This window comes from Nicotiana attenuata, unplaced genomic scaffold (genome assembly GCF_001879085.1).
Source record: "Nicotiana attenuata strain UT unplaced genomic scaffold, NIATTr2, whole genome shotgun sequence".
In the NCBI taxonomy this organism is placed as follows: Eukaryota; Viridiplantae; Streptophyta; class Magnoliopsida; order Solanales; family Solanaceae; genus Nicotiana; species Nicotiana attenuata.
This window is the reverse complement of record NW_017672634.1, coordinates 105,048-171,412: the sequence shown is the minus strand read 5'-3', so window position 1 is coordinate 171,412 and position 66,365 is coordinate 105,048. Positions and strand designations below refer to the sequence as shown.

General features: G+C 38.6%; 3 protein-coding genes across 4 annotated transcripts; 2 read left to right on the top strand and 1 right to left on the bottom strand.

Moving 5' to 3' along the window:
• Positions 1 to 34,920: 34,920 nt before the first annotated feature.
• Positions 34,921 to 41,284, top strand: LOC109213915 (EVI5-like protein). Of its 2 annotated transcripts, none has more exons than XM_019377757.1 (10): positions 34,921 to 35,122; positions 35,584 to 35,643; positions 35,749 to 35,988; positions 36,482 to 36,677; positions 36,839 to 37,009; positions 37,093 to 37,209; positions 38,160 to 38,357; positions 38,431 to 38,490; positions 38,567 to 38,665; positions 40,590 to 41,284. In XM_019377757.1, exons 3-10 carry the CDS (start codon positions 35,852 to 35,854, stop codon positions 40,668 to 40,670), a joined length of 1,059 nt encoding a protein of 352 aa, XP_019233302.1. In that variant the 5' UTR covers positions 34,921 to 35,122; positions 35,584 to 35,643; positions 35,749 to 35,851; the 3' UTR covers positions 40,671 to 41,284. The 2 variants fall into 2 exon arrangements, with proteins under 2 accessions (XP_019233302.1, XP_019233301.1); XM_019377756.1 differs by having other exon boundaries at positions 35,744 to 35,988.
• A 1,102-nt stretch (positions 41,285 to 42,386) lies between these two features.
• LOC109213914 (probable receptor-like protein kinase At5g18500) lies at positions 42,387 to 48,249 on the bottom strand. Its single transcript, XM_019377755.1, has 8 exons — positions 47,423 to 48,249; positions 46,238 to 46,919; positions 46,042 to 46,146; positions 45,756 to 45,878; positions 45,517 to 45,687; positions 45,197 to 45,326; positions 43,885 to 44,097; positions 42,387 to 42,918 (listed from the first exon to the last, which is right to left on the bottom strand). The coding sequence occupies exons 2-8, from the start codon at positions 46,897 to 46,899 to the stop codon at positions 42,799 to 42,801; spliced, it is 1,524 nt and encodes a 507-aa protein (XP_019233300.1). The 5' UTR covers positions 46,900 to 46,919; positions 47,423 to 48,249; the 3' UTR covers positions 42,387 to 42,798.
• Positions 48,250 to 50,993: 2,744 nt separating this feature from the next.
• On the top strand, positions 50,994 to 52,648 carry LOC109213919 (beta-D-glucosyl crocetin beta-1,6-glucosyltransferase-like). Its single transcript, XM_019377760.1, has one exon. It carries the CDS (start codon positions 51,088 to 51,090, stop codon positions 52,456 to 52,458), a length of 1,371 nt encoding a protein of 456 aa, XP_019233305.1. The 5' UTR covers positions 50,994 to 51,087; the 3' UTR covers positions 52,459 to 52,648.
• Positions 52,649 to 66,365: the final 13,717 nt, after the last annotated feature.

Here is a 66,365-nt window from a genome sequence, read left to right as displayed (position 1 = left end):
CGTTAAAATTTTAACCAAACGGTTTAAATTAACCCCTTAAAACGGGTAACCCTTTAGGGTTACGAAACCGGTTACCTAAAGTTACCTTTTTAACGTACGGTTTTAACTTTAGGGTTTAAAAATTTTAACCGTTTACGACGTTTAAGTTTACTTAAACGTTCGTAACTTCGTAAAGTTACGTGTAAAAGTAACTTTTAGGTACTTAGAACGTTTGAAGGGGGTTGGTAAACGTGGTACGTTTAAATTACGGGTTTTACGTGTAAGGTTCACGGGTTTTTTGAAACGTTTTCGAATTTCCGGGTAGTTTAGTTTGGTTTTTGGATTTTAGGGGACGTTTAGTTTTACTGGTACGTACTTTTCGATTTACGCTTTTTTAGTACTTGGTTGGACTTGGGCTGTGGTATTTGAAAGTCCGGCCTACTATTTGTCTGTTCGTTTGTTCCTTTANCGTACTCATTTCCGTACCCCTTGATTTTTGAGTTTTTTTGTAGTGAATTCCAAGTATTACTCCATACCATTGTTAACATATATAGTGCTACAGATTAGAACCAGATTGAAGTNCATGTGAAGATTTGAGAATTTGATTTGAAAATTAATAGAAGCATCTGCTATTAATGAGCTGTTGATAGATTTTGCAGTTTTATATCATTAAATGCTTTTGATCTGTAATAATTTGGTTTTCTTTCGAGTGAATTAATCCATGTATTCATATTCAATGGTTTAATGCTGTGTGACTGTTCAGGATAAGTGGTTGGATTCAGAAACATTGGCTCTGTAATAATACATGAAATTTGATGTGTGTATGGGTTGCTAAACATGTTATAAAGGGGAATCGTTTGAGTACATCAGTTTGGTGTTTGTAGCTTGAAATTAGGAGTTGTCATGCTCTAATATCGTCTGGGTTTTGTTCTGCAATTGTGGGAACTTTGCATTGTCACATTCGATTAGAAATATGCGAGTTTCAAATACTTTATGTTTATTTGTGAAGGGTAGCTTAGAGATTAAGGTGCAAGCAATGATTGTTTGATTAGTGTGTCACAATGGTTATCATTTGGAATGTGTTTGACTTAAAACGTTTTGGGCAGTAGGGCCATTTTAATTCTATAAGGTGTATGATCATTTTAGAGGGGTTCTTAAATTTTGCTAACCTTTTGTATTGTTTATGAAATTACGATCAGTCATATGGCAGCATTAGTTATGGATTACAAACATGAAATCCCCATTTCCCTTTTCTGTTTACAGTTTTTTTAGGTGATGTTTTCCTCCTCGTTGTGCTATTCTAATTAGTGACGTTATTCCTGTTTTCACCATATTTGAGTTATGTTTGCTTTTGCTACTCTATGGGTTCAATGTGCAACCCGTTGGCATTTGACTTGGGCGTACCTCAGAGAGCTGAGCCATCCGCTTAGGCCCAAACGAAGTGTATTGTGGTGGTTCCTTCGGGACATTGGGCTTCGCTTTGGGCCAAGGCAAATTCTGGAATGGGTATAGGGTGGATCTCACTTAGTTTTAATTTTAGAATCCCTTTTCATCTCAACTATGGTTTCTTGGTCTTTTTTAAAATCAGGAGTCCTTGTAGTTGACGGAAGTGAATCATAATGGACAATAATAGTTCATGACTATCTGAGCTTTAGTTCAAATATCCTTTAAAAATAGAATTGAGGTGCGCCACGCCAAATAAAATCACAAATTGTGTGGCCCTCTTTAATTATTCCTTTAAAATACTTAGAACTTGAGGCGTGCCATTTAGCAAATTCCATGGCCCTCGCAAAATGCAAACGCGTAGTTGCTTTAGGCGCGTGTTTAATAATATTACTTTCTTAAACTCGGGTGCACATTTATGTGACCCAAATCCAAATCCCAACGAAGTTAAAATATGTCAAAAATCACGGGTGCAATTATGTGACGTGGTTCAAGACGTGTTTTAACGACGTTGTAATTCTCGTTAAAATATGAATAAAAGCGGTTGAAAAGTTAAAATTTGCACATAGGTTCATAATTGTTAAAATCAGATAATTTAAGCCGGATATGACAGTTGAGCGACCGTGCTAGAACCATGGAACCTGGGAATGCCTAACACCTTCTCCCGGGTTAACAGAATTCCTTACTCGGATTTCTGGTTCGCGGACTGTTAAACAGAGTCATTCTTTTCCTCGATTCGGGATTCAACCGGTGACTTGGGACACCATAAATCTCCCAAGTGGCGACTCTGAATTCTCTTAATAAACGAATTCCGTTTCGATTGTCACTTCAAGTTGGAAATAACTCCCCATTTATTATACCCTTTCCGGGGGTGTAGTGAAAAAAGGAGGTGCGACAAGGATCATACAGGAAGCCAAACTCAGCGATGTAGAATGGATAAGGAGCCGCTATGAGCAATTAGCCCTTATAGATGGAAAAAGAATGAACGCAGTATGTCACGGTCAGCTTTATCAGAACACAATGTCCAGAGCTTTCAACAAAAGGGTCAAACCAAGGTAGTTTGCACCAGGACAGCTGGTACTAAAGAAGATCTTCCCGCATCAAGATGAAGCCAAAGGGAAATTCTCTCCCAACTGGCAAGGTTCCTACATAGTTCCCAGGGTACTAACAGGGGGAGCACTCATACTTGCAGAAATGGACGGAGAAGTTTGGCCGAAACCAATCAATTCAGACGCGGTCAAGAGATACTATGTTTAGACTAACATTTCTTCATATGATGTAATTGAACTACACTTGACCTAATTCCCGTTTAAGAAGGGATACGTAGGCAGCCCTGTGGGTTCGGTCATATCATAATAAAATTTTAGTTTCCCCCCAGAACCCGAAACTGGGGCAGAATTTTGAGGAGGACCCTCAAAATTCTGGAGCAAGTCCAGCCGACGCCATAGCATGCCAGAAAGTCAAAAATTGGTTAAGAAACTAGGGCAGAATTTTGAGAAGGATTCTCAAAATTCCGAAGAAGGTTCAATAAGTTTCGTCACTCGCAAACGGCCGAAGGATCATCTCCCAAACTGGGGCAGAATATTGAAGAGGACCCTCAAAATTCTAACACAAGAAAGTTGCAATGTCTCTGAAATATGTTACAGTCACTAGTTCATCTAAAATCACTTGATATATGTTTTCTCAAATAACTCTATTTTCATCAATAATTGCATATTTTCGAAAACTCTATTTCTGTAACAGCCAGGTGTTACCCAAGGAAACTCAAACAAGGCCTCCAGAACGGAGGAGATAGCCAGCAGACAAAGGCACGAACCAACCTCCCCTTACAAAACTTACAATTTTTCTTTGGGCGCAGGCACATCTGACCTAACAGTAGCATTCGCAAATATATGCACGCAGCAAAATCACTGTCAATCGGGCCATCAAACACCGAATATATTTCTAGCTAAGAAATACGCTGCTCCTATTTGCCAAGTCCATCTGCATGAGGCTAAGCCCTGCCTCCATATTTGCATGAGGCTAAGCATTGCCTTTGCATGGGACTAAGCCATGCCCCGTATCTTTCATGAGACTAAGCTCTGTCTCACTTCTTGCATGAGGCTAAGCCATGCCTCCCTATTTGCATAAGCCTAAGCATTGCCTTCTCCCTGCATGGGACTAAGCCATGTCCCGCATCTTGCACGAGACTAAGCTCTGTCTCACATCTTGCATGAGGCTAAGCCCTACCTCCATATTTGTATAAGGCTAAGCTCTGCCTTCCACCTGCATGGGACTAAGCCCTGTCCCGCATCTTGCATGAGGCTAAGCCCTGCCTCCATATTTGCATAAGGCTAAGCAGTGCCTTCTCTTTGCATGGGACTAAACCTTGTCCCGAATCTTTCATGAGGCTAAGCCCTGCCTCCATATCTGCATAAGGCTAAGCATTGCCTTCTCCCTGCAGGGGACTAAGCCCTGTCCCGCATATTGCACGAGACTAAGCTCTGTCTCACATCCTGCATGAGGCTAAGCCCTGACTCCATATTTGCATAAGGCTAAGCACTGCCTTCCGTTTGCATGGGACTAAGCCCTGTCCCAAATTGTGCATGAGGCTAAGCTCTGCCTCCATATCTACATTTGGCTAAACACTGCCTTCTTTCTGCATGAGACTAAGCTCTGTCTCCATCTGCATGAGGCTAAGCACTGCCTCCACATCTGCATAAGGCTAAGCACTGCCTTCTCATGGGACTAAGCATTGTCCCTCCTTGCATAAATGTTGCTCTATTTCAGCACTATCTATTTGCTCCTCTTTCAGGCTAAGCTCTACCCTCAACCTCACAAGACTAAGCCTCGTCTTGTTGATTTTAGCATCATATTATTACATCTCATGGGCTGAAATATCGCCAACTTGTCCAAAGGCGTCATTGTCTAAAGGCATCATCCTTATAGCCAGAAGACACCATGACATGGCCTGAGGATCTCTCAAATTTGCATATCATTATTCAAAGGCGTCATGGTTCAGAGGCACCATCCTTATGGCCTGAGAACATCATTTCATGGCCTGCAAATCTCCTATCTCACAATTCATGGCCCAGGACACCATAGTCTAAGGACATTATCTGCACCGTCCAAAGGCAATCTTTCATTGTCCAAAGGGAATTTGCATCACGTTTAAATTCTCGCAGTAATCTATGTACTTGCATGCATCGTATTTTGAGTTTGCAGGTGATCCCGGAGGTAACCATTTTTTAANGGGGGGGGGGGGGGGGGGGCGGAGTTGTTGATACTGTGCCCGAGGGGAAAACTTCTATGTGTTCATTATTCCTTAATTGCCTGTCATTTTCCTGCTTTCCTATTGAAAAAGGATTTCTGTTTATCTCTTGACTGATTTACTGTTTTCAAATGGTTTTTACTGCTTTATTATAGATTGCTCTGTGCCTTACGTATTCTCGCTTTCAGTATTTATTTACATTTGTTACTCACTGAGTTGGAGTACTCACTTTACTCCCTGCTAGGGGGTGTTCAAAACCAATCTGAAACCGAAAGCCGAACCAAACCGAAGCTTAATGGCTTACTGGTAACGGCTTAACGGCTTAACGGACGGGGAAAGGATTGAAATTTTTTTATTAATGGCTTATCAGTTTGGGGGCGGATTATTCAATTTTCTTAACGAATAATCCGTTAACCCGTTAAGAATATATATATATATATATATAAAATTTATCTTTATTTATATATATTAAATATTAAAAAAAAACCTTGAATAATCAAAAACAAAAACCCTTGACCGGTTTACCCATCTATCTCTATAGTCTATTCTCTAAAACTAACGCATTCCTAAATAATCAAAAGAAAAAATCATAGAAACCCTAACGCCTAAACCAGCAGCCACCGCCCACCAGTCCTCGTCGTCGTCGACTTCCACCAGCCACCAGTCTCTCTCTCGCGGCTTCTTATCTTCTTATCCAGGTACTCTTAGTTACTACTACTAGTTTGCTTAAGCCATGTTTATGGCACAATGATCTCTACTTATTGCTATTCCTTCTCAGAAGTCAGTGACAGTTAAATTAACTAATCAAGACTAAATGTTGATCCTTAATAACTATGTTTTCATCGTTTAGTTCATTGCTAGAACATGCTCTAGTTTTGTTTAAGGAAGGGCAAGAAAAAGGATTTAATTACCTTAAAATTGAAAAAGAAGAGGCTAGTCTTGTTTAAAATTTTGGTACTTGAGTAATTTCAAGGCTAAGATTACTCTGAAATGAACATGATAAGGGTTGTTGGACCACAAATATTGGACCTTGGACGTAGCAGGGCCAAAGGTGAAAAAAGAGAGAGGGTTCTCTATCATTTGATCCTTTGTAATTGGAAATCCAAGAACTCACATGTCCTTCTTGGTTGCTAAATTCCATGGCACAAGTTCCTTTGTGAGTTTTGTTTTGAGTTGTGCCAGGAGCTTTTCTTTTGGGGAATGGTCACAATCTAGGAAAAAGTAAAGTGTTATTACCTAAACTATTCCATCGATTAATACATGGCTAAAAACTAGTCCATTACAACTTGATGTCTTTATTCTCATTCCTTTTCTTTTCTTGTTGCAGTGACTCATACATGGATGAAAATATACAAAGTGATAAGGTGATGATGGGTGAAACTGGGGCTTCTAATTCAAATACAATAAGTCAAGCTAAAACAACGGAGTCAAATATAACCAAAAAAAGGAGAAAAAGGTCTGTTGTGTGGGATCATTTTACAAAAATTATTACTTCTGAAGGGAGTACAAAAGCAAAATGTGACTATTGCTTTATTGAGTATGTATTTAAGACCAAAGACGGTACGTCGACACTTCTTTCTAATATGATTAAGTGTCCTAAACGCCCTGCTATTGTTGATAAAAAAAACCAATCAAATTTAGGCTTTCAATCTGCTCCGGGGGTAGTCAGGGTGACGTAGCTGTTGTTACTTGGAAATTTGATCAAGAAGAATGTAGGAAGGTGTTATGTCGTATGGTAATAGTTGATGAGCTTCCTTTTAGCTTTGTTAAGAAAGAAGGTTTTAGAGACTTTATGAAAGTGGCGCAACGTTATTTTTGGATCCCTTCCCGTAGTACTGTAACTAGGGATAGTTTTGATCTTTTTAATGAAGAAAAGCAAAAGTTAAAGAGGTTTTTTATAGAAACAAAACAAAGAGTATGTATTACCACTGATACCTGGACTTCTATACAAAGAATCAATTACATGTGTATCACTGCCCATTGGATTGATAGTGAATGGAATATGCATAAGAGAATAATTAATTTTTGTCCTATTATTAGTCATAAAGGCGAAGATATGGCAAATGTTATTGGTAGGTGCTTACGTGAGTGGGGGATAAATAAGATCTTCACTGTCACAGTTGATAATGCAAGCTCAAATGATGTGATAGTAAAAGAGTTGTCTAAGCGATTAACAAAAATGGGAACTAATTTGATGAATGGTACTCACCTTCACGTGAGATGTATGGCTCACATCATGAATCTTGTGGTCCAGGATGGTTTAAAAGAATCTTCAGTGTCTATTGAACGTGTTAGGCATGCAGTGAGATAAGTTAGGCAGTCTCCTGCGAGGTTGAAGAGGTTTCAAGAATGTTTTGATGCTGAACAACTCAATTCTAGAAAAAAACTTTATGCTTAGATGTTCCAACTAGATGAAATTCCACCTACTTGATGTTGCGTAGGGTTGTTGAATTTCAAAGCGCATTTTCACATTATGCTTCTAGTGAAATTGGCTTGAGACATTATCTTGAGCATTCTTATATTGATGTTGGAATTCCTACAGGTGAACTTTTGAGTAGTGATTGGGAGAATGTAAAAAGAATTACAAAGTTTCTTGAAATCTTCTATCTTCTTACTTTGAAGATATCTGGATCACGTTATGTTACATTGAATATTCATTTTCTTGAAATTTGCACTGTTGCTATTTATTTGAAGCAATTGATAGCAAATGAAGATACAGTTTTAAGTGAAATGGCAAAGAATATGAAAGAATTTGATGTTCTTCTTTGGTGGAAATTGAACTCAGCTAGATTTCCTATTCTTGTGGAGATGGCTCGTGATGTATTAGTTGTTCCGGTTTCAAGTGTGGCATCCGAATGTGCGTTTATTACGGGGGACGTCTTCTTGATTCATTTAGGAGTTCATTAACTCCTAAATTGGTGCAAGCTCTAGTGTGTCTTCAAGATTGGCTTCGAAATGAAAAATTAAAAAAACCTATTAGTGTTGAGGAAGATCTTGATAAAATCGAGCAGCTTGAATAAGGTAATAATATTATTACTATATTTGTTGTATATAAGTATTGTTGATATGCTTATATTTATCACGACTCATTATGTTAATTTGTTTCTTCAGATTTAGCCAGCAATGGAAAAGACCCTTCCGTAATTGACGTGTAGTGTTAACACATTTGGTAAGAATTCGAATTTAACCCATCAAGGCTTCAAGTATTTGTTCTTTTGTATCATTATTTGGTTACTTTGCCATGTAGTCCTGGTTGGTTCTTCTTTTTCAACCATTCCAGATCACTATGTAGTTTTAGAGGTGATGATTTTCGTAGTGTGACGACCCGGCTCGTCGTCACGTGAGTTACCGCCCCGTTTCCCCCATCTTCTGCTTCCTTATGTTTTATTATGAGATTCTTGAGTGAATGAGTCAATTTGGATTGGTTTTGGATAGAAATGAGACACATAGTCTCTTTAAGGAAGGTTTGTATTAGAAAAGTCAACGGGATGTTGACTTGTGAGTTAGAGGGCTCGGATGTGATTTCGGTGAATTGGTTAGCTTTGAGGGATGATTTGTGACCTAGGAGTGTGATCGGAATTGATTTTGGAGGTCCGGTGTAGAATTAGGCTTGAATTGGCGAAGTTAGTATTTTGGCGAATTCTGATTGATAGGTGAGATTTTGATCCGAGGGTCGGAATGGATTCCGAGAGTTGTCGTAGCTTCGTTAGGTGATTTTGGATGTGTGTGCAAAATTTCAGATCATTCAGAGGTGTTTTGGTCGGGTTTTTGATCAAATGCGTAATTCGAAAGTTTTGGAAGAACTTAGGCTTGGATCCGATGTAATTTTAGGGTTTTGGTGTTAATTATGGTGTTTTGATGATTGGAGCAAGTTTGAATGATGTTTTAGGATGGGTTGGCACTTTTGGTTGAGGTCCCGGGGACCTCGGGGTGATTTCGGATGGCCATCAGGATGAAATTTGAACTTATGAGATTGTTGGTGCGCCTGGTTTCTGGTATTTCCGCATCTGCGAAAAAGGAACCGCAGATGCGGTTGCGCAGGTGCAGAAGGAAGGTATGCAGGTGCGAGTTCTTGGGAGGTATCCGCAGAAGTGGGATCCGCAAATGCGGAGAGATGACCGCAGGAGCGGTCGTGGACTTAATGAAGATCCGCAGAAGCGGAGGTATAACCGCGAAAGCGGTAGCCGCAAATGCGGTAAAGGAACCGCAGATGCGAAAATCACTGTTCAGAGAAGGGTTTTAAAGCTCATTTTGTTCTGCGAGCTTAAGTTCATTTCCACCATTTTTGATCGACCTTGAGAGCTCTTGGACGGAAATTGAAGGGGATTTCGACTAGGTGTGATTGGAGGTGAGTTCCTTGACCTAAATACGTGATTTAATGGTAGAATTAACGTGGAAATTTGTGGAAATTCAGCAAAAGTGGGTAAAGCTAGGGCTTGGGAATTTGGTATTTCAAAGTGGAATTTGAGGGGTCAAATGGACTCCGATTTTGGTAATTTTGATATGTATAGACTCGTGGCGAGATAAGGAATCCGGTGATGTTAATTTTATGATTTTTCGAGAAGTGGGCCCGTGGCTCGGGTTTTTGCCAATTTCGTGAATTTCGATGTTTTTCGAGTCTTTTCGATTGGGTTATATTCCCTTGGCCTATTGTAACGTATTCGTTGTGGTTTTGTCCAGATTCGACGCGCGAGGAGGTTGATTTGCGAGGCAAGGGCATAGCAAGCTAGGATTTTGGCCGGCTTGAGGTGAGTAATGATAGTAAATGTTATCCTGAGGGTTTGGAACCCCGGATTTGCACAATGTAGTGCTTTATTGAGGTGAAACACGTGCTTACTGGCGAGCGCGGGGTTGTTTAATACTGAGGATTGTGACTTGGTCCGTCCCGTTTGATATTTTACCGCGTATTTGACTGGCTGATTTGTTTATCATCGTGATTTAGGCTTATTGCCATGTTTTGGGCTTAATGCCGACTACTTGAATCCTTCGGGGATTGTTATCACCATTTCCTCACTATTTTGATACGTTATTTGAACTCAGTCCTAATAATTATACTGTTTTGCAAACTCAGCCGCTTTAATTGAATTTTGAGAATTTTAATGATATTTCATTGTTGTTTGGGCTGAGGACTATTATTTTATTGATGCCCGAGGGGCTTATGATGTTTCTGGACTGAGTGAGGCTTTCAGGCCTTGAGCATGATGTGAGGAGGCTTTCAGGCCTCGAGTGATATGTGAGGAGGCTTTCAGGCCTCGAGTGATATGTGATGAGGCTTTCAGGCCTCGAGTGTGATGTGAGAAGGCTTTCAGGCCTTATTTTGATATAGCGCTTGGGCCGTAAGGGGCCCCTCCGGAGTCTGCACACCCACAGTGAGCGCGGGTACCCATGTGATTTGAGAGTGAGCCCGAGGGGCTGATACTATGCTGTGTGACTGAGATTGAGCCCGAGGGGCTGTTACTATACAACGATTGATTCTGGGCCCGAGGGGCAGTTTTACTATTCACTACTCATTTACTATTTTACCTGATTTACCTGTCTCTAAGAAAATGAGACTTCATTTGACTTTTTACTGTTTTACTGCTTAAAGTGATTTACTGCCTGATATAGCATTGTCTTGTGCACTTATGTGTTTTCATGCCTTCAGTTATTATTTTGTTATTATTACTCACTGGGTCGGAGTACTCACATTACTCCATGCACCATGTGTGCAGATTCAGGCAAAGCAGAGTCCGCTCCTGAGCATTGATATTCTTCACAGACAGGCTGCGAGTTGGAGCTTCGAGGTAGCTGTTGACGTCCCCAGCCCCTTGACTCCCCTATTTTTTGTTATTTTAGTTCCTTCAGACTGTTGTATCAGATATTCTATTTCTTAGACTTATAGTAACTCTGTAGTAGCTCATGACTTGTGACACCCCGGTTTGGGCTGTGTCGGGATGGTTTCCTTTGCTATTATCGCTGATCTCACTTTTATAACTGTTTATACGCGTTGTGGATCTATTAATGCTAAGAAATTGTTAAAAGAGGTGTTTCCGTTTTGTCCTGGTTGGCCTTGTCTTCACGAGAGGCGCCATCACGGCCGGGGTTTGGGAATTGGGCCGTGACAAGTTGGTATCAGAGCCTAGGTTACTAGGTCTCACGAGTCATGAGCTGGTTTTGTAGAGTCTCGCGGATCGGTACGGAGACGTTTGTACTTATCCTCGAGAGACTGCAGAACCTTTTTGGAAGACTTCGGTACGGGATCAGTTATGCGATCGCAAAACCATTATGCGATCTGCATAATTGATCTGCGACCGCAAATCTGGTCGCAAACTGGACCAGTGTAGCCCAGTTTTGGGCACCAGTTCCGCGATGCATTTTGCGACCTACATTCTTGTTTTGCGGTCCATTATGCGATCGCAGACCCGATATCGGAGGCTTATTTTTCCTATTTTTATAACCCGACCCCATTTTAATATATAGGCTTTGGGGCTTCATTTGGGGTCATTTTCTACTGATTTAGAGAGAGTTGAGAGCAGATAGAGAGAGAAAAAGAGAGAAGGATCCTAGCTTCATAATCACCCAAATCTTGCTCAAGTTTTCAAGAATCAAGGAAGATAACCACTTGATTGTCCTCCATCCGGGTAAGTCCTTCTTCCAAGATTTCATGTAAGAGGTTAAGGGTACAAATATGTTGCGGGGACTAGAAATAGGCCATGCATGTGGGACTAAGTTGTAGTATGTGATATTAAAGAACTAATTTGGGTAGTTCCTGTTAAAATTGGTTGAGGGAGGAAGGAATTTCCATTTTCAGACCTTGTAGACTACTTCACATGTTAGGTGTTGGATAAAATTCCTAAGAGAGTTACATCATGGGTAATCTTCTTAATTATTAATCGATTCCTGCTATCTCCTTATAGATTGTTATTGCTAGAGGTGTTGGTGGATTGTAGANCAGGCTCTTCCAGCACAGAGTTCGTCTCGTGCTCCGTCTGCTCAGGGTTCTTCCAGGCCGAGTGCATCATCTAGTCACTCTGGCGCGAAGGGTTCCCTTCAGTCCCTGTTCCTAGCACCCGGGAGTTGCTATGAGTGTGGAGAGTTCGGGCATATGCGGAGGGAGTGTCCTCGTCGTGCTGCTAGCTCATCTCAGCAGAGGGGTCAACCCTCATCTTCTGGTCCAGTTTCTTCAGCACCCGCCCTGCCAGCTAGGGGTGAGGGTCAGGCAGCCAGGGGCTGCCCCAAAGGTGCAGGTTGATCGGGCGGTGGTCAGGCTCGCTTTTATGCTCTTCAGGGCAGGACAGATGATATTGCTTTGGATGCTGTGATTACAGGTATTATTTCAGTCTGCCACAGGGATGCCTCGGTTTTATTTGATCCCGGTTCCACCTATTCCAATGTGTCCTCATATTTTGCTCATCATCTGGGTACGACCCGAGGGTGTCTTGCTTTATCTGTCCATGTATCTACCCCGGTGGGCGATATTGTTGTTGTGGACCATGTATACCGGTCATGTTTGGTTACTATTGGGAGTCTGGAGACCCGAGTTGATTTACTGCTATTGAGCATGGTGGATTTCGATGTTATTTTGGGCATGGACTGGCTATCTCCGTGTCATGCTATTCTAGACTGTCATGCTAAGACAGTCACCTTGGCTATATCGGGTGTTCCGAGGATCGAGTGGCGTGGCGTGACTGAATATGTTCCTAGTAGGGTGATCTCATTCCTAAAGGCCCAGCGTATGGTTGGGAAGGGTTGTCTTTCATATTTGGCATTTGTGAGGGATGTGGGAGTCGATACTCCTAGCATTGATTCTGTCCCGGTTGTGAGGAAGTTTCCAGATGTGTTTCCTGCAGACCTGCCGGGCATGCCGCCGGACAGGGACATTGATTTTGGTATTAACCTGGTGCCGGGCACTCAGCCCATTTCCATTTTGCCATATCGTATGGCACCAGCAGAGTTGAAAGAATTAAAGGATCAGCTTCAGGAACTCCTAGATAAGGGGTTCATTCGGCTGAGTATGTCACCGTGGGGTGCACCGGTTCTATTTGTGAAGAAGAAAGATGGCACCATGAGGATGTGCATTGACTACAGGCAATTGAACAAAGTAACAGTGAAGAACAAGTATCCCCTGCCCCGCATTGATGATTTGTTTGACCAGCTTCAGGGAGCGAGGGTGTTCTCCAAGATTGATCTTCGTTCGGGCTATCACCAGTTGAAGATCAGGGATTCAGATATTATTAAGACTGCTTTCAGGACTAGATATGGGCACTATGAGTTTCTTGTTATGTCCTTTGGGCTGACTAATGCCCCAGCAGCGTTCATGCATCTGATGAACAGTGTGTTTCGGACGTATCTGGATTCGTTCGTTATTGTTTTTATTGATGATATTCTGGTGTACTCGCGTAGCCAGGAGGAGCACGCACAACATTTGCGAGCAGAGATTGAGAGAGGAGAAGCTTTATGCAAAGTTCTCCAAGTGTGAGTTTTGGCTCAGCTCAGTAGCTTTCTTGGGACACGTGGTGTCAAGCAAGGGTATTCAGGTCAACCCGAAGAAGATAGAGGCGGTTCAGAGTTGGCCTGGACCGACCTCAGCCACGGAGATTCGTAGTTTCCTTGGGTTGGCAGGTTATTATCACCGGTTTGTTCAGGGATTTTCCTCTATTGCATCACCCTTGACCAAGTTGACGCAGAAGGGTGCTCCATTTGTATGGTCGAACGAGTGCGAGGAGAGCTTTCATAAGCTCAAGACAGCTTTGACCACGGCTCCGGTGTTGGTTTTGCCATCAGCTTCAGGTTCTTACACTGTATATTGTGATGCTTCGAGAGTTGGGATCGGATGTGTATTGATGCAGGAGGGTAGAGTTATTGCATATGCTTCTCGCCAGTTGAAGCCCCACGAGAAGAACTACCCTGTACATGATTTGGAGTTGGCTGCTATAGTTCATGCTTTGAAGATTTGGAGGCACTACTTGTATGGCGTATCTTGCGAGGTATTCACTGATCATCGCAGTCTTCAGCATCTATTCAAGCAAAAGGATCTTAATTTGAGGCAGCGGAGGTGGCTAGAGTTACTCAAGGATTATGATATTACCATTCTGTATCACCCGGGGAAGGACAATGTAGTGGCCGATGCTTTGAGCCGAAAGGCGGTTAGTATGGGTAGTTTGGCGTATATTCCAGTTGGGGAGAGGCCCTTTGCAGTTGATGTCCAAGTTTTGGCCAATCGGATGGTGAGATTAGATATTTCGGAGCCTAGTCGGGTGTTAGCTTGTGTGGTTTCTCGGTCTTCCTTGTATGATCGCATCAGAGAGCGCCAGTATGATGATCCGCATTTGCTTGTCCTTAAGTACAGGGTTCAGCATGATGATGCCAGGGATGTGACCATTGGTGATGATGGCGTGTTGAGGATGCAGGGCCGGATTTGTGTGCCCAATGTGGATGGGCTTCGGGAGTTGATATTGGAGGAGGCCCATAGCTCGCGGTATTCCATTCATCCGGGTGCCGCGAAGATGTATCAGGATTTGAGGCAACACTATTGGTGGAGAAGGATGAAGAAGGATATAGTAGGGTTTGTAGCTCGGTGCCTCAACTGTCAGCAGGTAAAGTACGAGCATCAGAAGCTGGGTGGTGTACTTCAGCAGATGATTATTCCAGAGTGGAAGTGGGAGAGGATTACTATGGATTTTGTGAGTGGTCTCCCTCGGACTTTGAAGAAGTTCGATTCGATTTGGGTGATTGTGGACTGGCTGACCAAGTCCGCGCACTTCATTCCAGTATGTACTACCTATTCTTCGGAGCGGCTGGTAGGGATCTTTATCCAGGAGATTGTCCGATTGCATGGGGTTCCAGTGTCTATTATCTCAAATAGGGGTACTCAGTTCACTTCTCAGTTCTGGAAGACTTTTCAGCGGGAGTTGGGTACACAGGTGGAGCTGAGCACAGCGTTTCATCCTCAGACGGACGGGCAGTCCGAGCGTACTATTCAGATATTGGAGGACATGTTGCGTGCCTGTGTTATTGATTTCGGGGGTTCTTGGGATGAGTTTTTGCCGCTTGCCGAGTTTGCCTACAACAACAGTTATCAGTCGAGCATTCAGATGGCTCCGTATTAGGCGTTGTATGGGAGGCGGTTAGATCTCCGGTTGGATGGTTCGAGCCCGGCGAGGCTAGGTTATTGGGGACAGAGATGGTTCAGGATGCCTTAAAGAAGGTGAAGCTGATTTAGGAGAGGCTTCGTACAGCACAGTCGCGTCAGAAGAGTTATGCGGACCGAAAGGTTCGGGATGTGTCATATATGGTTGGTGAGAAGGTCTTGCTGAAGGTTTCGCCCATGAAGGGTGTTATGCGGTTTGGGAAGAAAGGGAAGCTGAGTCTGCGGTTTATTGGACCTTTTGAGGTACTTAGGAGGATTGGGGAGGTGGCTTATGAGCTTGCTTTGCCACCCAGCTTATCAGGCGTGCATCCAGTATTTCATGTATCTATGCTCCGGAAGTATGTTGGGGACCCGTCTCATGTATTGGATTTCAGCACTGTTCAGTTGGATGATGAATTGACCTATGATGTGGAGCCAGTGGCTATTTTGGGTCGTCAGGTTCGAAAGTTGAGATCCAAGGATATAGCTTCGGTAAAGGTGCAGTGGAGAGGTTGGCCCGTGGAGGAGGCTACCTAGGAGACTGAGCGGGAGATGCGGAGCAGATATCCTCACCTGTTTGAGGCTTCAGGTATGTTTCTTGACCCGTTCGAGGACGAGCATTTGTTTTAGTTGGGGAGGATGTGACGACCCGGCCTGTCGTCACGTGAGTTACCGCCCCGTTTCCCCCATTTTCTGCTTCCTTATGTTTTATTATGAGAGTCTTGAGTGAATGAGTCGATTTGGATTGGTTTTGGATGGAAAAGAGACACATAGTCTCTTTAAGGAAGGTTTGTATTAGAAAAGTCAACCGGATGTTGACTTGTGAGTTAGAGGGCTCGGATGTGATTTCCGGTGATTTGGTTAGCTTCGAGGGATGATTTGTGACCTACGAGTGTGATCGGAATTGATTTTGGAGGTCCAGTGTAGAATTAGGCTTGAATTGGCGAAGTTAGTATTTTGGCGAATTCCGGTTGATAGGTGAGATTTTGATCCGAGGGTCGGAATGGGATTCCGAGAGTTGCCGTAGCTTTGTTAGGTGATTTTGGATGTGCGTGCAAAATTTCAGATCATTCGGAGGTGTTTTGGTCGGGTTCTTGATCAAATGCGTAATTCGAAAGTTTTGGAAGAACTTAGGCTTGGATCAGATGTAATTTTAGGGTTTTGGTGTTAATTGTGGTGTTTTGATCATTGGAGCAAGTTTAAATGCTGTTTTAGGATGGGTTGGCACTTTTGGTTGAGGTCCCGAGGGCCTCGGGGTGATTCCGGATGGCCATCGGGATGAAATTTGAACTTATGAGATTGCTGGTGTGCCTGGTTTCTGGTATTTCCGCATCTGCGGAAAAGGAACCGCAGATGCGGATGCGCAGGTGCGGAAGGAAGGTACGCAGGTGCAAGTTCTTGGGAGGTTTGCTGTTTCCGCTGGTGCGGGCTTGGGGGCCGCATCTGCGATGCCGCAGATGCGGTAGATGACTCGCAGAAGCGAATGGGCGTGGCCTTGGTATTTCCGCAGAAGCGGACAAGTATCCGCAGAAGCGGGATCCGCAAATGCGGAGAGATGACCGCAGGAGCGGTCGTGGACTTAATGAAGATCCGCATAAGCGGTGGTATAACCGCAGAAGCGGTAGCCGCAAATGCGGTAAAGGAACCGCAGATGCGAAAATCACTGTTCAGAGAAGGGTTTTAAAGCTCATTTTGTTCCGCGAGCTTAAGTTCATTTTCACCATTTTTGATCGACCTTGAGAGCTCTTGGACGGAAATTGAAGGGGATTTCGACTAGGTGTGATTGGAGGTGAGTTCCTTGACCTAAATACGTGATTTAATGGTAGAATTAACGTGGAAATTTGTGGAATTTCAGCAAAAGAGGGTAAAGCTAGGGCTTGGGAATTTGGTATTTCAAAGTGGAATTTGAGGGGCCAAATGGATTCCGATTTTGGTAATTTTGATATGTATAGACTCGTGGCGAGATAAGGAATCCGGTGATGTTAATTTTCTTATTTTTGTAAATATTCTTCAGTTTAGGTGGTGGTAGTCCTGTAGAGGCATTAGTTCAGCTTCCTTTCTGGCTATACATTGCAAGCTAAGATACACACTAGCTTATCAGTTATGTAAATAGACATGTTGATATGGATGTATTATGACTGTTTTGATTCATATTGATGTGTTTGCTCAAATGAAGACAAAGAAACATGGCAGTTAAGTGGCCACAATAATTGATAGCTATACATAAAGATTTTTTAGGCAACAATAACTTTAAAGATGTACTGTACATACCTTTGTTACAGTGCACTTGCAAGTTAACCTAGGGATTATGAGTGCAATGGTCTACATAAGCATTCTAAGGGTGTTTCCAGTGGTAGTCTTGCATTAGGGCTGCTAACAACTTGTGTTTAAGAAGGCCATTCATAAAACTATCTCGTAGCTGTTAAGCTTGTTGAGATAGAACAGAAATCTGTCAATCTGCTTTGTAATGCAGTTGTAGTCTGTTGCAATGTTGAAATCATATCAGTGAGATTTAATATCTTCAGAAACTATGTTTGTGTTAATATAGATTTTTAATCCTGATGATTTTCTTGTGTTTTTCATGTAATTGAAATAGGAGAAGAAGTAGAGATGGAAGTTGGAACTGGACAATGTGGGACGCAGAAACAGTTGCAGAAAACAAATGTGTACAATTTTAAAATGGATAGTGTTCATTTTAATACTCTGCTTTGGGATGTACTGGACAGTGTACAATTGTACACATTTGCATAACAAAAGTATTCTTGAAAACAAATGTGTACAATTTTAATACTCTGCTTTGGGACAGTGTTCATTTTAATAAACTGTAGCGTAGAATTTAGTGATTTACAAATGTGTTCTGCTTTTTCACTCATTGTTATGCAGGCAGACCAGTAGTTTCGATTTTTGTATGTAGACTCAATGTGTAATTTCGATTTCTGAATTTGTATGCTAGGTTGTTAGCAAACAATCAATGTGTAATTTCGCTTTTCCACTCATTGTTATGCAGGTAGACCGGTAGTTTCGATTTTTGTATGTAGACTCAATGTGTAATTTCAATTTCTGAATTTGTATGCTAGGTTGTTAGCAAACAATTAATGCACGCAATATAGGTTGAATTAGGACGATAAACCGCCCGATAACCGCCCGATAAGAGGTAAACTGATACCAATCCGCTCGATATCTTATCGGGTGGCTAGCGGATTAATACATTTAAAAGCCGATAACCGTTAAATCAAACTGTTAAGACTAAATAACCGCCCAATCCGCCGGATAAGTAGCCATATAGGCAGCTCAAAGCCAGAGTTCGGCCTTTATTTTTAATTTTTTCTTTCTAAAACATTCCATTCGGTCAAAATTGGCCATCATTTCTTTACCCGAAAACTCTTTCATCCTTCCTGGGTAAAGAGGGGCAACTGTTGATACCCAATTTTTTCCTATAATATTTTCAAAACTATGCACTGGCATCAATTAGTAATTTTCACACAAATTCTGCATTTTAAAAAGATTTTAATTAATTTATCCCATCATTTTATTTATAAAACAATCACTGATTGCGTTACAAATAGTTTTATAATAACTTTTGGCTTAACTTTATCATTTGCATTTGTACTGAGTTCCAATTTTGCATAAATAGCCACATTTGTATTTTTTAGGTTACAATTGCAATTATTTTGCAATTATAGCCTATGCATGCATTATTACATTATTTTACCGGGAAATAGCCTTTTATGTTTTTAGAATATTAAGTAGTTATTATAAAACATTTCTAGGCATGAAAATTATTTTTTATAATTTATTAACTATTTTTAAGAAAATTGGTTTTATCAATTAAATGAGTATTTAACAAATGACCCCTTTTATTTCAGACCTAGCCTAATTAAATGGCCCGATTCAATTAAAATTAGCCCAAACACACCCAGGCCCAAATCTGACCTACCCGATGTTGATGTCCAATTTTCCCCATAATATTTTTAGAGTGCATATATACCTTCAAACTATGCATTAGCATCAACTGATATTTTTTCATAATTTTTATATTTTTAAATTAATTTATTCCGGTATTTTATTTATATAAATAATTACAAAATTGCATCACAAATGACTTTATAGTATTTCATGACTTAATATTGCTATTTATAGTTATATTAGGTTCAAATTATTTCACCAATGGCCAGATTTATACCATTTGGTTACAATTGCAATAATTTTGCAATTATAGCCCATGCATACATCACTGCATTATTTTACCAGAAATTGGTCCATTTTATTTTTAAAATATTGAATAATTATTTTAAAGCACTTCTGTGCATGAAAATTATTTTTTCTTATTGTTAATTATTTTATAAATAAATTTTTATTTAATTACTTGGGTATTTAATAAATAGCCTCTTATTTTCAAATCTAACCCTTTTAAAACCAGCCCAAATAACCCCTCTAAGTTAACCCAATTCCCTTAGGCCCAAATCCAAACCCGCCCGACCTAGTTGGTTCTGGTTTGAAACTCTATTTGTTAGCATGTCGCAAGCCATTTTATCGATTGTGAGTGAGAACTCCTCTTTATTTTGTTACGAATCCATGGTTTCTAAACTTATACTCTCATCTCTGTTATGTTTCCAAAAATCCTAGTCTATTACCTTCGGTCATTTCCAGATCTGCATAGATCTGAGACGAATCGAGTATTATTACGTATTTTTCTCAGAAAATTTCTGGTTTTAATCGATTGTTCTTGCTTTTTCCTAAAACTAGGGTTCATTACGAGTTGTTTTTCATAGGCTTTCTGACTTCTAGATGTTTAATCATATCCATTTTATCTTCTTGGCCGACTTTTGCAAGAGTACTCGAACCCTAATTGACTCTATGTAATATATTGATCTTTTCAATTCTTGCTTCGATTTTGGGTCTTTCCGTGTTACCAATAGTATTAATTTGCTTATCTTCTGCCTTGCATGTTTTCCTTCGTCAAATCCAGTATTCTATAATTTTACCCTAATTGAGCCCTATTAGGGTTCTAATATGGTTTTCCGGCTAATTTCTATATTTTTGTGAAGCCTTTATTTAATTTAGTTTTTCTATTTATGGGAGTTGATATATTCTTTCCAGAAATCGTTGTTATTTTGAAATTTGGCCGACTGATTTGCTCTGTTAAAGATTTGTATGCCTAAGTCTTGCATGTTTCCCTGTTTACAACCTTAATTAGTCATTCTTGTCTTATTTGATTACCTGTATATTTACTGATTCCTTTACATGATTCTTCCCTTAATTAGACCCCTAATTATTTTATTCTGAACTCCTTTATTTGGTTTGATTTGAACTTCTTTCCTTAATTAGACTCCCTATTATTACCGTTTGGCTAATTGCCCCTAATTAAAGGAGTCTATTCTGAACTCCTTATGTGATTGGATTCTGATTGCCCGTAATTGTTGATTTCTGATTCTTTTACCTTATTGGCTCTACTCTTGAACTGCTATATAATCACTCTCATTCTGCTCTTTCAACACACGAACACACTGTTCAAAATACACACACATACATTCAAACCCTCTGTTCTTTCTTTTCTACTTGTGCTAACTGTTGGTCTAGCCGGCTGAAAGCCAAGGCTAGATAGTGGAATTGCACCTGTTTTTGCATTCTGCATTTTCTTCTTTAACTGGTATGTCTCTGGTTAAATTTTGAAACTTAACCTTATGTGTTCCATGTCTGTACATCCATGCTTGTTCCTGTACTAGTTATTCAATTTTTTTCTCTGTTTGCTGTTATTAAGCATGTCTAAATTCTGCCTTATGTGTAATCAGCGTGTCTGACTTCACTTAGTTCTTTGATACTTGTCCAGCATGTTTACTTAGTTCCCTTACCCTTCTTAACTGGTATGACCATGTAGTTACTTAGTCTTCTAGTCATTCGATTGGCCCTAATTGTATGTCAAATTTTGTTCAACAAACTCTTGTCTTCAACATGATCCTGCTGCATTCTTTCTCTATATTTTAACTGTATATTACCATGACTAACTTGTTCAGTAGACTCCTAGTTGTTCTGTACATTTGTTATATCAAATGTTTCCCTGTTTATGTGGTTTCAACCGTATATGTTCCCAATCCCCTTCACCCCCTGTTTGTAAGTCTGTTTGTTAAGTAAATCTGGGTATTCTGTGATTAATTGGGTTGCTTGCTGAGTATGATTTTCCTCAAAAAATGATTTCAAAAATGTTGCTCTTACTCATAGTATTCTTCTCAAAACTGGTAACTCCTAGCATCTTTAAAAACTGTTCTCCATTTCTGAATCTTTTCTCTACATTGCTTTACTAAATCTTTCGAAACTGTGTCAAGCACTCTCACCCTACTCTTAGACTATTAAGTCCTGCCCCTCTGGTATGTGTACTGCTTAGGGATCCTTGATGTCTCTCTAAACTCTGGCATACCAGGGCTGGCCCTTCCACACTGCACATAACCAGTCCCTATCTGAGAAAGGCCTTGGTGTGAGCATTGTCCGGGATCCTTGAGGTCTTTAAGGAACTCTGACACACCAAGACACACATCATTGGCTGTGATATCTTTGGCTTCTGAGACTGTATTGAAGGCCTGGCATCCCTAGTTTACTTTGGGCCTGATTTACGCTCCCTATAGTATAGTTTCATTTACTTATGTACTTCATTTGATCCTGGTCTATAATAATATTCTTTGTAAACAGATATTGGGGTAATTAGTAAAAAGGGGAGGGTTCATATATGATTTTTGTGGGGTAACCAGGTAGAAATCATGCTTCTAGGATTATGTGTGTTGATTCGCAGTAGAAATCATGCTTTAGGTTTACACTATGTTTTCATTCTGCAATAGATATCATGCCACTAGGTTTGCTATGCCTATTTGTATTAAAAACCATGTCATAAACCTGTGCATTAGATATCCTGCCTTGGGATAATCATGTTTACTGCTTTGCATATTAGGAAACATGTTATAGTCATCATTTTATTTCTGATTCTGCCTAAAGTCATAATCACCTAGGAACTCTATAATTAAACTACTGCTACAATCACGCTTAATAAAATGACCTATCTCTCTCTATGCATTAGAAATCCTGCTTTAGGATTCTGTTTGCATTTGCTAAATCATGTCTACGTCGCTTAAATGAATAACTATTTGTAAAAAGGGTTTTAAAATAGTCCAACACATAGACATCATGTTCTAGTATAAACATGCATGAAATCAGCTCTGTATCAATAATCGCCTAGATCAGTATGCCTATAGGATTGAATGACTTCAAGTTGTTTCAACTAGTTCTCAGAATTACGATTGCATACAGACCTGCGCCTAGGCAAGCCTTAGGTAATTAATGGTCTAAAGCTGTGAAATTGGGCTCTATTTATGTGTGAAATCGTCCAATTTTAATAGGCTTCAAAATCAGTAGGCAAACTGATTAGGATTCCGTCACTTCGCCTTAAAACAAATGCTGTATATTCTGTGTTTGTGATGTTCATCTTGACATCATGTTCTAGGGCTTTCTAAATCTCTTTAAAATCAGTTGTTAGAGACGTGCTATGTATCTGTTTATGTGTGGAGGTAAACATGAGCCCCTAATTGCTTCTCTATTTTATAGTCCTATATGTTCTTTGTTGTCACTTAGATTTTACCTTTTAAATACCTAGGAGTGTCTAGAACTGCTTAAGTATAGAGGTCTTAAACACCTCCGGGACCACAAGGAAGGGACGGGTAAAGCACGCCTAGCGTTCGTTAACTAAACTCGCTTATATAACCACTAAGGGGAGGGTAATGGGTAGTAAAAGGATATGATGACCTGTGCGCTAATGCCACGCGTAACCCCTGTAGTTGAGGAAGGCTTACCGGGTATTGTACAGATGTGATCCTATAGGCTAACCAATTTAGGACTTCCCTTCCTTAATTTATGTATGCTCGGACTGTTCAAATTTCCTTAATTTATGTATGCTCGGACTATTCAAACTTCCTTAATTTATGTAGGCAAAATACACAAGTTACCCCCCAAACTATGCATCAAATCTCTCTAACACACTTTTTGCGGACCAAAATTACCTTACCCACTCAACCTTTTCGAAGGGTGTCTAAGACACCCCATTTTTTACCAGGTAAATTACACGCAAAACGGGCGTGTGAAGAGGTGAAAAATGAAAATCTGAAATTTTATTTGAACGGTGTAGATTCGAGCAAGTTGATCCAAAGGTCTAAAAAAATTTCTTTTTATCCTTTTTTTCTTTTACCATTACACACAAAAAAACAAAAAAAATCGCTAATGCTAAAACCTTCGTCCCCAACCTCCCTGCTCATTGGTCTTATTCCCAGGATACACTTCACCCAAGCACTCCAGGAGATTCAAGTAGGAATAAAAAAGAAATAATCTTTAGATTTAATATGTCCACCCGTGCTTTTCTCCATAGCCTTGGAGTTATCAGTGAAACCTTATCTTTTTTTGTCTTTTATCAACCGAAAATGAAGTTCTGCTTGAAACTCTGGCCGGTGAAATAGTTTAATTCTGCTTCAAGTTGAAAAATAAAGAAGTTAATACAGTTGGGTGCATTAATATGAATATGGCAGTGGCACAAGAAGAGAGTTAATGGGTTTCTTCTTGTGGGTTCTATCTGCCATGGCTGCTAAGATTTTAGAGGAAGAATGATTGTACACTTCCACTACAACTTAATTGGTGCAAAATCAATAATCCATTTCACATATCAATCAAAGAAATTCTGGGTTTTTCTTAAAGAATGGGAGAAGTAAGGTATTTTATGAAAGAATGTTCTGATTAATCGGAGAGGAAAGTGGTGGACGGTGGGGAGGGGGGGGGAAAGTAAGAGATGAGTGGGGTAGGGTTTGTTTTCTGATTTATTTTTCTTGTTTAAAAATTAGTATCAATTGGGATGCAAATTATGCATTTTCTTTTTTTTTCCTTGAGTTATGACACATGTCACGATTTAATTAGCGCGTGTGATGCAATCTCTGAGATGAAGTGGTCAAACACAAAAAAGGTGTGTCTAGGCACACTTCGGAAAGGTTGAGTGTGTAAGGTAATTTTGGTCCGCAAAAAGTGTATAAGAGGGATTTGGTCCATAGGTCAGGGGGTAACTTATGTATTTTGCCATTATGTATGCTAGGACTGTTCAAACTTCTTTAATTTAAGTATGTATACTTAGACTGCCTACAATTTACATATGTGTGCTTGGACCGTCTAAACTTTCTTGATTATATATGTGTGCTTAGACTGTGTAAACTTCCCTTATTTGCAAATGTGTGCTTAGACCGTTTATCTATTAAGTGACTAATTCACATAACTAAGTTCGGCCAGGACCCACCGTTGTGGACCGCGAGGGGTGCCTAACACCTTCCCCTCAAGGTTATTTCGAGCCCTTACCCTAATCTCTGGTAATGCAAACTGGTTACATGAGTTAATTGCTCTAGGTGCCCTAACGCACCTTAATCCGTTAGGTGGCGACTCTTCAAATACTCAATTTCCGAAAGGAAACGAGTTGTTCCCAATGAATGTCGAAACCCGGACTCCGCGAAAGGAAAAAGGGGGAGCGACACCCGACCCAATACCCCACTCAATCCTAATCGTTAATCATTCAGATCAACGGTCCACATTTCCCTTACCTTAATTAACCCTAGACCTAACCGCCCCCCCCTCCCCCAAATCCCTCTCATTCACTCCTCTCACCCGCCGTCACCCCTTCCCTCTTCTCTCAACTCTCTCGACTGAACCCTAGTTCTAAAACACCGTCACCGGCGTGTATCTCAAGCCTGTGATGTTTCCATATCTTCTCCGGTCGGTCCTGGCCTTCTACGCACCATGGCTCCTTGACTTCTTAGATCCTTGAGACGTCTCGAGGAACCCAAGCGGTTCTAGTTCGACACTTTTCTGACTAGCCTGTCTCAGGCCATTTCTCGACTGTGAGTAAGAGTTCCTCTTGTTTTGCTACGAATCTATGGTCTCTTGGCCTATTCTCTCACCACTATTACTTTCATGAAAAAACCCTAGCCTGATATTATCAATCCTTCTCAAATCTGTATAGATCTGAGATGAATCGAGCACTATTACTTGTTTTCTTTGAAAATATCTGGTTTTAACTGATTATTCCGGCTTTTCCCTAAAACTAGGGTTCGTCCCAAGTTGTTTTCAAAGGTTTTTTGACTTCTAAAGTGTTTGATTAGTGATTTTTCGCCCTCATGACTGATTTGTGCAAAAATACTTAAACCATAGTTGATTCTCTGATTTTCTAACCTTTTCTCCGATTTCGGGTATTTTCTGTGTTACCGGTCATATTACTTTGCTCTATTTCTTGGACCTAAATATTTTTTCTTTGTCAAATCCATTGTTATGTGGTTTTGCCCTAATTAGTCTCTATTTGGGCTAGAATCTGTATTTTTCGACTAATTTCTATGTTTCTGTGAAGTTTTACTTAGTCCATTTTCCCATTTATGTAAGTTGATATTTCTTTCCAGAAATCGGCATTATTTTGAAAGTTTGGCTGATTGATTTAGTATGTTAGAAATTCGTGTGCTTAATTCTTGCTTGTTTCCTTGTTTACGACCTTAATTGGTCATCCCTGCCTTATTTGATTGCCCGTATAATTATGGATTTTTACTGATTCCTTTACATGGTATGATTGAGATTCTTTCCTTAATTGGAGCCCTGTTATTACCGTTTGATCAATTACCCCTAATTAAGGGGTCTATTCTGAACTCATTTATGCGATTGGATTCTGTGATTTCCTTAATTGATTGAATGCTGATTCCTTCTACCTTATTTGCTCTACTCTTAAGCTGCTATATATACACTCTTATTTTTACCTCTCAAGAGAAGGAACTAAGTTCAGAATACACACACACACACACTCAAACTCTCTCTTCTTTCTCTGCTACTTGTGCTAATTGTTGGTCTAGCCGGCTGAAAGCCAAGGCTAGACAGTGGAACTATACTTGCTTACATTCTGCACTTTGCTTCTTTAACTGGTATGTCCCTAGTTCAATTCTGAAACTCAAACTCTATGTGTTCCATTCCTGCACTAGTTTAATTGGCTATGTGTTCAATTTATCTTCCTGTTTACTGCTTTATTCAGCAAGTCTAAATTCTATCCTCTCTTGTTCAAGTGTGTAATCAGCATGTCTAAGTCTCACTCGTTTGTTTAATACTTGGCCAGCATGTTTATTAGTCTTTGTCTACTCCCTTCAAATTGGTGTGATCATGTTAGCAACTTAGCCTTCTAATGAACTTGATTGACCCTAATTGTATGGCTAATCCTGTCCAATGCACCCCTATTTTCAACATGATTTTTCTGCATTCCTGCTATATGTTTTAACTGCCTATTATCATAGCTAACTTGTTAAGTCTCTGAATCAATAGACTCCTAAGTATTCTGTGCATTTGTTGTCTATATGCCTCCCCCTTCATGTGTCCATGATATGAACTCTATATGTTCCCAACCCCCTTCACCCCTGTGTGTAAACTGTCTGTTAAATGGTTGTGATTTTAAGCATTCTAATCTGTGTGATTGTATCCTTGCTCTTCTCAGAATTGATTTCAAAATTGTTTTCCTCTCTTAGTATTTTCTTAAACTGTTTCTGTTCCTGAAAATCTTTCGACTCCTAAAAATTTTCTCTATACTATTTTTACTATGTCTTTCAAAACTATGTCAAGCACTCTCACTCTACTCTTAGACTATTAAGTTTTGCCCTCCAGTGTGTGTACTGCCTAGGAATCCATGAGATTCCTCCGAACTCTGGCATACTGGGGCTGGCCCTTCCATACTGCACATAACCAGTTCTCTATTTTAAGAAAGGTCTTGGTGTGAGCATTGCCCGGGATCCCTAAGGTCCTTAGGGAACTTTGACACACCAGGACATGCTATTGGCTATGAGATTCTTGGCATCTTGAAGGCCTGGCACTCCCGGGTTTATTTTTGGCCTGATTCAGGCTCCCTATAGCATAGTTTACATTTATGTAATTCATTCACTACTGGTCTGTAATAATAATTTCTTGGAAACAGATACTGGGGTAATTAGTAAAAAGGGGAGGGTTCCTATATGATTTTTGTGGGGAAACCGGGTAGAATCCTGCTTTAGGTTTATATTATGATGATTTGCAATAGAAATCATGTTTTAGGATTATGTTGTGCTTATCTGCAATAGGAATCATGCTTTAGGTCTATATGCTATGTTACTTGCATTAGAAACATGTCATAGGTCTGTGTTATTTGCATTAGAAATCCTGCCTTAGGATACTCACGTTTACTGCCTTTGCATATTAGAAAACATGTTATGGTTCATCACTTCATTTCTGATTCTGCATAAGTTATCATCACCTGGAAATCCTGTCGTTAAGCTACTGCTGTAATCACGCTTAATAAAATGACCATCTCTGTCTGTACATTAGAAATCCTGCTTTAGGACTGTATTTGCATCTACTTCGAATCATGTCTATCAAGAGGTTTAAAAAAAACCCCAACACATAGACATCATGTTCTAGTATAAATGCGCATGAAATCAACTCTTGTAACAATCAACACCTAGACCAGCATGCTTATAGGATTTAGTAAAACTCAAGTTGTTTTAACTAATCCCCAGAATAACGGTTGCGTGTTTATAGGGTATTATAGGCCCACGGCTAGGCAAGCCTTAGGTAATTAAATGGTCTTATAAAACTGTGAAATTATGCTATGTTTATGTGTGAAACTGCCTAGGTTCAACAGGTTTTAAAATCAGTAGGCAAACTGATTAGGTTTATATCACCTCATTTTAAAACAGTGCTGCATATTCTATGTTTGCGATGCTCATTTAGATACCCTGTTCTAGGACTTCTCTAAAATTACCTGAAATCTGTGTTTAAGATGTGCTACCTATTTGTTTATGTGTGGATGTAAATATGAGCCCCCTTAACTGTTTCTCTATTTGATAGTCCTATATGTTCTTTGTTGTCGCTTAGATTTTACCCTTTAGACACCTTAAGAAAGTCTAGAACTGCCTAAAATTAGAGGTCTTAAACACCTCCAGGACCACAAGGAAGGGACGGGTAAAGCACACTTAGAGTTCGTTAATTAAAAATCGCTTATATAACCGCTAAGGGGAGGGTAATGGGTAGTAAAATGATATGATGACCTGTGCGTTAATGCCACATGTAACCCCTCTTTTGAGGAAGGCTTATCGAGTATTGTACAGATGTGATTCTATAGGCTAACCAACTTAGGACTTCCCTTCCTTTATTTACATATGTGTGCTTAGACTACCTATCCCTAAACTTCCTTTATTTGCAAATGTGTGCTTAGATTGCTTACCTGTTAAATGACTAATTCACACAACTGAGTTCGGCCGGGACCCACAATTGTGGACCGCGAGGGGTGTCTCACACCTTCCCCTCAAGGTTATTTCGAGCCCTTACCCTAATCTCTGGTAACGCAAACTAGTTATATGAGTTAATTGCTCTAGGTGTCCTAACGCACCTTAATTCGTTAGGTGGCGACTATTCAAATACCCAATTTCCAAAAGGAAACGAGTTGTTCCCGATGAATGTCGAAACCCGGACTCCGCGAGGAAAAAGGGGGCGCGACAATCATCAATTGGCATTTTACATCAAAGTTCTTGTGCACATACTCCACAGCAAAATGGAGTAGCGGAAAGGAAACATAGGCATTTACTTGAAATGGCTAGAGCCCTTAGGTTTCAGGCTCATGTGCATAAAATTCTGGGGGGAATGTGTACTAACTGCAGCCTTTCGTATTAACAGACTGCCATCTTCAGTTCTATCTGGGAAATCTCCTTATGAGATTTTTCATGGACATCCTCTGTCACTTGACATCATTAGAGTTTTTGGATGTCATTGTTATGCAACCTCCTTACATAACACTAACAAGCTCTCACAAAGAGCCATACCTGGTATCTTCATGGGTATTCTACTTCTCAAAAGGGCTATAGATTATACAACATCCTCACTGGGACCTTCTTTGTCAGTAGGGATGTTTCTTTCAGAGAAATAGTGTTTCCATTTAAGTATCCTAAATCCACATTCCTGCATACTCTATCTTCAAGTTCATCACCTACATTTCCTTTAAGTTCTCCAACTTTCCCTTGTGATGATTCCTTTCTAGCTTCTATGCATCCCTTACCACCTGCAATTATAGACTCTGTTTCTCCTTCAACTACTTCTAAACATCCTTTATCTCCATCTGCCTCCTTTCCTATGTCTCTCTCCACTTCACTCATCCTCCTCTACTTCTCCTATTCCTTCTCCTAATTCAGCATCCTCTCCTATCATGTCTGATCCTTCTCCAATGTTATCTTCAGCTCCACAGCACCAAGATCTGCCTCCTACTCCTGCAGCTCCCTTAAGGAAGTCTGGAAGGTCATCTAAACCACCCTTGTGGCTTACAAATTTTCTCCAACAAGTCAAACCTTCATCCTCTACTCCTTATTCCATTACTGATTCCATTATTTACTCTTCCTTATCCTCTTCTTATCAAACCTCTTAGTCTTCCTATTCATCCATCATTGAACCAACCTCTTTTGATCAAGCTGTCACTGACAGCAATTGGGTTCAAGCTATGAAACTTGAGATTCAAGCTCTCACAGACAATAATACATGGGAGTTAGTGACTTTGCCTGCGGGGAAGTCTCCCATAGGTCGTAAGTGGGTTTACAAGGTCAAGTACAAAGCTGATGGCTCTATAGAAAGATATAAAGCCAGGTTAGTGGCTAAGGGGTTTACTCAGCATGAGGGTTTGGATTATCATGAGACCTTTTCCCCCGTAGTTAAAATGGTTATAGTCAGGAGTGTGGTTGCCTTGGCTGCTCAGTATACTTGGCCCTTGTTCCAGATGGATGTTTATAATGCCTTCCTCTAAGGTGATCTTTCAGAGGATGTCTACATGTCCTTACCACGGGGCTTTGGTAGTCAGGGGGAGACTAGAGTATGTAGACTACGCAAGTCCCTGTATGGTCTGAAGCAGGCCAGCAGGCAATGGAACCTGAAGCTGACTTCAACTCTTGTAGACTCTGGTTTTAGCCAAAGCAAACTGGACTATTCCTTATTTACCAAAAAGAGTGGTAGGGATATAGTAATCATATTAGTATATATGGATGATCTCCTAATTACATGAAGTGACAATGATCTAATACAAGATGCCAAAAGGATTCTGAATGGTAATTTCAAGATGAAAGATTTAGGAGAGGTCAAAATTTTTCTTGGCATTGAGTTTGCAAAATCACACAAGGCATTGTTATGAATCAAAGGAAATATGCTTTAGAGCTTATCTCAGAATGTGGCCTAGGGAAGGAAGACCGGTTACATTTCCTCTGGATCAAAATGTGAAGCTAACCAGTGTGGAATATGACAAATTATTTGGGATACAGGAGAATGATCATGAACTTGAAGACACAAGAGTATACCAGAGGTTAATTGGCAGACTCCTATATCTGGCAATCACAAGACCAGATATCTCTTATGCAGTTTAGACTCTAAGTCAATTCATGAATGCACCAAAGAAATTTCACTATGAAGCAACCCTAAGAGTAGTGAAATATGTGAAAAATAGTCCATGGAAAGGTATGTTGATGAGTAGCAAACAGAGTGGCAAAGTTATGGCATTTTGTGATGTTGATTGGGCATCATGCCCAGTAACCAGAAAATCAGTAACAGGCTATTGCATCAAACTTGGAGATTCAATGATTTCCTGGAAATCCAAGAAGCAGAGTACTATTTCAAGAAGCTCAGCAGAAGCAGAATACAAGAGTATGGCCACAACAGTAGCAGAACTGGTGTGGTTACAGGGATTACTTGAAGAGATAGGTATGAAGGTTGATTTGCCCATGGAGTTGTATTGCGACAATAAAGCAGCACTGCAGATTGCATCTAATCCTATATATCATGAACGTACAAAGCATATAGAAATTGACTGTCATTTTATTAGAGAAAAGTTACAAGCATGAATGATAAAAACAGCTCATGTGCCCAGTAAGGAGCAGATAGCATACATATTGACCAAGGCACTTGGGAAGCAGCTACACAGTGAAATGGTTAGCAAGTTGGGTATGATAAATATTTTTCATCACCCAACTTGAGGGGGAGTGTTGAAATCAATATTTGTAGTATGAAGTTGTACGTAAGCAATGATATTTGTACATAGTGGATTAGTATTAGTTTAGCACTAATAGTTAGTTATAAGTATTGTTAGAGGAAGTTAGAATAGAGGTTATATATAGGTCTACACACGTGTACATTGAGGTGCAATAACAAAAAAATTCTCCAGACTTTCCATTCTCTCTCTCTCTGCTCTTTCTCTCTTAGCTCAAAGATTAGATCTATTCCTCCTTTCAATAATATAAAGTAAATATATTTATATTAAATGATCGCATGAGAACGTGACACATGGAGCCGAAGACAGAAGGTAGCCAAATCCGGAGGCAACAATCTCATATGTTACCGGAGAAAATGATACCCATAAAGGTGAATAAATGCGTGCCACCAGGTAGCTTTTATTTCTACAACATTAAGTACGCGGCCCGTTACGAGGAATATGACATTCATTGCCTCCCGTTACACATTCTTCAATGGCCCTCATAGTTGTCATTAAAGAGGGGCTTGATCCTAAGACCTTGTTTCCTAGGTGCAGCTATAAATAGTCAGCTCTATTATCATTGTAAATGACACGAATTTTCTGACGAGCATATACCATATTCTATCAAAAGCTTAATAACATTTTACTTTCTTTCTTATTTATACTGTTCAAACTGCTCTCGGTAGTTCTGCGCCCGAGATCAAGATATTTGCCCTTTCCTTTCAATTTCAAGGCTAAGTCTTATATTTTTGTCTAATTCATCTATTATTTTAGGATCAAATTAATTCACTTGTCTATGCGTATAAATTCAACTGTACCATTTTACGGGTAAACAATTATGGTTTACGCAACTGATGTTCGATTCCTTTTGTGCTAATCCTTTCCTTTCCCCCCCTGTAATTCCTTGAGTAAATTGTATCATTTTGTATATAATATATATAGATTCATATCATACTTTCTGGTCCTATTTCTGGAAATGTGCCTTTTTGTACTTTAGTCTATAGATTTCATTCGTTTTCAAATTTAATTGGGCATATTAGAGATTATAGGAATTTTTACATTCCTATACCACATAGGAAACCTTTTTACCCTACATGTTTAAGGTTTGAGTAAATTACACTTAGTATACCAAATTACCAATCATATACCATACTTAATTAAGGGTCTAATTAATGGGCTGTTTTTACTCCTTAATTAAAGGTATCCATATCTAATTAATGGGCAGTTTTTACTCCTTAATTAAAGGTATCCATATATCTCACGTTTCTCTCTCCTTACCCCTCCACCCACGTTTTTACCCATACCCCACATTCTTTCTTGTTCTTCATCCACGATTGCAAGATCAATCAACGAAAGATGTCCTTGAGATGCATTAGCCAGCGAAATCTCATTATATTTGAATGTCGTGCCAATTTCCTCTGCAACAATTGTGGCATGTGATCTGATTTTCTGAAAGTCTACATGAAATCAAAAGTTGCAACAAACATTTTAATACGCCACGAACTAGCAAAACAATGAAAACAGATACACTTTAGTAGTTCTTTTTTTTGGGTACCAAACAAAATTCCCTCTTCTGGAAAAGTCAAAAATGAGAAATTTATTGGTAAGAGACTAATATGAAAAGCTGCCGACAACTTCTCCAAACGACTTAGAAATACTGACTGTTGAAGCCCTCACCTAGATTTACTGTTTGTCGTGTATTTGTAGTGTAATTGCAGTGTAATTGTTGTGTAATTGTAGATTTAGTGTAATGGATATGATCTGTTGAAGCTCTCACCTAGATTTACTGTTTGTAGTGTAATTGTAGTTTGTTTGTAGTTTATGTAGAACATTCTAAGATTAATTGCAGTCTAAAATGTAGATATAATGTAGACATGATTGTGGATGATGTGTTTCCTGTTTGCCCTGTAACTGTAGATAAATTGTAGTTATTCTTATATTAGGTACTTAAACTGTAGGTAATTTGTACATTCACTGTAGGTAAACTGTTTGAATTGTAGAACTGGTTTTATACATAATTGTAGAGTTGTTGTAGTTAATAGTAGTTATAATGTAGGATTCATGTACCGCTTCACACCATCTATCACAGTATGGATATGATCTGTTGAAGCCCTCACCTAGAGTTACATAACAAACAGCAATAAAAATATTTACAATCATAAAATAGTTTATCTACAATTTATCTATAACGTATCTACAATTATATCTACAAATTATCTACAATCTACAAATTAACTACAATTTGTCTACAAATTATATACAATCTACTATTTGATTTCACGATGTATTTGATTTCTACAATTTTTTCTGTAGTATCAATTGATACTTGTTCTGCAATTGTAGAAATCAGGATACTGTAGCTTGCATTCTCATCTACCACAATGGCATCAACTTCAAAATCTCTAAATCTGCCATAATTATCCCAATCCCATTAAATTGTAGCATGATTGCGATTTTGGACATGATTTGTTGTTGATGTTGATGTTTTTTTTTTTGGATTCTAGATTGAAAGAAGAAAAGATGAAGAAGAGATATATCTGATCGATAATTTGATAGAAGCAACGACGAAGAACAGATTTTTTCAACTTTGAGTTGTTGAAACTCGAAAATTTTGAATTCTACAATTTGAATTCAGCTCGTCGAAACTCTTAGTAGTTGAATCTGTTCTTATTTTTAAGAGTTGTCCGTTCTTTCTTTCTTTTTTTCAGAATTTGAATTGTAGTTCTGGAGAAAAAAACGCAGATGAGAAATCTCCTTTCCCTTTTTAAAAATTGAATTTAATGTAGAATCAATTATCACCAAGATTCTCTCCTTAATTATAGCGCGTTTTTTAGGGAATATTCTGCTCCTTTAATGCCTAATAGTCGAATGGTACAAATTTTGTAGGTAAAATGTGGACTGGGCGGGTAATATACAAAATATGCACATTTTTGATAATAAACTTTCATATATGGTATAAGAAGGAAAAAATCCCGAGATTATAAGTAGATTTTGAAGTTAATTGATGAGCTTTATTCTCTCACAAAAAGAAAAAGATCTATACAATATGACGTTTTACTCCTGTAAATTAAGGAATTCAAATTTTATGCACGGATGATGCCAAAAAAAATTATATAATCAAGTTGTAATATAGCAAGTGCAAGTAAATTGTTATAAGTATTAGTTACTAACTTAATAAAAATGGTATCTAACCTACTGTAATATGTTAAACTATATGTAAATAATTAAAGTGCAATTTGTTTATTCATTTGTTTCATTAGTCTTTCTTACTCTTGTTTATTCACAAGTAGAATACCATCTAGGACAGTACGGCTTTAAGGATGGTGCAAAATGTTGGTATCTAATAAAGCCGCATATTTAGAGAAACCTAGCAAACAATTCGAAATTAATGAAGTCAATATTTGCGACAAGAATATCTATGTCATATTTGGGGAGTTAAAAAGAAGGAATAAATCATATTCATCGTATCATACCACTAAAGGATGTGGTGTAATGGATGAGGCTCGTCTTCTTTTAACCAAAGGTCTCGAGTGCTGGGTATGAAAAAATCTTTGGTAGGGAGCGCTACCCCCGAATGGGGCCCTAGCCGGCGCGAATCTAGATATAATCGAGCTCCAATACGAGTACCGCACGCCGGGTATTAAACCAAAAAAAATTATAATCATCGTTTCTCACGGTCATAGTCTCATAAGACAATATTTTATTTAATTCCACTAGTGATATATCTGAATTTTTTATTCATATTCATCATTTCTCATACTTGATAATTATCTAACATAAAAAGTTGTAACGCTTTGGTGCGTTAAATGACATTTTCGTGATGTTTAATGTTTTTTTGGATCTTATAATAAGATCATATACTAATAAAACAAAATATGAAATGATCTGAAACAACTTATAGTATGTTACTTATTAGATCTGACAGATATTTTCAACACAAAATATTTATAATTCCTCAGATCTCAATAAATTCCAGTTTCCAATACATTTTTTTAAGACGAAGAAAAACAAGTATAAAACCGAAATATTAATTATTAATTTATCCCAATTTATGTACCCAAACGTAAGAAAGGAAAAAAAAATGTTAACCCCACCCTGAAAACGCGGCCTCACGAGTAATTTCTAAAAGCGTAAAATGCACACGCCAGCTATGTAAACAGAAACATAATTTTTCTTTTAATCTGTTCTTGTTTCTTGGAAAATCATATTAGTATTGTCAACAAGAAAATCAAATCACATGTACTTTAATGTCTCCGTAATGTTGGAATTATCTATCCAGGTTCGTTTTCTCCCCCAATTGCTACCCGTTTTTGTTCCCCCCAAAATTTAACCCCCAAACATGATTCGTAGATATGAATATTCTTAGTCTATGAATATAAAGGTTGTAATTTTATTTAAAATTGAATGTGGGTTTTTAATCTCTCGTTATTTTGTGCCCCATTTAGCTGGGAATTCATTCGAACCTGTTTGTTCTTGTTTTGGCGTTTGATATGAATGGTACAGAATGCTGTGTTAACCTTTAATGAGATATTGTTTTTTGTCTGCACTTTGATATTTTATCTCTACCCTCATCACAGCATTGCTATACTTTTTTTTTTCTTTTCAAATGAAATCAGGTAAAAATAATCCCAAACCAAACAGGTCATTGGTGTATGATTCTAATGTATGCTGATGCAGTTTTCAGATCGTTTGTTTTTATAATATTTGAAAGGAGTCTAAAATTTCTCTTTTTCTTCATAGGGTGAGCCAGTGTGGAAATCATCCCACAAAACCAATTGGTATTAGTAAAGTTATTTTCAGGTGAATTTTTGTAAGATGTCTTTTTTGTTGATAAATTTGGAAAAGTTTTTCCAATGTTATGATGTTTGTATTTGTTAACAAGCAGTCACCTTTAATGCAGTTCAGGGTTTAGGAGAATCTGTACTACTGGTCCATGCAGTTGGAAAAGTTGCTGGCGGTAGTCTAATGTTCTATTGAAGTGTAGTGTTGGGGTTGTTCTAGGTTAGCAATGGAAAGTAAAGTAGTAGATGAAAATGAGGAAGGCCCGGTTGTTCCCATGCGAGTTGATAGATTCGGTTTTGTGAAGCAGGAACATAGCCCTACTGAAGGTTTGGCAAGGAGCCGGTCAGCCTTTGAATATCAGAGGTAAGGAACTACTTTTTTATTCATTAGTTGCTGTTGTTAAACTGGACATGTAAATTTTCTTAACCTATTTGTACTTCTAGTGATGACTCTCTTTTTCACCCCTCCACTATCACCCAATTTTCCATCCTGTAGACGGAACAGTAATCATATTTTTGTAATGTCACAAAATTTAAATGGTGCATCTTCAGATCAACAGAACTCCATATTAAGGAGAAACAATCCAATGCGTTGTGTTGATGTGACAAACAACTTTGTTTCTGCAGTATTTTCACTGGCGGCACATCTTAGATGCACAGTGAAATAATATTCGTGTACGAGAAGTAAATCGTTGCGCTTCACATATTATGCAACATACTTGTATCATAAATTATAGCATTTAATGGACCTGAATATAGTAGAATGGATATATAGATACACCTAAATCCAATTAGTTTGGAATTGCGGTATAGTTGATTGATTGATGCTCTTTTTACATTTATAAAATATTTTGCAGAGATGAAAGAAGGATTAGGAAATGGAGAAAAATGATAGGTGTTGGTGGAAGTGATTGGAAGCAGTATGTACGGAGGAAACCACATGTTGTTAAAAGGCGAATACGTAAAGGAATACCGGATTGTCTAAGGGGGCTCGTCTGGCAGCTAATTTCTGGAAGTCGGGACCTCTTGCTGCTGAATCCTGGAGTTTATGAGGTAGATTTTTTGTAGTTCCGGACTAGTTTTTTTTTTGAAAGACTTGTAGTTCCAGCTAGTTCTGCTGCTTTTCAACTGATTGCTCCATTTTTGGCTTGTTCATTTTTGCTTTACCTGTGTAATGGCAATCTCTGAACTGATTGAAGTTTTATCTGTTGCAGCAACTTGTCATATATGAGACATCAGCTTCCGAATTGGATATTATTCGAGATATTTCTCGCACCTTTCCTTCACATGTTTTCTTTCAGCAGAGACATGGACCTGGTCAAAGGTCTCTTTACAACGTTCTGAAAGCATATTCTGTCTTTGACCGAGATGTTGGATACGTACAGGTATATATCCTTAATTTATTGATTGACAGGTGATCTACTGTCTGGTTACCGATTTTGGATGATACTGATGATTTTGATTGCAGGGTATGGGATTTGTAGCAGGTCTACTTCTTCTTTACATGAGTGAAGAAGATGCATTTTGGTTATTGGTTGCATTGTTGAAGGGAGCCGTTCACACTCCTATGGAAGGAATGTACTTGGTAAGGCTCAACCTTGAAACTGCTTGATGCTCACCGATATTTGTGGATTGTCAATACATTTGAACTCAAAAGAATTTGGATGTGAATTATCTGATCAATTCCTAAGGGTGAAGAGTTTGACTGTTATTTCAGTCTCCGTTATTGACCATAGTATCCATGTTAAGCACCAAATTTGTGATATTTATATCCTTAATCAACTGGATAAAAATTCAGAAACCACTTCCATAATCTGGGGTTCATATAATAGCTTAAACATGAAAAAGGGTTTAAAATTCATTTCGTTTATGTTTATCCTATCAGTAACTAGGACCTGGCTCTTTTCTTCAGCTGTGTCTCTGCATGCACCACCACATGATGCTTATGTGACACTGAGAGATGTTAGGGCAAAAAAGACTAAATCTTGTAGAGCCTATGTCTAGTATCAAGCTTTTCTCTCCTTTTCAACTATGTGATGATGTTCGATGGGAACAGAGTTTTAAGATATTCATTTTGTCTTCTGTATCATATCAGTTGTAGTGAAATGGTTGAAAAGTTAGCTTGACAGAGAAGAAGGTACATCAAAGTTTAAAATTTGTATGATTAAATGGATTTGAATTTTTCGAGTTGTGAAAGCAGGGTAGAGACTGAATTGTTTCAAAATTTTGGAATGTTTCGAAATAGAAAGAGTGTAATGTAAAACGAAACAGAGGGAGTATTAGAAGAAAAGGAGAAAATGATTTTTAAGAAAAGAAGATAAGTAAATGAGTTTCATGATAAACCAAAATCAAGAATATTAAGAAGTAAACCACCTTGTTTGTGTCTATCCAACTATACTACTACGGCATAATGCTCTGGAGACTTTCAGCCGCTTCCACATATTAGGAAGTCTTTGTTTCATTACAATGATTAGATAACATCTATCATATGGCCTACTTTGTATTAAAATAATTAATTTTATACATGCGCACTAGGTAGGATTGCCGCTTGTACAGCAATACCTCTTTCAGTTTGATCGTTTGGTGAAAGAGCACCTGCCGAAGTTGGGTGAGCATTTTGCTCAGGAGATGATAAATCCCAGCATGTATGCAAGTCAGTGGTTCATAACTGTTTTCTCGTACTCTTTCCCATTTCACTTGGCTCTCAGAATTTGGGATGTCTTCCTTTTTGAGGTCAGTAATCTTTCATCTTTATCCACTCTGATGCCTGAATTTATTGTTGAGCTTACTAAATTCACTGTCCCAGGGTATTAAAGTCGTCTTCAAAGTTGGCTTGGCTCTATTGAAATATTGCCACGATGACCTGGTGAGTCTTAAATACAGAAAAGTTAATAAATGCTTCTTCTTCTTGCTCCTACAGGCTTAATATCTCTCATTCCCAGGTAAAGTTGCCATTTGAGAAACTCATACATGCTTTGCGCAACTTCCCTGAGGATGCCATGAATCCAGATATACTGTTACCAATGGCTTTTTCAATCAAGGCTAGTCTCTCTCTCTCTCTCTCTCTCTCTCTCTCTCTCTCTCTCTCTCTCTCTCTCTCTCTCTCTCCCCTTCCCCCTTCTCTCACTAGTCAACACTCTTCTAGCCAAACAATGATCTAATGTTAGTCAAATGCTTGTAGGAACCAATGCCGTGGTTTTCTAATTGTCAATGTATTAATGCTCGAACGGTTACCACAATGTCCCTAATAAGGTGACCTTTTAAAAGATGCATTTACTAACATATGAGGATGTAAAGTGAGTAGGTTCAATCCATATATCCGACATACTAGGACATGAATATCTAGTCAAATATGGACACAGACTCGGAGAAAAAGTGGTGGGTGGTAAACCTAGATTTTCATTCTTTTTTTATTTGATCAAATATAATTTTTTAATATTTGCGTCATGCGGACGTGGAAGTGAAGTTGGATTCACAAGTCATCCCTAAGAAGGGGAGTTTCAAGTACCTCGGATCTATTATCCAAGGTAAGGTGAGATTGGCGAGGATGTCACACATCGTATTAGAGCGGGATGGATGAAATGGAGGCTCGCTTCCAGGGTTTTGTGTGATAAGAAGGTGCCACCTAAACTTAAGGGTAAGTTTTACAGACTGGTGGTTAGACCTACTATGCTATATAGGGCAGAGTGGTGGCCTTTTAAGAATACCCATGTCCAGAAGATGAAAGTAATAGAAATGAGGATGCTAAGATGGATGTGTGGGCATACAAGGTTATATATATTTCCTTCTATTTGAAAAATATTTAAGTCTATGGAGAAATGGATTCATTAGTAAAAGTAATTTGACTGTTTTTCCTTAAACCAGTTGTCTATGTAATTATTATTGTTCCTTTCTCTGGTGTTGTGTCTTGCTGTCTATTGCGTCATTTCAGTTCTTATGTGGTCCTTAAGCAGCCGCTTATATGTTTCTCTACATATGATGGATGCCTCATGGCTTAGTTTACCTTTGAAAATTTTAAGTCAAGCTTCAGTCTGAAGTGAAACCGTGGAACTCAAACGTGGCACTCTACCTTGTATTGAAATTTTGGAGTTCTCATTGTTATACATGATAACAGCTATCAAAAGAAATAAAAAAAAATATAGTGATGCTTAATGTAGTTAATTTTGCATCAGTTGTGCGTGTGTTTTCTGTCGCATGTCTTCTTGTATATCTTCCTCAGCCATTGTGAGAGCCTTTTCTTTTTGTGAGAGCCATTGTGGGAGCCTTTTCTTCTTGTACAAACCCAGTGGAATCCCACAAAGTGGAATAGGCTTGTAAACCTGGCGAAACTTTTGGCTCAATGTGGGATCTATAAACTAAAGTAGTTTGAGTAGATACAAGTAGAATCTAGTCAGTACAGGCTTGTACGGCTGCTGAGTTTGTCAAGAAAGTTAACGGTACGCAGCAACTCGAACCGAGTTATAGTCCAAACCTCAGCTTTTGCAGCAAAACTTGTCCAGTCGCATTATTGCCCACACTCGGGTCACAGCCTTTACCAGTTCAAAAAAAAAGGCTGCTGAATTTGGATCTAGAAGGGAGCCATAAACTAAGTGGATAAAGTTCAGAAGCAAAACCCTAGTGTATATTGATGAATGTTAAACCAAGTTGAATGCATGCAAATTGCAAGCCTGTTGGTTGATTAGCATTATAAAGTTGTATGTGGCAAAGATTTGCCGCCAAGCGTATGCAAGGATTAAGGTGAAGGAATTGTTTTTAGCTTAAGAGTAGTCATATGATACTTGATGATATTCATTTACATGTTTGATTTCTCAGAAAGAGTCTTATTCTGGATATGGACACAAGGTTGAAACAATCTAAAGAGAGGAAGCATCTGGGCTGAATACTCATTTGATTGCTGTCCTCCTGTCTCTCTGTGTCATCTTGTTAAGCTACTGCTCATTTTATTTGTCTTTTTTCACTTAATAGGTTTCCAAGTGTTTGGAGGAACTGAAGCAAGAATATGACCAGCAACGTGCGAAACCTCCTGATTCACAACTCAAACAGTAAGATCTACCAAATGCAAGAGATGTCTGAATAGCAATTAAGCCAGCTTTCTGTGAATTTGTATTCTTTTAGTTCTCTGTTTCCAAAGCTGTCTCAGCTGCTGTACATAACCACATTGACCAGATTACCAGACCTGTGCAGTTTTTAGTGCAAAATAGAAAACTTCTGATGGTTGTTTGGTCTATTTGGAGAAGGCGTCTGGCTTCGCCATGAGGGTCAATGGTATAAATTTTACTAGGCTTCTTACTTTTACAAATGTTCTCTCGCTCTCTCTCTCTGATAAATGTGGTGTTCGGATAAATTTGCGCGCATCTCAACTGTTGTTCAACAGAATACTTGTTAAAACTCTGCCCACCAAAGCTTTGTCATGTCCATCTTCATTAGACAGCTAATTAATGGCGAGGCTGCTGTCCTGTACTGAATGTTGAGGAAAGATGCTAGCAAAGCCAATTGGATAAATTCAGTGACTTAGCAGCCTTATCTTGTGATGTGAGATTTGGTTCCTGTCTCAGTCTATAAGCTGAGTCAGCCTCGTTACATGTAGCTAACCACACGAGTTGGTGGCATTTTAATACTGTTCTTAGCTGGATTTGCCATAAGAAAACATGCATTTAGTAGTGACAATCTTTGCTTCTTAATTTTTTGTCTTATTTGTTTGCATAGACATCTCTTATCTGACTTGATTTATAGCTTCTTTGATTAGTTGGATTTCTTTTTTCACTAGAAACCATTTCAATTGGTCCTCAACTAGGGGGTCGTTTGGTCACGGGATAAGAAATACTCCCAGTATGATATTAGATATTATTTTATATTGCATTTGGTTGGCATATAATGGTATATTGCAATTTTGGTAGTAATATGCGATAAACCAATAACCAGTACCATGAGTAGCTTGATAGGATATAACACGTAAAAGGCCAAAGTAACTTTGATTTTATCTCTCTAACTTCTTATTTTACTTTGAAAATATACTCATAAAATTGCAGAGTTTAATATTACACACCGTTCCTTTCAGTTTTATATTATTAAACACATGCATTTTATAATTCAGTGATTATTAATCATTATACTATTATTCGTGCATTAAAATTATTACATAACTTTCTTCGCTAGTCTAAACAACCACTGGCGTTTGACTATAGCATCAAGAATCCGTATAACCGTATTTGCGTGGACCACCTACTATTATGCTATAAACTCGAACTAATTAGCATTAAAAAAGAAGTTGAAAAGACACATAAAATTGCAACAGATTATAGTAAAATGATGTTTTAAGGGGTCTTTCTGCCAAAAAAAAAAAAAAAAAAGAAAATGTCTTTTGGACTCTAGTAAGGGCCAAGGGGTGGATAATGGTGGTGGCTGTACCTATGTTGCAACTTGCAAGCAAAGAACTGTGAAGCATTAATAATAGTGCAAGTTCAATTGTAACAAGAAAGCTTTGAGGAAAAATCAATTGTTGCATTACTAGGGACCAGCTGCTTCACCCACAGTAGTACTAATAATTACCAGTTGAAGTAGGTCCCTAAACTCATAAAGAAGCCCCAACAGCCTGTAAATCAGGTCCAAACTCTTCTCCCAGGAGTTTGTTTTTCGCGTGAATCTCGACTATTCCACTAGATATTTGTTATCTCCTACCAACCAGCACATGTATTGGGTATCTCTGCTCATCAAAACTTAGGCAAATGGAAAGGAATCACATACTGTTTTTTGTCTCTATCGAAATTTGAACCATGGTATTCCATTTAAAAGATAATAAATTATAGTATTACTGAAATAATACTGAATACCAAAGAAAGAAGTTCTTCTGTACACAGCCCCCGCCCCTGGATTGTTCTCAGTTTAGTTACAAGACCACCCAAGTCCACAATACAATTAACTCCCTATCTACTTTCATACAAGGAAAGAACCAAAAAGGAAAAGAAGAAGGAAAACCAAAGGACAAATAAAAGATAAAGAAAGAATAGAACCCAACAAGGGAGAAGAAAAAGAAGAGTAGTCAATCTCTGAGCAACAATATACCAACAGAAACAGTTCGTCCTCCTACTCACTTGATCCGGTAGACTTCAGTATGATGAAGCCTTTTTAAGTAGTACGCTTCTTATAAACGACCAGAAAGTTGTGTCTAAGACTGTTATACTTTATGATTCCTTCTACTTTCTGACCTTGAATCTGGGTTGTCACTCTTGTCAGTGTCGTAATTCTGAGATTCACTCTCTGCGTTGCCTGCTTGAGCTCTTCGTTGCCTTCGATCCTGCAGTTGCAAAAAATGAAGATGATACATAAGTTTCTCATTTGTTGTGTGTGAAAAATTTACTATAATTTTGTTCTTTCAGTTATATGTTCAAGAGGTATGAGCAATACGTTGATCTAGTAAAGGTGATTCCAGATTGATACATGCAGCAACATAGAGAATTCGGACATACACCGATGAATCGGAGACACTAAAGAAAAGAATACACATCCATAAGAGCATCCATGTGACTGCACCCTTTAACTTCTCTAATTTCCATCGCTTAGCAGTAAACTAGACCTCGGAAACTGGAAACTTAGAGGATGACATGATATTCCCCATCAGTTGACGAGGGATAGAAATCACTGAAACAAGGAGAGAAGTTTGTCCATCCTTGTTGTTACCCTCATTTCAGAAACCATTCAATAAGGGATGAGCAATTGACGGACAAAATAATTTTTGACGAAGATATTGACAGACAAACAGTTAGGCATATTTATCATCCGGTACCATCTCTATCCCATACAACAAATAATAGGTGTGTTCACATGGATGTTTATTCATACTCCCTTTCTTTATCTACACCTCAAGAAACAAGTTGATCTAAAGATTGTTATATCCCCCTCCATTAGTTGACTACAACGGAAGGTATTGTTAAGAGTCCAAGCTAGGAATCAAATATCTCCGCCACATCTAAGTCCCTACATAAAGGAAGAACATCCAAATACACAAGCCATTTTCATAAATTCTAGGACATGAATGTGCTTATCCAACAATTTCAACAAGCAATGCATATTGAATAAAATAAAATTGCTAGTAACCTCTGCAAATATAACACATCTGTTCAAACGAAGACTAGGAATTGACTGTATCTAACAGGATCACAGTTTAACAATATAAGAAACTTGAGGGCATAGTTCGGGGTGAATAAATTTTGTGCTTCACGTGGCAATAGAAGAAAAGAGGAAACAGAAAGCAGATACCGACCTCTCTTGGTATGGGATATTCCTCTGATTCAAGCATACGAACAACTTGGCTCATCTTTGGTCTCTTGTCAGAATCTGGATCAACACATCTGAGAGCAGTCAGAAGGGCTCTTTTGAGAGCTCTTGTTGGTGGCCTTGATTCAATATTTGGATCTACTACTTCCTCTGAGCGCCTGCTTCCAACCATCATTTTCAACCAGTCAACGAGATTCACCTGCAACCAGAAAAGTTTAATTACTTTAAGAGTATGTTCTTAGCGCAAAAATTGAGCAAAGTGAGGTCAAAAATGAAATGAAGTCCTGTTAGTTCTTTAGGATTCAAATCTGCGATCCCTTGTCGTTAAAAACCTAATACTAGTGGGAACGGGTAAAAAAACTACACTAGAATTAGTGCATTATGAAGCAAATTAACCGGAGAATAAGGATATTGGTAAAAGGAAGCGGTGGGAAAGATTTAAGAGAAAATCAGTATCAATATATTCAGAGGCCAAAATGAAAAATAGATTTGCTTGACGAATCCTCAGCTAAAACTCAAGCTCTAGTTAGAATTATTACCAAGGTTGAGAAGATTCAGATATGATTCTACTAATATCTCGTGTATTAAAATAAATTCTGTGGACCATTGGTGGTGAAAGAGCATAAAATTCAAATATTGATCAGCTTCCATTGGACTTGATGGTGTGAAATCAAAGATTACTACTCCTTTTACCAATTAATGTAGAGCAGGAAGATATACCCATCACACAACGCATCAGGCTAGGACAGTGGGCAACTAAGATATTATGAATGTTGTCTTGATATATACAAAATATATTTCATTATGACATGGTGAAAAGAGACAAGATTGCCAAGCGTTTGTCTCGTAAAGCAAAAAGAAATAGCAGCACGATACCAGTAGTAGCTTTTTGTTCAGATAATATAATGAATAGGGAACAAGGAAGGCTAAAGCATGGGACATTTTCTTAAACTATAATTTTTGCAGAAGGCTGAAGTCATGAACAATGTTTACAACAAGATCAATCCGCTGGAATCAGGTAGAGATATCCTTCTCAAAGATTTATAGCTTGTGAACACTGGCCATCATACATGATATATCAAGAACAAGTGATCTGTAAAAAATCTAGGGAAACTGAATCGAAAATGCAAAGGAGACAAATATTAGAAAACCAGCAAGGCAAGTATTAACAACGATCTATTCTGCAGAAGATCTGGGCACAATCATTTTTACAGCTTCTTCAATAATGAGGATGCAGATAAGATATATAAGTCGGTGTGCTAATGAGATCTTAATATAAGGTACTAAAGATAACAAACCTCTTGGGCAGGCCGGCCGTAGTCCACGGGATCTCTTCCAGTGATTGCTTCTAACAGCACAACCCCAAAGCTATAAACATCACTCTTTTCGTTTAAGAGACCAGTATTTGCATATTCAGGAGCCACATACCTGTCAAATATTTGAAAAGGCGTGAAATGATATAACAATGCTAAAAATAGCACTTCCTTATCATTTTTTTATACCAAAAGAGGAAAAAAATAAGACACCAGAAGTAGAAGACTGTAAAACCCAGAAGACCAAAACATGAAATTTACTGAAGCTGTAATCGAATCAAAACGAGCAGAAAGAAGAAACTAACCCAAAGGTACCCATGACTCGAGTTGTGATGTGACTTTTGCCCTCACCAAGCAGTTTGGCAAGACCAAAATCAGAGACCTTAGCATTGAATTCATCATCAATCAATATATTACTTGATTTTATGTCTCGATGAACAACTTTGGGCTCAATATTCTCATGCAAATAGGCAAGACTGCAAGAGATGATAGTACATCAAGAGATCTGTATTATTCAAAAAATAGATTAGCTGAATGAACTTACGCTTTAGCTGTCCCAAGGAGAACCTTCATCCTAGCCTCCCAAGTGAGATACCCATGATGTCGCATGGCTCCATGAAGCCACTGTTCCAAATTGCCATTGTTGACATACTCGTAAACCAGCATCCTGAGATCATGAATTAGAACAGCATTTTCAAATGGTATACAAGAAAGAACATAATACTCATTCTATTACTGCACACACACATGAAGGTAATGAAAAATCCAGAGCTTCATTTTCATATCAAAAAAGGTGTAGGATTATCGGAGACTTCCAGATGGGGAAATACCTGTGAGTTCCTTCAATGCAGTATCCTAGAAGGCGAACCAAATTTTTGTGACGCACGTGGCCAATGGCTTCAACCTCCACTTGGAACTCTTTCTCTGCTTGACCTCTGGGACAAAGATCATAAATTCAAACTCAAGTCGGTAACTAAAACAAAAGGACCAGTAAGGAAAGAATATAATTTGATGCTATCAACTCACAGATTGTTGAGGAGCTTCTTAATAGCTACGGGTGTTCCATTAATCAAATTTCCCCTGTAGACAACGCCATATCCACCCTCACCAAGAATATTCTCCTTTGAGAACCGGCTTGTTGCAACCTCAAGATCTCTCAATGTAAACCAGTGGCCCCAACCCAAGTGTGAAAATTCAGGTAATCCAGTTAGAGGAGAAGGAGCAGCTATTGGATGTGAATTATAAGCTTTATATGCAGTTTTGCATGAACTCCCTTCTTCTCCTGATTGTGACCCACAATAGTCCTTATCAACGTGATGGAAGGAACCCGATTGACTGCTGTTATCGCCGTTCTTTTTCCCCATTCCAAGATGAACCAAAACCTTGTCTGATTCTTTATCACTGGTTTTGTCATGAATAGTGAGAAGAATTCCATCGCGTGGAGCAAATTCGTTTGTTGATACTTGCTCAACCCGAACTTCTTTAATTTCCTTAGAAACAGTAGGTATTTGGCTAATAGGGAGATTGTCCGTAGCTCTTTTTGACTTCCTCCGGAAAGTGAGATACAATGTTAACAATAAGAGGATGACCACTATGAAAATCCCAACAAGGATTCCAATCAATTGCCAGACCTTGAGACCAAACACAGCAGTTTTTTGCGATAAATCCTCCTTTAGATTAGAAGCCATCTTCTAGGATGTCAACAGACCTATAAAAATAGCATAAATTGAATGATGAACAGCAATTTTACACACAAACCACACATCTAAGAAAGTATATGTTCTATTAAACCCAATATGCAACTAAAGTTGTAATCTTTACTTCTGAATTCTCTAATTGCAACTCCAAGTCAAACAGAAAACATAAACACTTTACTTTTACTACCAATGAGTATAATCATGTTCACCATTTATAAATCTTCAAAATTAACAATGAAGGTGGGAAGGAAGAAAAGGGCATCCTACAAATGCCTTCTGTTTTAAAAGGAAACACAGAAAGCAAACAGTAAATTCATAAACTGAGCCAGTCAACCAAGAGATCATGTAACAAGATCCACTAGTAGAGAATGTAAAGCAACATAAACAAAAATCCCTTATGTAATTCCTGATGCCAATGTTAAGAATATAAACAAGAAATGCAAAACAATGGGAACATACAGAGAAAAAAAAGTGCATAACTTTGAGAAAGTTTCAATCTTTATAATTCTCATACCTTCCTGAGATATACCCCCAAACACAATTTTCAATAACCAGATCTCAAGAACTCCATCATCATTCTCTTCCTTAAAAAGATGAATAAAAAGCCAATCCACAGATCTTGACCAAGAAAACTCAAGAAAGCCAATGCACTTACCAAATTCTAAGAACACACAAATAATAGACTCTTTTTAGAGCCACACAAGTTAAATACTAGCAAAACTAATAGTACAATCTTGTATCTGATTTTTCACAGCATTGATAGCAGATTAAAGTCCAAATCTAAGCTGAGATGGTGCTTTCTGAGACAACCACCTGCCCCTTCTGAAAGACAGTAAACCAGATGACAACAACAAAAGGGCTGAATTTGCAAAGAGACTAAAAATACATAGAATAATAAATGGTACAATGGGCATAAGGGTGCTTTTTAGAAATAGGAATATGACAGAGAAGGAAAGGAAAGATGGAGTTATCAGTGGTAGGTGATAAGAGAAATTTGCCTTAAAATTACAAACAGTAAAAGGGAAGTCATGGAAGAGGTGCAAGCCAGCTTCTTAGTTGGCACCACCACACCTTTTTTTTTTAATTTCTTATGAAGATGACTGATTATCAGAAAAAAATACATATATTTACTGCCTTTAACATATAATACTACTACTATAAAACAAGAGAAATGTAATTATCATATAATTGCTGGTCAAAGAAAGGAAGATGACAGTGTATTTGTTTGATGAGGAGTTAAGAGTGAGCTTCTATTTGCCACAAATAAAGCTGACCCATTTAACATAAATTCCTAAAAATCTTTAAAATTCTGATACCATAAACTTAGCTTTTATTATTACCAATCTTGGACAAAGGTGATGTAATAGTGTTATGTACTTGTGGGTATGCATGCACACATCACCTGCAAACTAAAAGTAGGGTAACTTTCTACAGTCTTTCCTTTTTTACTTTTACCTTACTTCTAGGGAGAAAAGCAAGTAGAAAGAAACAAGAAAACACAGTGGAAATGGCAGAAAAAAGAGAAGAAAAAGTTAGGAAGCAAATGCCAGTCTTTATTTGGGGATTGTCAGTAACTCACTGACTTGGGGTTTGGGTGGATGACATCCTGGACTGTTATACACCTGTTGTGAACCAAGTCTTAATTTTCTTGCCTTTTTCAGGTTGTTTCATTTTTGAGGATCTTTTATTTACAGTTTTGTATTTTTTTTTCCAGGGGTGAGTATACCCCCAATTTACAGTTTTATAATCTCATCAATTTAGCACTATCAATGCATATACGTGAAATTTTGTGAAATTTGTTTCGTAAAATTCAACTGTTTTTACGAAACAAATTTCACTTAATAGAGTCTATTACACACATAGTTACTCAACTAATCAAAAGTATCTACCAAAGTCATCTTTTTTTCGTTTGTAACAACAAAGTCACTTAATTATGCCTATAGCACTCAAAAGGTCACTCAACCAGATTTATCAAACTTTTGATCACCAAATACCTATTTTATCCTCTAAATTATCAACTTTATCTTCTGTTTTTGTTTGTTGCTTTTTTAATATTATGATTTTTTCTCTTTTTAAATATTTGTCTAGCATATATAATGTCAAAATAATAATATAATTGAGCATAATACTCAAGAATATGTAATGTATATTACAAAAATACCTTTATTTTAAATAATTAGTTTCTATAGTACGTGCATGGAATATATATTTTAAAACTTTTATTTTCTTTCATTCTCAATTGTGTAAATAATTTTTTGAGCTTTTTTGTTAATATCAAATTTATTATACGAACAAATTGTTTTAATTAACTTTCTAATATGCAATATTTTACTATTCCAACATTGTATATGCTTATACTTTTTTAATTTTTTTAGTTTATAAATAAAATTTATTTATTCTAAGGTAAGTCTACAATATAAATTAAAAAGAGAAAAATTATTATATTAAAAAGCTAAGAAACAATAAGAAGATAAAAGTTAATAATTTAGAGGGTAAAACAAGTATTTGGCGATCAAATTTGAGAAATCTAGTTGAGTGACCTTCTGAGTGTTATTGTCATGGTTAAGTGACTTTGTTGTTACAAACGAAAGAAAGATGACTTTAATAGATAATTTCGGATGAGACCATTCGAGTAATGGACTCTATATAGATTGATAGGGCTAAATTTTTGCGCAACTTCACTACCTAACTTGCGATTGAATATTAGTCTAAGCCACCTCGAATGATGTGAGCTGCATAAGAAGTCCTACACATAGTTTTGTATGAAAATCTAAGTGACAAAACAATCACCGTCCACTCAATTAAAGGAATTGTGAAATTAATTACAAGTTTTATCTTATTAATCGCTCGTAATATTTAACTTATTAATAATATATTATGTACTTTTGAGTAGTTAGGGAGATAGTTTTCTATTGTTTTGATAATATGGAGAAGAAGCTAATAAAAGTACGCTCGCTTGCTGTCTTGTTCTCTATCGCAAACTGGGATCGCTCGCCAGCTAGGTCAGATTGGAGCAAGATTTTATGAGAACATATTCCTCATATTCGGGGACAAGGGGCGAAACGACCTCTCGATCTACTTACTGCAGTTCAGGAATAAAAACGTCGTCTAGGCGTTCCCTGTTGCTCCGATCTCCCCTACGCCTAGGACGTTGTCTGGGCCAAGAGCCATAGTTAGTTGCTGTTTCCATTTGGTTGTTTCTTCCTCGTTGTTGATACCGGCAAGACCCAGCCAAATGATGTCTGGTTGGTAGTAAGAGAACTCTTAGTACCTGCATACCCAAAAGAGGGCGCTGGTTAAAAAACAATCATTTGATTTTTTTTCTTGCTCTCCCTTAGGAGCGGGAAAGGAGTCTATCTATCTGCCTAGCTTTGATAGATTTCCCCCAACGCAATACGCAGAAATTCCACGAATCCCTTGGTGGATAAGTCCGACGACTCAGCAGAAGTGCGGAACTGAGTTTCTTGTCTGGTGGATATGATCTATAGTTAGGGGACAATACATACCAAAAGGTTCGAAGAAGGAAGGGGCATAAGAGTATATAACCAACCTACCCTTCTGTATAACCTATTCATATTAGTGAAGCGGTTGGATGCATAAAGGAAGTGCACGTTTGTGAGACCTTAGTCGGGATGCATAGGTGAGTCAACCTACAAGCACGGAAGAACATGGTACCGCTACCCTTCTCTAAGTAAAGGTAAGATTCTTAGCCCTTTAGATGACTCCATCTAAAATACAATAGGGACAGCTTTCGGATTATATTCTTTGAGAGTTGAACTTTAAAAAAAAAAAAAAAAGTCAAACTCAAAATTATTCTTCTACTATACCTATAGTTGCAAAATCCTTGTCACCTATATCTAAATCTATATCACATTTTTCTTGGTTACACAACATATTAATTAATCGTCTTCTAGATAAAAAGGTTGAAAGTTTATTTTATCAAACTTGGCTAAAAATCTTAAGATAGAAAAAATCCTAGAAATGATCTAATGACCCATCACTTTCACTAAGAAAACGTATTATGAATATTTTTTCCAATCACGTTTGCATAAAAGCCAGTTTGACATTGACATAAAAATATAGTTTTCATTTTCTATTCTTTTTTAGCAGCCATTTACCTTTGTTTATTAAAGGCAAACAACCATAGCTAATCTGTTTTTATCATCCTTCTCAATTTTCATGGATACACAACATAGTAGTTTAAGGGTACTGATGTTTCCATGGTTGGCTCATGGTCATATCTCTCCTTATTTAACTGTTGCCAAGAAACTTGCATACAAGGGATTCTACGTATACCTCTGTTCTACGCCTGTGAATCTCAATTTTATCAAGAAAAAAATCCCCCAAAAATTTTCCCTTTCAATTCAACTTGTTGAATTTCATTTACCAGATTTACCTGAGCTTCCTCCTAGTTACCATACAACTAACGGCATCCCACCCCATCTCAATTCCACCCTCAAAAAGGCCGTTAAAATGTCTAAAACCAATTTTTACAAAATCTTAGAAAATTTAAAACCGAATATGTTAATCTATGATATATTACAGCCATGGGCTAAGGAAGTTGCAAATTCATATAACATTCCAGCAGTCATGCTCTTGACTTTTTCTGCAGCTATGTTATCATACCGTTTGCATCCAGTAAAAAAACCGGGGAATGAATTTCCTTTTCCAGCTCTTTATTTGAGAAAAATTGAGCGACAACAAAGGGAAGAAATGCTTGAAAAAGCTGCTAAAGAGAACGATCCTGATGATAAGGACCCTTTCGCTGAAGAAGAACCAATGAATAAGATAATACTGATGAGTACCTCTAGGGCAACAGAGGCTAAATACATCGATTACTTCACCGAGTTGATCCAATGGAAAATTGTACCAGTTGGTCCTCCAGTTCAAGAAACAACAAATGAATATGATGGGGAGGTAGATGATCTCATTGATTGGCTAGGAAAGAAATATGAGAATTCAACTGTATTTGTCTCATTTGGAAGCCAGTATTTCTTGAGTAAGGAAGATTTGGAAGAAATAGCTTTAGGATTGGAACTTAGTAATGTTAACTTCATATGGGTTGTAAGATTTCCAAAGGGTGAAGAAGTTAGAGTTGAAGAAGCATTACCAAAAGGTTTTCTTGAAAGAATTGGAGATAGGGGAAGGGTTGTGGATGGATGGGCACCACAACTAAGAATTCTAAGTCATCCGAATACCGGAGGATTCGTGAGTCATTGTGGTTGGAATTCTGTAATGGAAAGTATAGATTTTGGTGTGCCTATTATAGCTTTGCCCATGCATCTTGATCAGCCAATAAATGCTAGGTTGATTGTGGAACTTGGAGCCGCAGTGGAGATTGTTAGAGATGATGAAGGTAAAGTTCACAGAGGAGAGGTAGCAGAAATTGTTAAAAGTGTAATTTGTGAGAAAACAGGGGAAAATCTAAGGAATAAAGTTAGAGAAATCAGTGAGAATTTGAAGAAGGAAAGAGAGGAAGAAATGGATGCAGCTGTTGGAGAGCTAGTACAACTTTGCAAAACTAGCAAATCCAATAATATGATGTTGTAATTCATGAACAGATAATGTTTTTGATTGCTTTCAAAATAATTAGGTTCGAAGGATTACATAACTTAAATCTTTTGGCGTGGTTATTTTCTTATACTCTTACTAGTCTCTGAACATGTGCGCTATATGTGTATTCCAAGTTATTTTTTATAATATGTTGAATAATCACACGATATTATTGAAACATGTTTTTGAGTAATAAACAAAACCCAAAGGACTTTTTGCGGAGATCCAAATATAGAGAAGGTAAGAAGTAATCGTCATCATAGACAATCTCTTTGACAAGTTACTTTAAAAGAGTAATTATAAAACTTATCATGTTCAGCACCTTCGAGTAGTATATTCAGCGACGTAGCAAACACTTTCTCAACATTTCTTCCTCCTAGCCGAAAAAAAGACAATATTTATGAGTCAGACATGAGAGATATACATTCAACACCGATAACATGAGAATGCATACTATATTATTTCCTTGATCATTATTTCAAATGCAGCATGAAATTGATAAAGCCAAACAAAGTAAATTAAAAATTTACAAATATGAATAGATAATATACCATAAAAATATTTAATGTTTAATTCCCGCTTATCAATATCACAAGGTGTTTGACCAAAAAGTGTTAACCTCTTTGATTAAATCAATTAATGATGAAAAGAGGGTAAATCTTAGACAAATATAATCGATTCTAGATCTAAACACCATGAGTGTTGAAATCCAAGAGATTGAGTTTATACAACATATCTAAGAGTGAATGGAAGACATTAAATATAAATGATAAGCTTACAATTACATATCGTTCCGTATTTGTAAATGTAAAGAGGACACAAGGTGATCCTTGTTGATAACCATGGGATCTAGCTTTATTGATTCAACAATGGGGATTGCACATGTTTGTAATCCAGAACATAAGCTTCTTCTCTCTGTCCCTCGAGACCTCTTCATGTCTTATGTTTCTTTTCTCCCTTTTTTCTCGGCCCACCCTCTTTCTGCTTGGCCTCCCTTATATATACTGTCAATTTCCCCCTTTACCCAACGGTTCTTAACCAGTGTGCCCTCTCATGGCCGTACTTCTTCCTCACTCGCCCGAGTGTTACATTCTGCTGTATAAGCCTTCTGATGGCCTGATCTCGGCAGCAGCCGAGATACTCGTCGCCGTTATGCCTCGTGGGCACGACCATGGCTTGGTCGACCTCTTACCGTTTCCTTTAATGACATCCATTTGATGGTCAGATTTTGACTCATACAGTTAGTCCCTCCGCCCGTTGTGGTCATCTTTTGGCGAGCTCAATGGGCGGATCCTGTTGATTCAAGAGTTAGGAGAAATCTGGACATCACGCGAGGACGGGTTCCTTATGGCGAGGTGGCGACGGGATGCTTCAAGGACCTTACCGGACCGTTGCGTCAGTTCGGAGATGGATCGTCACGTCGATTCAGGGTTCCATGAATGCCCGTTATGCGTCATTATGGCGCATGTTTCCCAGGCATCGTATCGTTTCCTGTGCCCTTTTAGTTTTTTGTTGATTGGCGGCTCTCGGGTTTCCCGCTCAGGACATTTGTGTTCCTATAAATAGGGGGAACTCACCATTCGATTGTTATGCTTTTCAATTTATCTGAGAGATTTTACAAACTTCCACCTTCTTCAGTATTTCATACTTTTGCTTTCGTCAAAATTTGACATGACCATTCTCTCTATTACTTCATCACTCTCGTTTATTTCGATCAAGACAGACAAATGGATGGTACTTCTTCCCAGATCGATAGATTCGTCGAAGCTCCGGTGCCGGAAAATGACGTACCCCTTCTTGAAGAGGTAACAGAGGTGGCGGAAGATGAGGGGTTTCCGACAGTGGATGAGATACTACCCCATCCAGGGAAATTAAGGACTGACTTTAACAGCCCTGACGACGACGAACCGGAACCTTTCCCTTCCACCATGGATGAAGCGGCGATTATGGCGCTCAAGGCCAAGTGGGGAATCCCAACTCATATCGAAATGGTACCGGCGGCGGGGAAGGACATTGTACATTTGCACCGCCCGGGGTACTGCGCATTTTACGCGTACCCTTTTGTTATCGGGTACACGCTTCCTCCCCCCTCTCTGGGGGTAGACTTATGCCTCTTCTACGAAGTGTACCCGGCTCAACTATCTCCGCACGTGTACAAACTCTTCTCTCACGCTTATCAAGTACGCGGAGCTTGCCGGACGAGGAATTTCCTTGGGGCACATGCTTCACATCTTTGCCCCTCATTTTCTTCGGAGTACAATGATCCATATGTGCCATCGAGGAACCAAGAGCCTGGTGGTAAAGATGGACGATAAGGCTAATCGCCGCTTCTGGACTAGCTACTTCTATGTGCGAACGGAGCACCATGTGGCGGATTCGGCAGGGTTTCCAGAGACGTGGAACTTCCATCGTAAGTTTTCCTTTGTTTACTTTGTGATTCTTCTTACAGCGGCCGTCGGTCGCCCCCCTTTAGGTGATGCTAAGGACTTGTTTTTGCTTTTGCAGCCGAGAGATTACCTCCCCTGCTAGTCGACGATATCCGCAAGTGGGTGAGCGCGATTCTCCCCCATACAACGGGGATTCGTGAGTGGGCGTCCTTCCATGAGAAATATGAGCGTAAGCCTCTCACTGGTGAGTCGACCCGCTGCAGTTTTTCTTTATTCTTTGTCTCACGGTTTGGCCTTATCGTTATATAATTATCTTTCTTTGTTTACAGGGAGGGTGCGAAGGACGAGGGCTCCTCCGCTCGCGTTCCGTCAGCCGGTGCCCCTTGCCCGGCTGCTCCGAAGACCGCTGTCACACCTCCTTTTTCCTACACCTACGAGGGTGTAAAGGAGTTTTTCCAATTAAAGGACAGTCGGAACGGGATCTATTATTAATATTTAGAGTCGCCACTTGGGAGATTAATGGTGTCCCAAGTCACCGGTTGAATCCCGATCCGAGGAAATTATGACTCTGTTAACAGTCCGCGAACCAGAACTCCGAGTAAGGAATTCTGTTAACCCGGGAGAAGGTATTAGGCATTCCCGGATTCCGTGGTTCTAGCACGGTCGCTCAACTGTTGTATTTGCTTTTATCTGATTTTAAAACATATCCTAACCTATGTGCCTTTTATTTTAACCGCTTTTATTTTATGTCTTTTTAATAAGAATTGCAACGTCGTGAAAATGTATCTCGAACCACGTTACACCAGTGCACCCGTGGCTTTTGATGCATTTCGACTCCGTTGAGATTTAGATTTGGGTCACATAAATGTACACCCGAGTTTAGGAAGGTAGTATTATTAAATGTCGGACCTGAAGCAACTAGCGTATTATTAACTTTGTGGGAGGCCATGAAATTCGCTAAATGGCTCTTCCCGAGGTCTAAATATTTTAAATATGATTAAAAGGGGCACACAATTTGTGATTTTATTTGGCGCGACGCACCTCGAATATTTTAAAGGATATCCTAAAAGGACTATAATTCTTCTATTAATGACTATCTCTATAACGCAATTTAATTTCATTAATACTTGCCTGAACGGTCCAAAACCCGTACCAGAACCTATGGTGGATTGGGTGTTCGTCACATCGGGCCTCAATCTTAAAATCAGCCCAGATCCTGAGAGGCCAACTAAACATTCAGGGCTAACGCCGGCCCAGAGGAGGGGCTAATTACAACTGGGCGGGGTTGCACATCAGTAGAAACTGGTGCCCACATTACTCAGAAATAGGTTGCTAAGCCTTGATCCGTTAATAGACCCCCAATCAAAACTGGAACTTAAACAAATTCAATGAAAAAAAGAACTACTGAACTTATTTCAAGTTGTTCAAATTGTATCCAATACTTGATGCAAATAATATTAGAAATAGAGTCGGGATGACTAAACTAAGGCGATTATTAATAATATAGGGATATCAAACTCAAGATATTCAAGTCCTTATTCCATTCCAACTTCAACCTATCAGGCTAGTATGATACATTATTCTACTAACACTTGTTCATGCAAACAACTGCAATATGCAGTCCTATTGATACGAACTAAAAAAAAAATTGAAACAGTCCAATCATATCAGCCTAACATCGCCCTGTTTTGATTACAGAAATTAAACATTGGATGCTAACATGTGAATTGACATAATCAGAATTCAAATCCATTACACAGTCCAGATATTTAGTCCAATTATACAGTCCTTAGTTTGATTACATACAAAAATAGAGTTCTAATCAATTACAAGTCAAAAACAAAGGAATTCAATAAGTGAGGCCTGATCAGTACTTCATTTCATTTCAAAAGCCTGGAAAATACAAGATGTGTACCTGAAGGTCAAAAACAAATGGGAGAAATGGTCAGCACAGCAACAACAGCAACCAGAATTTACTAAGCAAACACAAGCTCGAACTCAACCAGAAATAACTCCAACCCAGTAGATGTTTCACACCAAATTGGATAGAAAACCAATCAAAGTAGCTTGAATAACACCAAACGAAGTTGAAAATACACCCAAAACACACTCTGAAACTTCAACAGCTGATCACAAGGAATTTCATGCTATTTTTTTATATTTATCTAGGCTAGAAATTTGAGACAGTTGCTAAAAAACTGGAAAATGATCTAAGGAACTAAATGTAACAGTATTTTGGGATTTTCTGTGACTTTTTTATTTTATTTTTTTGAATTTTTGAAGAAAAGCTAAGATCTAAAGGGGTTTGGATTCGAATTTTTGTTAATGAAAACTTGAAGAATATTTTTTGGGGGAATTTCTAGAGCTCCAAACTTGTTGCACAAGGCAAATGAATGCCTAGTTATATGTGAACTTAGGGTCCCATTTCAGATTTTCACTTTACCCATTAGTCCCTATCTTAATTCTATTTTCTACCCCTTGTTTCTTGACTTGTTACACAAGTAACTACACCTATTTTATTGAAATCTATACTAAAACCCACTTTAGAAGGGTCTATACCCATTACAATTCTTATTCTATCCTTACTTCATTTCAACAATTACCAAATCTGATTAAACTACCCTTTTCAATGCCTAAACTACCCCTGAAACCCTCTTAAAATTACTAACCTAAACAAACTTTTATCTTATTTAAGGCTTTAACCATAGTTAGTCTTAATGAGCCCAAATCAGCTATAACCAAACCAAACTAAACTAAACCTAACAGCTAATTAATACCAAATACTGAATTAAGGCATTACCGATGATAATTACTGATTAAACTAGACTAAACTAAACTAGACTAACTAAAATTAACAAATCAAATATTAAAACAAAAATTAAAATCAACAATGCCTAAACAGAATCGACTAAGACGGATAATAAAGGATTAAGGACTATAACAATGAACCATAAACTGAAACCAAACATTTATCAAGATGGATTCAAAACGAAAAATTAAACTAATACCTAAAATTAACAAGATAGGATTAAATCAATCAAACAAAATTAAACTAAAGCTAAGAATAATTACAAGAGCAAGATGAAACACATATTGAACAGAATCAAAACAGAATCGAACAAAAACTTACTAATTTTGAGCATTCGACTGACTATCTTCGAATTTGGCTTTCAGTTAATGTCGCGTGTTTATTTCGTCTGAAATAAACATGTAACATTAGCTAACAGTCAATCGAGCATTTGAGTCTCCAAACAGACTTGATTTCGAAAAACCCCCTAGATTAACGATTTGACAAATTCCAGAGATATTCGACGGAAACCAAGTGGAAATTTGGGATGAGGGAAGAGAGGGGATGATTTGGTGCTAATTTGGCTGGCTTTGGATGAGTTACCGTTTTGGTCGGATTTTCAATTGAGGATTCGAGAAGTTTGGCTAGGATTTGGGGGAAGCGGTTTTGGGGGTTGGAAAGAGGAAGACGAGAGGAATAAGGGGTGTATTTTTGGAGTGGTTTGGAGCTTCGCCGTCGCCGACGGCGATTTCCGGCCGGTGGAAGGCGGCGGAAGGGGACGGTCTCTAGGGTTTTGGAGGAGATAGACGAGAGGGGGGGTGGGGTGCATTCAGACATATATATATTAAAAGCTGTTGACTTCCCATCCGTTAGATCAACAATCATAGACGGCTGAGATTAATTGGATGCGAAATGACGTCGTTTCATAGGGGAGGGGTCTGGACCGGGTATTGGGATGGGTCTTGGGCTCAATAGGCGGGTCTGAGGAGGTTTTGATTTGGGCCAAGCCAATTTTGGCCCAATTTAGTCTTCTTTAACAAGCCCCACTTCCTTTTATTTTAATTGTCCCCCTTTTTCATTTTTGTTTTGCTTTTATTTTTGTATTTTATATTTTTTTCTGATTTTATAAAATGCTAAAACAAAACAAAGACCTAATTAAACTATTTAAACTCCTAAAATTATTTAAAACTTTATTTAAAGATAAATGCAACAATTAACAATTGAAAGTGCAAAGAAACTATTTTTTGCAATTTTCTTTAAATTTTGTTCTAAAACTAATTAATACCAGAATTGTGAAATTAAATCCCTAAATGCAAGTGCATATTTTTTGTATTTTCATATGAATAAAAATGCAACCAATTAACATAAGAATTTAACAAAAATTCAGAAAATTTGTAAAAATAATAAAGAAATCAATTATTCGAAACTTTTGGAAATAATTTGCTTAGGGCAAAAATCACGTGCTCACAGCTGCCCCTCTTTGCCCGAAAACACAAAGAGTTTTCGTGCAAAGACAAGTGAGCGGAAATGAGCGATTTTTGCCCGTTTGCATATTCCGTGTGAAGCATTTTTGAAAGAGTTGACCGCACCCTGCTTCAAAGGTTTCCTACATATCCTGGGCTAAACAGGAATCAGGTCAGTGTAGTTCGGGAAGGTTTGGTAGCTGGGACTACCAGGAGCTGTGATTTCACTGCTGTTGCTGTTGCTACTGCTCGCTGACCTCCTTATTTCACCGTGTTAAAATAAAAAAGAAGCTAGCCTAAGCTATGATCTACGAATTACAAGAGGGTCCTATCTATGTCTTCTAACTTGTTCTTGTGTTGCCTTGAATTTGTGTCTTGTAATCTTCCGATGGTATTCCTGTTGTTGTCTTGCATTGTGGTTGGCGATATTGCTGCCATTCCTCCGAATGATGCCTGATTGTTATTATTTGAAACGTGTGTCCGTTTTCCAGGTGGGCTCCTGACTGCGGACGCTTAAAAAGTATTCCCTTGTTCTCCAGGCGGGCTCCTGATTGCTGAAATTTGAAATATTCCCTTGTTCTCCAGGTGGGCTCCTGATTGCTAAAAATCTGAAAATGAATGCCTCTGTTCTCCAGGCGGGCTCCTGATTGCTAAAACTTGGAAAAAATGCCTCTGTTCTCTAGGCGGGGCTTCTGATTGCTAAAACTTGAAACAAATGCCTCTGTTCTTCAGGTGGGCTCCTGATTGCTAAAAACTTGAAAATAAATGCCTCTGTTCTCCAGGCGGGCTCCTGATTACTAATAACTTGAAACTAAATGCCTCTGTCCTCCAGGCGGGCTCCTGATTTCAAAAATAGACAAACAACAAAAGAAAAGAATTTTCTGTCCTAGTTTCGTGGCCGGGCGTATCATGTTACCAAACACTACTAAAAATCTGAAAGCTAAAATTTGGATTGTACTTCCCTTGTTCTCCAGGTGGGCGCCTGATTGCTGAAATTTGAAATGTATTCCCTTGTTCTCTAGGTGGGCGCCTGACTGCTGAAATTTGAAATGTATTCCCTTGTTCTCCAGGTGGGCGCCTGACTTCAACAAAATAAACAACAAAGAAAATTTCTGCTCCTGTTCCAATCAAAGAAAAATTTGTTAATGTAAAATGGTGGTTAGCTGCTGGCATTCTTGCTGGCCATGCTCCCAATTCCGACCTTGCTCTGACTTGCTTCTTTGGACTTGCTTTGACCTGTCACGATTTCCCAATTGACTTTCAACCCTCTGATCTTGATGACCCACATGTTTTACCTCGTATCACTGTTTAGTGTTTCTGTTCCTTTCTTGTGAACCTTGCTTCTCCCTCACAACCATCTGATTATTCCACTGATTTTCATTGGTCCTTCATGTTTTACTCTCTTGTGACATGTCCCCACCTTGTTGTGCCATCTAGCTGGGAAGCTGGTAGTTAGCTTTGACATTCTTCTGTTGTTTTGAATAGAACTGACACTAAAACATCTTATAGACAGACTTCAAGAGGATGAAATGCAATGACCTCGAAGGTTTTGAGGATAGCAAAAATATGAAAACGAATGAGTTGTAATGAAGAGAAAAAGGACAGGACTTATCTGAGCGGAAAGGCTGATTCCATTGATCGTGCCATGCATTGGATTCCAGCCTAGTCTGTCCAACCAATCAATTATCAATTATTACATTTGTTGTCTCATACTTTCACGCCCGACTCTCGCCAAACCCAAACCTTGCTTGTTTTGCCATGTTTCAAACNGGCTCCTGATTTCTAAAACTTGGAAAAAATCCCTTGTTCTCCAGGTGGGCTCCTGACTGCTAAAACTTGAAACAAATGCCTCTATTCTTCAAGTGGGCTCCTGATTGCTAAAAACTGGAAAATAAATGCCTCTGTTCTCCAGGCGGGCTCCTGATTACTAATAACTTGAAAATAAATGCCTCTGTCCTCCAGGCGGGCTCCTGATTTCAAAAATAGACAAACAACAAAAGAAAAGAATTTTCTGCCCTAGTTTGGTGGCCGGGCGCATCATGTTACCAAACACTACTAAAAATCTGAAAGCTAAAATTTGAATTGTACTTCCCTTGTTCTCCAGGTGGGCGCCTGATTGCTGACACTTGAAAATGTATTCCCTTGTTCTCCAGGTGGGCGCCTGATTGCTGAAACTTGAAATGTATTCCCTTGTTCTCCAGGTGGGCGCCTGACTGCTGAAATTTGAAATGTATTCCCTTGTTCTCTAGGTGGGCGCCTGATTGCTGAAATTTGAAATGTATTCCCTTGTTCTCCAGGTGGGCGCCTGACTGCTGAAATTTAAAATGCATTCCCTTGTTCTCCAGGTGGGCGCCTGATTGCTGAAACTTGAAATGTATTCCCTTGTTCTCCAGGTGGGCGCCTGATTGCTGACACTTGAAATGTATTCCCTTGGTCTCCAGGTGGGCGCCTGATTGCTGAAATTTGAAATGTATTCCCTTGTTCTCCAGGTGGGCGCCTGACTGCTGAAATTTGAAATGTGTTCCCTTGTTCTCCAGGTGGGCGCCTGATTGCTGAAATTTGAAATGTATTCCCTTGTTCTCTAGGTGGGCGCCTGACTGCTGAAATTTGAAATGTATTCCCTTGTTCTCCAGGTGGGCGCCTGATTGCTGAAATTTGAAAGTGGGTACGACCCTACGACTCCGGAATCTGGGGAAGGCATTGATATCGGGGGTGAGCTCCCTTCTGATGGTGATGGTAATATCGGGGGGAACGGCGGCGGAGATGATGCGGAGTGAGGCCTTTGCCACATCCTATGTACTTAGTTTTTTTTATTCTTTCGTTGTTTACTTTCCTTTCCCAAGGCCCGTTTCGGCCCTTTGTAAGGTGCGGTTGTCGCGCATGTATAGTTGAATAAAACAGTTGTTTTGCCCTCATTTGTGTATCTTTTGATTTTCACTATGATGAGTCCCCGACTCTTTTGATTGTGAATTCGAATTTGCGTGTTTGGGTGATGTCGAACTTGAAGTCGCCAACCTCGGGCGAGGTCAATTTTTGACATATATTCGAACGAGGTTAAATTTATAGCCAGTTGTAAATCGAGCGAGGTCGAACTCTTCTGTTGGTGGAGGCCGATGGCCGTATGGGTGTTATTTCGAACAATGTCAAAATTGTAACCCTTTATAGATTCGAGCGAGGTCGAACTCTCTTTTGGCGAAGGCCGATGGCCGTATGGGTGTTATTTCGAGCAAGGTCAAAATTGTAACCCTTTGTAGATTCGAGCGAGGTCGAACTTCTTTCTTGGTGAAGGCCGATGGCCGTATGGGTGTTATTTCGAGCAAGGTCGAAGTTGTAACCCTTTGTAGATTCGAGCGAGGTCGAGCTTTCCTCTTGACGAAGGCCGGTGGCCGTATGAGTGTTATTTCGAGCAAGGTCAAAATTGTAACCCTTTGTAGATTCGAGCGAGGTCGAACTTCTTTCTTGGCGAAGGCCGATGTCCGTATGGGTGTTATTTCGAGCAAGGTCGAAGTTGTAACCCTTTGTAGATTCGGGCAAGGTCGAGCTTTCCTCTTGGCGAAGGCCAGTGACCGTAAGGGTGTTATTTCGAGCAAGGTCGAAATTGTAACCCTTTGTAGATTCGAGCGAGATCGAACTTCTTTCTTGCCGAAGGCCTATGGCCGTATGGGTGTTATTTCGAGCAAGGTCGAAATTGTAACCCGTTGTGATTCCATTGGGGAACATTACTTGTCGTTGTGTTGTATAGGCGTGCGTCGAAGGAAGTTCTGGTTCGCTTTCATTTAGAGAACGCTGCATGCTTTGTGGGCGAGTCCCAGTTTGCTTAACTTCGCTTCTATTGGAGAATGTTGCGTGTTTTATGGGCGAGTCCCAGTTTGCTTAACTTCGCTTCTACTGGAGAATGCTGCGTGTTTTATGGGCGAGTCCGAGCTTGCTTAACTTTGCTTTAACTGGAGTTTTTTTTTTTTTTTTTACAGTTGATCTATACCGAGCCATTTCCGTTATTTGTGATACACTGCGGTTTAGAGGGTTTTGTTTCGTCGTTACTTGCGAGGTGGTATGCTACGGAACCATTTCAGAGGGTATTTTGGCAGCGTTGGTCCCTTGTTCGTGTACCTATGCGAGTGCTTGTGTTCCTGTTTTGAATCAACAAAAGAGAAGATAAATTACAACGAAATTGTTTGTTACCTCGTCCTGACAAACCGGTGAAAGGAGAAGCGGCGTTGTGGGGTTACTCGCTCCGCCTAGTGCTCGAATAGTGGTTTCTGACTTGGCAGTCGTGTTTAGCTTTGCCATTTAACTGCGTCTAGACTTCTTGTGAGTTGGGATTACCTCACCTGTTGGGACATCGAGGCCGAGTCCCAGTCCGATATGCGTACACAATAAGGGAAACATGTCATGCTTTGTTTATAAATCATCCAGCATGTGTGATATGAAATTAATGCCGGATATGCCTTATCTTCTAAGGGGTCATGCAGTAGGTTATCATCCCTTCCCCAGGGGTGGAAGTACAGGTCGGTACACAGGGTGAATACACAGCATGGGATCGTGGTTATACCAAGCACATAGTGATCGTGGTTCTATTTAAACCATGCACATGACTCGCCGAGCCCACCGTTGCTGGTGGGGCATGGGTTTCGTATGGACACTGGTCATGGTTTTTATTTTGTCTAGGGATCTGACCTAGATTGATACGGTTATTTCAAGAACTTATCTACCATTCTTTTTAGGTTGGCTTTGTCACTGAGATGGTGAGGTTTTAATAGCCTGAAAGTAATACTAGGCTGGTTCTAGATCTAAAGGAAACTAAAGAATTTGGCTAAGAAATTCCCCACAGACGGCGCCAAATTAGTTGACCAAAAAGTGTTAAGCTCTTTGATTAAATCAATTAATGATGAAAAGAGGGTAAATCTTAGACAAATATAATCGATTCTAGATCTAAACACCAAGAGTGAAATCCAAGAGATTGAGTTTATACAACCTATCTAAGAGATTGAGTTTATACAACATATCTAAGAGTAAATGGAAGACATTAAATGTAAATGATAAGCTTACAACTTTTACATATCGCTCCGTATTTGTAAATGTAAAGAGGACACATGTGGGGAATTTTTCTCGTTACTGTTCCAATGTTCAGACGGACGAATGCTGCTGGTGATCCTTGTTGATAACCATGGGATCTAGCTTTATTGATTCAATAATGGGGATTGCACAGGTTTGTAATCCAGAACATAAGCTTCTTCTCTCTGCCCCTGGAGATCTCTTCATGTCTTCTGTTTCTTTTCTCCCTTTTTTCTCGGTCCCCCCTCTTTATGCTTGGCATCCCTTATATATATTGTCAATTTTTCCCTTTACCCAACTGTTCTTAACCAGCATGCCCTCTCATGGCCGTACTTCTTCCTCACTCGCTCGAGTGTTACATTCTGTTGTATAAGCCTTCTGATGGCTGCCGAGATACTCGTCGCCATTACGCCTCGTGGGCACGATCATGGTTTGGTCGACCTCTTACCGTTTCCTTTAATGACATCCATTTGATGGTCAGATTTTGACCCATACGCAAGGGCAATGAAAAGCTGCCAATTCTGAACATATGAAAGATGGAAATTTAGGGAATCAAACTCAAAAATATATATTAATACAAATTGTCACCTACAAAACTCAACAAATTCACTAAGCTAATCACTGCTATAATTTAATAATAAAAAATTGGGTGAAAGGAGCGGTGTCACAATCAAAAAAGTAATTAGAGAGAATTGGAAAGAAGATAAAAAAGAGGGTAAAAAGAATGGGACGATTTTTACATCCTTCATCAGTGAAGGAGGAACATTGAAAACGAAATAGGTGAAGGATGGTTTAAGATTGTGGAAGTTGAAAAGCTGGAAGTTTTGGATATAAAATTTTGAAACGTGTCTTTCCTATTTATCATGCAATTAAAATAATTACACAATTGAATTTTACAGAAAAAATTTCACTTATATACATTGATGGTGCTAAATTTTTTGTACAACTTCACTAACTAATTTGCGATTGAGTATTATAGCATGTTTGGCCAAGCCGGAGAAATCAACTTATTTTGAGAAGTGCTTTAAAAAAGCACTTTTGGAGAGAAGCAGTTTGTGTTTGGCTAATCACTCTGAAAAGCACTTTTGAGCAATAATTTGTGTTTGATCAAACTTTTCAGAAAGTGCTTTCAAGTAGCAAATTACGAATAAAGACATGAATAGAAATAGTTAATATTATAAGTAAATAAATAATCTCAAAAATTTGTTATTACAGGCAATAATTAAATCTTTTCATTTTATTTAAGTAAAATATGAAAATAAAATTAAAAAGTACTTTAATTCTTTTAATATTATTTAAATATATTAAAAATAATTCAACAAATATAAAAGCATTCATCCCTAAAGTCACTATATATTAGAAAGTTATCCTAAAAATAAGAAGAAATACTTATACATTAATATCCTAAGTATTAGATTTAACATTATTTTGGTATATACTATATTTTGTTAAAGATGTTTTTGGTAAGAAGAAAAGTTAAAACTGCTTATGCTTATGCTTTTGGGAAGAAACTACTTTTTTTTTGCTTTNAGTATTTTTTTTTTCCCCAAAAAAGCTTGGCCAAACACATCAAATTAGGAAACAAAAGTGCTTTTAAAAAGAAAAAAAATACTTTTGGCCTTTTGAGAAGCTTGGCCAAACCGGCTATTAATCTAAGCCACCTCGAATGATGTGAGCTGCATAGGAAGAACTATACATATTTTTGTATGAAAATCTAACTGACAAAACAATCAACGTGCACTCAATTGAAGAAATTGTGAAATTAATTGAGCACTTAAGTTATTTTCAAGTTTATCTAATTAACCGGTAATATTTTACTTATTAATAATATATTATGTACTTTTGAAGAGTTACTATTGATGGGAGTCGCCTTTGTTAGGGAGCGTTTTACCCCCTAATGTGGAATTTCCCGGCGTGAATCCGGATTTAATCGGGCCCCAATGTGGGTACCGGACACCGGGTGGGAAACCAAAAAAAAAAAATTGATGGCTTAATAGTTCAGGGAGATAATTTGCTATTGTTTTGATAATTATATTCTTTGAGAGTTGAATTAAAAAACATCAACTCAAAAAGTTGTAAGAAAATGAGTTTTTTAATTTAAATATTTGTATATTTGAGACATTGCTATTGTAAGTTCAGTTACATATATTTAAAAAATTAGATACTGAAACTTTTAAACGCTTCAAATAGTATGAACATGCAAAATATTTT

Bases quoted from the DNA above. Each gene is read 5' to 3' on its own strand.
- LOC109213915 (XM_019377757.1), top strand. From the start codon at position 35,852: ATGGAAAGTAAAGTAGTAGATGAAAATGAGGAAGGCCCGGTTGTTCCC. The intron at 35,989-36,481 runs GTAAGGAACTAC...AATATTTTGCAG, and splicing joins TCAGCCTTTGAATATCAGAG to AGATGAAAGAAGGATTAGGA. The intron at 38,491-38,566 runs GTGAGTCTTAAA...TCTCATTCCCAG, and splicing joins AATATTGCCACGATGACCTG to GTAAAGTTGCCATTTGAGAA.
- LOC109213914 (XM_019377755.1), bottom strand. From the start codon at position 46,899: ATGGCTTCTAATCTAAAGGAGGATTTATCGCAAAAAACTGCTGTGTTT. The intron at 46,147-46,237 runs GTGAGTTGATAG...TCTTTGTCCCAG, and splicing joins AAGAAGCTCCTCAACAATCT to AGGTCAAGCAGAGAAAGAGT. The intron at 44,098-45,196 runs GTTTGTTATCTT...TTCTGGTTGCAG, and splicing joins ACGGCCGGCCTGCCCAAGAG to GTGAATCTCGTTGACTGGTT.
- LOC109213919 (XM_019377760.1), top strand. From the start codon at position 51,088: ATGGATACACAACATAGTAGTTTAAGGGTACTGATGTTTCCATGGTTG.